Here is a 60,948-nt window from a genome sequence, read left to right as displayed (position 1 = left end):
CATTGCAAGTCTGTTATGCTTAAGTATGAAGTGTATCGCTTACAAATGGTTAGGCTATAACGTTTTTTCTGTACAAATTTAGTACAGACCATTTTAGTGATTAGGCTGACTGGTCAGAAAGTTTTCAGTGAGAATTCTCCATTCTCACTGTCATAAAAAAATGAAGGGTGTTCTGAAAGGCCAGACATTTAATATAAATAAAAATTTTACTTATCATCTCCAAAGGATATGATCACTCTTCTTGAGTGATCAATCTGCATCTTTTACTATCCATAGTTTAGAACAGTTAAGACTTGAAGATAAATGGTGATCCTAGTCTTTATTAAGGGTGGCTGTAGCTCAGAAGGTAGAACAGATCATCTACTAATTGGAAGGTTGATGGGTTGATCCAGGCTGCATGACAGATGTCATTGGGCAAAACACTAACCCAATGTTGTTCTCCGTGCATCCATCAGAGTGTGAATACTTGAAAGAAAGCGCAATATAAGAACCAGTCCACTTACCATTATGTGTTGGATACTGAAGTTTTCATCAATGATTATTATTTTTGTTTCTCTGCAGCACCGACAGAAACTATGGCCGGTTTTTCCAGACCTCCTGCACTCCCCCAGTTTGGCACTCTTATGGGCTTGTCTGTTTGATGTGCGCAGTATTTCTCTGCCGTGTAAGTGGGGAGCCATTTTCACTCATGCGGATGACAATTATAATTCGACTAGAAAGAGAAACTGCTGAGTTGGCAAAGCCTGCCTGCCTTGGGAAGGTCAAAGCATTCCTGTGTCACTGACAAATGAGTTATATTTCAGGCCACTGCTTGCTACCGTTCTGCTCTGTTGTCCTTAAAATAGGAATGGCACGAGGAGGGGACACACCCACATGTGCTGGCATAGTGTAAAAAATGTACTCTGTTTATGTTCCTCGTTCTCAGTATTCAGTGCTTTACCCAGACATGCTGCATCCTTGATAGACAACATGCAGATTGATACCTAAAAATTATTTCTGTTTATGTTAAGTCATATCAAATCAAATAACCAATGAAATTTGATTAAACAAGTTTATCAAATGAAAATGTTTTTCTTTCGGACAATATTTGATTATCTTTGATAAAAGTCACATAATTGACATTAACAACCCCAAAAGGAATGTTACATAGATGTTTTGTTATTTATTCAAGAAAATGATCAAGGAGAGGCAAGTACTCCCTTGACATCAATTCAGTTCAATTTTATTTATTTATACAGCACCAAATCACAACAGTCACCTCAAGGCGCTTTATATTGTAAGGTAGACCCTACAATAATACATACAGAGAAAAACCCAACAATCATAACAATCTATAACAACAATGTTATAGATAACCGAACAGCAGAAGCTAAAATCAAACTGATTTCAATGAAAGCTTTGTGTTTTTTGACACACATAATACAGGATATTTTTTTTTAGTTGGATTTTCTTTAAAAAACTGAACTATGTCACTTTCAGCATTATAGATGGTCTGTAACCACATGTTTCATTGTATCTTGATACTGTTTTTCTTAGTGGTTTGAGTAAAATGCTTTATATTTATAAATGTTGGCATTGTATTTATGTGGTCTGTGTAACTGTTCAGTTCAGGACTAAAATGGTATGTGGGGCCTAAAATAAAATTTTGAGGAACACCCTCTGATCTTTCATTGCTTTATTTCTTCCACAAGCAAAAAAATCAATCCAAACTCACTTTTTCTTTGCCTCTTTCCGTTCTTCATTGTAATTTTCCGTATTTAAAGAAGAGATGCCAACTCTGTCCCCATGTAGGTTAGAACAATTCCAGGTAAAAGATGGCCTTGATTTAAACATGTCATCTGTCATAACTGATCAAAATATTTTTGAAAACTTTTGTTCCTTTCATTAATATAAGAACATTCAATCAAATTCTTGGCTTGAATTTTTTTCCTTCTTTTGTAGCTAATTCATTTCTTTAAACTTTCTTAGCTTTAACAACACTTAGTTAAACTTAGTAAATTAGTCAACAGTAGGCAGCAAGTGGTAAATAACAGGAGGCAAATAGGCATCTCCATCTCACATGAGTAATCATGCTTCTCATGTGAAACAGTGTGACGATTGGGATACAGCCATGCTTATTACAGCACCTGTGAAAGGGTGTCTCCACTGCGAGGTTTCACACAGTTCAGTGGCTCAGTGTATCCTCTCACAGGAGTCAAGCTTGATTGTGTAAATCAATTATGGAAAGGGCTTAGTAACTGTGGCTTGACAAAGTACGTTAATGAGTGACTGCAGGTGTGAAAGACTGAATATGTGTGTCATGCCACTTCGGGCTTTTGGTTGGATTATCAAACAATGAGCCCGAGGGCACAGACCACTAATTATTATGAAAATACAGCATCTGGATCAAGCAATTTACTGCAGTAAATCACTTTCGTTATTGCTTTCCTCTAATGCACGCTGTATTCTTTTTTTTATTTCATATTTAATTAATAGATTAAACAAAAAAGGCTTATTTATAGTGCAATATGTGCAATAGTGCTGTATTTCCTTAGTATAGGGGAAATAGGCAGAGCTGATAAGGAGATGTTTAACATATACCCTACTTAACCAAACTACCACACTGCCTCCTACTGGTCTCACCTAGCAAAGACAGGTGCTTTCCTCCAATTGAAATTGGCTTCTTTAGTTCATTATAAACTTCTTCAAAAAGGTAATTTACAGTCTTACTCATAAACAGCTCAACAATGAGGTTGTATTTTAATGCTTTAAACCCTTGATATACTAATTTTGCATTTTTAAAAAATCCTTTACAACTCCAGTTAAAGTTACAGTTAAAATCATAAAGAGTTCATTTGCAGGCCCCTTCAACATTATTACTAATAAACAGTTGTGTTTTACTGCTATTAAGCAATGCACAGCTGGATTTGAATGGTGCTATATAAACATCAAATCATAGTAATTCTGATTATTTCACTTGTGACAGTATATTTACTGCTTTACTACATAATGGCATGTGTTTCAATTATTTTACCCACCATAATTTAAATATTTTTGATGGGACAGCATTTAACAGCCACCCTCCAACTAACTTTGACCAGACACACAATGCTGTGAGCCAGAGGGAATAAATAAGAGAATAGCAAAAGTAGAGCAACAGCCAAACTTATAAGCACAACCAATTGACCAAAGGAGGCCAACTTAGTGTGGAGCATTTTCATATAGATCTTCAGTTCTCCCGTGAGGCCATTCTTGCAGATGTTAGGCCAGAACTCTGACTAGACACACAAACTAGAAACAGACTGTAGCAGAGGGTGGCCACTAACTGCTCCAGACTTCAGACTTGATAAATAACACCATCCAGATTTCACACAGCTTCTGGTAAAATTCTCACTGACTTCCAGGAAGTAAACAATGAATTTCAGTATCTTTACATAAGTCTTTGATGTCACCCTACATTTAAAAGTGATTTTCTAAGTACATGAAAAGTTCTGGTCTTAAAGAGCTTTGTGCTTTAAACAACCTAACATATGTAATTTTAAAAAAAGTATGCAAAGCCCTAAAACTGCAAAAGCTCAAACTTAATTTTCTGCATGTAGCAATCTGAAAAACCATGGAAACCCTTTATGGACTTGAACTTACCCCACCTTCCCTTCATGTGCTTTATACAACATCTCATGCACCAGTTTGTTTGTTTCTTTCCCCAACAATTAACTGCTTTTCATCTCACCAATCTGGAGCAACTCAGGGTTCAGTATCTTCCCCAAGTAAACATTGGCATACAGACTGAAGCAGCCAAGGTTTGAACTACCAACTTTCCAACTAGCACGTGGCCTGCTCAACCTCCTGAGCCACAGTCACAGTCACCAAAGCTACAGTACAGTTTACTACAGTACAAATGTCATACCTTAAACACAATGACTCAGAAATGTCAAAACCTGTTGCAGTTGCTTGTTTAACCATTATTGTGGTTAAACAAGCAACAACAACACTCTGAAAAAAGTGTAGGTTCAGAGTGCACAGCCAGTGAGAGTGAGCTGGGCGATTATACTAACAATGAAGAGAAACTACGTGAAGAGCAAGTATAAGAAGAGTAATTTCATATTAGACAGAAAAAAACTGAAAAAAAGTGGATGATAAACAGTCATGTGAAAAAGAAAGCTTTCACTGGGTTCTATGCAGTCCTGTCAAAACTATGTATACGTCATGGTTCAACAAATTGTAGAACCATCTTTAGCACCAGTAACTTGAAGTAAATCTTTTATGTATGTTTTTATCAGTCTCTCACATTGTTGTGCCAGTTCGCTGAGATTGTGGGCATTTGTTTATGTCCCGCCACAGCAATTCAGTTAATCTTTTACACACAACACATTTAAACCATAGCTATTGGGGGGGGTTCTTATCTTTTCTTCTGTGAATAGAGAAAGTGGGATAAGTGGGATCATTTCATGATCTGAAATTGTTTTGCTTTTTTTCAGCACAGATAAAAGTGTTTTGATGTGTAAGAGGTTTTGTCAGGGTGATTTCAAGATTGTCTAGTAACTGTGAAAAACTCTAATGCTTTTTTCTTATTTTCTCTGAAGAACCTTCCCAAGATATCAACTATACATAGTCCGAGCTGTTGGACCTGTATGGGATAAATCCACTCACCCATACACAGAGATAAAGAGAGGGAATTTTATCTGTTATCTACACCATAGACCACCAGCAGAGGGCACGCAAGGCAGATCATAGTCTGATCCAAGCCTATAGTCCGGCCTTCTGAACGAATTATTGTGCAAGAAATGCAGCTGATCAACAATCACATCCGTATGGAGAAAGTTTCTTTGTGACAGTTAAATCACTGGTTGTAACAGGAAGAAAACTACAATCAGAGCTACCAAACAACCAACTGCTAAAAATCTCATACCTTTTTAAATCTAATACTTTCTTTCACCTCGCTGAGAATAAATATTCCTGCCCCCAGAGAAGTGTGTGGCACCTGATGGAGCAGCTGTTTCCTTCCTTTTTACCCACTTGGAGCTGCTGACCCACGAGGAATATTCAGCTCAAAAGAGGATGTGATTTAATCACATTACTGCATGATCAGCCCTATCTGACTCATGGTTCTAGTTCTTGACTCCTCACTTCTTAATGACTCACAGATTCTCCAAGTCTGAAATAATTAATATGCCCCATTTAGTCGTCAGCTGAAATCCTCTCTAGTAAAACAACATGTTACAAGCCCTTTCCCAGACCAGACCACCGAGTTGCCCAGCGACTGCCTGGATTTTCAGAGACTTAATATGAAAAGAAGGGATTGGCTTGTAGAAGCTCAGCCACAGCTGATTTCACTTGTAAAGTCCAATACTGCTTTTCTTACACATTTTTTCCAATGAAAATACTCAGTTCTTCCTGTCTCACAAGGTTAAAGTACAGATAAAAATTTAATTGTGCGAACAGAACATATGAAAATAAATGCTTTAAAATGGCTCTGTTAAAAAGATTGCGGTAAAATGATTCAATATCAGAAATTGCTTTCTATTGAGTAAAGACTGATAAGCAAATTCACTTTACTGTAATGACTGCAGCAGTGATATAGCTGTTGAAAATATGTCTAAAAGTTGAAGCTTCCTGCCACTCAGATTTTTCCCTCTAATGGAAGAGAATAGTTGGATTGTGCTCCTAACAGGAGTCTTGTGGTTTCGAAGTCTCATGGTTTCATGAAAATGCATCCAACTCAAATGCAAACAACAAAAAAACCCATGACATGGTTCTTTTCTCCTCTCCTCTTTCCTTTCCTTTCCTTTCCTTCCCTTCCCTTTCCTTTCCTTTTCTTTCCTTTCTGTAACTGACAAAACTGCTGTTTGAATTTCACATGACAAGGCCTGATAGTCTCAGATAGATATATTGCCTAAGGATTATCATATGACTCAGGGTTGCCATAAGTACAGGTCTGTACAGGCTTATATCAAACAAGAAGAGGAGGGGGAAGGGATTTCTTATGAATGAATGTGTTATGCCATGTGGAATAAGCAACTAGAATTAGAGTGTTCAAATTCAAATTCAAATTTTATTTGTCACACACACAACCATACACAGTATGACATGAGGTGAAATGCTTGTAGCTGTGCAATGCAATGCCCGACAGTGGTTTTACAGTATTTACAATTTACAGGTTATACAAAATTTACAGATTTAACTTAGAAATTTACAGTAAAAAAATGTGCAAATAGCAGAAAGAGATTATAAATTATAGGAAGTGTGCATGAAGAAAAACCAGAGTGCTTGTGGTGATGTGATGTGTGTGAGAGTCCAGTCTTATAGTGATGTGATGTGTGTGGGAGAGTCCAGTCCTACACCTGGTTCAGGGCCCGAATAGCCTGGGGGAAGAAGCTCCTCCTCATTCTCTCTGTTATGACATTAAATAGTTTATCCAGACTATTTTGTTTTGTATGTTAAATTGTATTTTCTTCATTGGGCTGTATTAACTAATTATCTTGTTATGGAAGACTAATCAATTGAGGAAAAGTATAATGTATTTGCATCTGACTTACAAGATAATAAAGGCTAACTATACAATATATTAAAAAATATTTATGATTAAAGCCTCAACCTTGTTACACTTATTAAAAACTATTTTCTCCTCAGCACACCTTAGGCTGTTTTCTTTTCTCGAACTCCGGAGTGTATTTTTTAGCCCTTCTAAATGTATTTTCAGTAAGCTACTATAAAAGGTGGGCGGAGCCTGTTTCTAATTTAGGAGGGGATTTGATGACGTGACTTCAGCCAGCGCCCCTGCTCACCACACAATTGAGAACAGGCGCTCTAGCACGAACCTAGAGGAAGCCCCAGACGTCAGTTGAACATGGCGTTGAGCTGGATAGCTGTTACAAACGTACATAGGAAAACAAGCGCTGTAAGGGCCACAGCGTTTTTCTGAAACTCTACTGCGGATTAGTCGTAAATACTGAAGCTATCTTGAACACGTTTATCTGCTTTTCATCCGAGTCCCTTATTTCTGGGACTCAGTGAACGCTGAAGAAAAGGGCGGTAGAGCGGTGTTGACAGCTAAGGTACCGGACTCAGCTAACGTTGATCTCTGTCAGAAAATGTGTTGAAACCTCTTTTGCTAACTAACGTTTACTAGCTGGAAGCTAGCTGTGATTTTGTGTGCCCTAAGATATTAGTCAGTCGATAAGAGCGCAACATGGTTCTATAAACTGTTGCTCGTTTTTTCTTTCTTTTTTTGGTTTTGTTTATTGTTTGTTTTTTCGGGTCCAAGAAACTCGGCTACTATATTGTCATTCCAAACCTAACGTCATATGCCAGGTTTGTGTCCCCGGTGTTAGTGAGATAGGTTAAGAAAATGTCAGATAATCAGAGTTGGAACTCCTCCGGTTCTGAGGAAGATATAGAGCCTCGAGAAGAGCCTGGACATCCCATTGGCATCGCCGAGTTCAGCGGATACCTTAGTAAGGTAAGTCACGTTTGAAAGCCTTTTTTATGTATTTATTTTCCTCGCTCAGTTTCGCTGTCATGTCCCGTGGGTCTAAGTGGCACAGCTGTGTCCGTATACGTATCAGGAAAAAATCTGGGTAATGTGGTGACAAATCGTGGTATGTCTCCTTTAGGAAAAGGTTATCCAGTGAATCCGCCCAACAACATTTCCATCAGCGTTATAGCTATATCAGACCAGTAATCCCTCTGAAGTAAAAGGAAAGCCCCCAGTGAAACCAGATGACCAGCTAGTGTAATGCACGGGTCTTGTAGCCCTCAAGCTACTAGATGTAAAATTTATTTAAAGCCTGTACTGTAAAGCAATTCAACAAAACGTTTGCTTAGTATAACTAGACTAGTATTGTTGTTCAACTGTCCTGGTTTTCTTTAGTAAAGGGACTGTTAAGTCTTCCGGTAGACAAAGTCTAATCTCTGTAACCTATTTTGCCATATGGTTTTGCTCATGTGTGTCACCCTTTTTTGGGCAAATTGAGCAAGGTTTAAATTTGTTAAGCTGCTGACAAGCTAATGTGGTAATCTCACTGTACACAGGCTGTCTCTGAACAGATCGCACGCTGACCTGCTAACCAAGCATATTGTGCGATTAAGCAGATCTGTAACCAGATGAGCTCACCTGTTAAATCGAACTAAGCTATACATACGTCATAGGTCTTGAGGTATAATGAGTCTAAACCTTAGATTAAATTCTACGTGTCAGAATGTTTTTTATGGAAAATTTAAGTTTGTTTTGATTTATTCAGTCCCTTACTGTGAAAATGCTTGCTGTTTTAGTGCAGTCTAATACCACAGAAATTATCTTGTTCAGATGGTACCAAACAGCAGTACAACTGCCAGCATCGGTATCTAGCATTTTGGCTAGATCACTCCTCATGGAGCCAGAACAGCTCAGTCCCATCTTGATCTACAGATCAGTCCATCCCACACATGCACAATTGGACTTAGATGCTTGGTATTTGAATGTTATCCTTGAACAGTTTTTACAGTTTGTGCAGGTAGTCCGCAACAGTGTTAATGCACATGGTAGCTGTAAAAGTAACATCCTTATTAATAGACCTGAGGTCTCCAAGGAGAGCATTATGCTTCTTAAGCCTGCAGGCCTTTTTCCTAAGTGCATTCGCTAGGTAGCAGTCTCTTCCCCAGGTAAACAGCTCACTTGGCTGTCCTCATGAAGTAAAAGAAAACACAATCTATTAGGGCAAGTCACCTTGTTCAATTGCTCTAGGGTCCAGTTCTGGGTGTTTTGTGGTTGAAAGTGGTCAGCTTGAGCACTTGGCTGAAAAGTAGCCATGAAGTTTTCAGCAGTTTGTGCTACAGTAGCTCTTCAGTAAGGCTCAAGTTCAACCTCACATAGATCAGCCATAATGAGCCTTGGGCAACTGGGAACTGAGGTGTTAAAAATGTAATTTTATTATTAATTTGCACATGTGTTTGAACTTTCTTGTCCCCCAGTATAGAAAAGTATTGACGCTGCGAAATTTTTATTTTCAGTGGACAAACTACATCCACGGCTGGCAGGACCGTTGGGTTGTGCTGAAAAACAACACACTGAGCTACTACAAGTCTCAGGATGAGACAGAGTATGGCTGTCGGGGTTCCCTCTGTCTTAGCAAAGCTGTTATTACTGTGAGTACTGCATTTGTAATTTACCAGAGGCGACTGATTACTGACCAGCTAAAGTTGTGAAACTTGTGCAAATGTGGTCCTTACAAAACATCTTGCAAGAATGGCTGCTCTTGTAACACTTCACTAAGAACTACATCATGTGACTCTCATTCTTGTGCAACTGTAATTAGGATAGACCAAAAAAATACATCTCCAAGCTGTTAGAAGCAGAGATCACCATGCTCATCAGATCTTTCATATAATCCTGTCAGAGAAATTTATATTCCCACTCTTTCACCTTTCATCTTTTCTCACTGGGATCCCGAGGTCAGCTCTTTCTGACAGGCTCTTTCCAAACAGTAACAGGGGAAATGAATAAGTTATCGTTTCTAGACAGCGCTTTGCTATTAGATCTGTTTGTTCAGCTTTAACCATTCCCAGCACATGTAAAAATTAACTTTTGCACAGCACTCTCTAGGGAATTAGCTTCTCACTCCAGTGAAAACATACCCCATATTTTTGGAAAAATAGCAGGTGATGTGCATTCACAGACAGTTATTGCAGTGTAGTGACAGGCGTGTTACTTACTTAGTTTATGCCATCTATTGAGTAACACGCTTCATTGCATTGAATCAGTTAGCCATATTTACAATTACACCATACTCACCGGTCAAATGTTTACAGTTTTCTGACTTCTTCCTTTTGCCATTTCTGTTATGGGCTCAAAATCAAAAATTTACATTGGAATAGAAACAAACAGAAGGTTAAAAATGTTCCACATAACAAAACATACATGAATGTCATGTCTGCATACTATGGCTGCAACTAAAGATTATTTTGGTAGTTGACTAATGTACCAATTTGAAAATAATCAAACGTATTTTTAAAATTACTCAATAGAACATCAGAACAAAAATGAAATAAATAACATTAAGTAATCCAAATTACAGTGCTAGTAGTATTTAAAAAATAATAATGTGCAAATAGAAAAGTAAAAAAATGGCTTCTGTCAATAAGCTTAAATAAAGCTTCAAATCAAATAAAAAGGATTTTATTTTCCAGCCCAAAATAACAAGTTTCCAAAGTTTCCAGATGATTCAGTTCATGAATTCATGAATGCCATGGACGTGCTCTGGAGTGAGGCTTGCTCTTATCTTTGAGATAATGTTCCCAGCTGCTGATAACAATCCTAAAGATGCTCTGTCATGACTTCAGCCATTTGAGAAGTGCATAAGCCTCTTTACAGGATAAACTTATCTATACACCTGTGCTTAATACTAGTAAAACAGAATTAGAATAGATCATTACTAATCACAAATCTTGTTATATATCATAGTTTCTCAGATGGTGTAGTCTTCAAATATGGTCCAACCCACAAGTTAACGACCAAATGTTAGCTGGAAGAGATTTACTATTCAGAATAAATGCTAATATTATTGTGAAGGGGAAAAACAAGGAGACAGTGTAGCTGCTTCTGTTTAATGGTTCAGTGTCATCAGTTATGCAGACTGCATACACATTATATCTTTATTCCAGAGGGAAGTAACGGAAGTCTATGTTGCACTCCTAACAGATTTTATTCAGGGTAATGACAGTTAAGAGATTTTGCTTAATGCATCATTTTGTGTGTGTGTGTGTGTGTGCGTGTGTGTGTGCGTGTGTGTGCGCGTGTGTGTGCGCGTGTGTGTGCGCGTGTGTGTGCGCGTGTGTGTGCGTGTGTGTGTGCGTGCGTGCGTGCGAGACTATTTCTCTCTTGGGGTCAGTTTCCATAGTATCAGTATTAAGTTTTGGGTAAACCAAATAAGACTCCTCCAGTAACTCATCAGCTCATTCATAGTATAGCATTGATTCTTTGGTGGTGTATAAATTATAGTTTGTTATAAATGCTTTGACTATGACAAATTCTCAAGCAGTGAAACTGATAAAGGCTTACAGTTAAATCTCTGATATTAAAGTATTGTGTGGAATCGATAAGGAACTTCTTCTATTATCCTTTAATCACCTGCTAACTTTTATTAGCTCAAGATTTATTTCTGAGTTGGTCTTTTTTCTGTTTGTTGACTTGGTCCTGAACTGTTTTGTCATGTTGTTCCAAGTTGTGGTTATAATGTGATTGTAGGATAAGTGTATCTACAAAGACTGACATGACCATTGCCATTTTTAGCTCCATGGTCAGTTAATAAGCACACTGGCCTACTTAGAATCTCTCACTGGTATTGGTGAGCAGTAGATGTTTTTATCTGTATGAGGTAAATGCAAAAATGGATGGTGACATCCTGGGTCTTTCTGCAGTGGTATTTATGTCACAATGAACCACTTGAAAGGGTTGGAGAAAGAGAATAAGTTAAATAGACCAATGCCAGTGAAGCTTTGCAAGGTGCCTTTAGCCAGCAAGTGTGTCTCTTCCTGATAGTGTGTGACTTCCTTCACTCTGTGGGTCATGATGACAGTGAAGAAACATGTACCTTATTGTGTAAGTAACTAACAAAAATGTTCATGGCATCATTCACTCTTGCTGATCTAGTTTTCCTTTTCCCTTTGACCACTTGGTGAGTCAATGCTTCCTCTACTATGACTGTAAGTGAATCCTGTTTTGGTCCCAGACAGATGCAGAAAAATGTTCCTGGCACTTGGTCTTAGTTCAGTGTTGAAGGAATAAGAACATATTATATTGTGTTGTTATATGTCTGAAATTCATTCAGGTGGAGAATTAATATATTGTTTAGATTACATTTAGCTCTTTCAAAGTTTAGTAGGGTGTTTCAGGGTTTACAGTGGTTTCACTCCCTCCTTCTTTTTTTCTTCTACTGAATTGTTGTGACTTCTTTTCTTGTACTCTTATTCATGCAGTTCGGGAGATTGTGACTGCAGACACGTACACCAGCTAAAAAGAGGTTAGATGGGAGAGGACAGAAGGGGACGCTTTTTGGTGCTTTGTAGGAAGTTTATATTTATAAGAGAATAGAGACAGGGTGGGGCTGTTTTCCCTCATCATTTTCATGACCAAACCATAAATATTTTAGCTGTAAATAAGTTCATAAAATGTAGTTATTTATCTACCGTGCTGGGTGGAAAACTACTAAACAAATAAGATTCTTATTCCACTTGTATAATAGTCTCTGATACTAATTCACACACACATAGATGGATGGATGGATATCTATAGCTAGAGATAGGTGTGGGAATTATAAAGTACAGTAGCAATTCACATAAATGCAGGGATTGTGGGGGATGCTGCCAGAGGCTTTTGGCAGCAAACACAGGCAAGGAGAACGGCACAATACCCTGAATAAAAAAAATCAAAAGAATCGCTGAAATAATCACTCACTAACACTCCCTCTTAAAGGCATCACTAATGGTCACAATCTGCTATTTGTCCCAAATAGATTTCTAAATATCTAGGTTAAATAGTGAAAGTAACATTATGAGGCAAAGAGAACTGCATGTTTGATCCAACCTTTATTAGATATTGGCCTTTGAAGATGTAAAAACAAAGTATCGATTTGTCAGGGGACCTTCAGAGCTTTACTGCAGTCACATCTAAAATATCCATCCCTTTGTTTAATGCCTGTTTGTTCTGTCCATGGTCACAGGGGACTAATAAGGTAATGGACTCTGGACAACATGTATTCACTAGACCTTCATATTCACTTTGATAGTTAATTCATCAAACTGCACAAATAAACTGACACAGAATAAACAGTCCATGCACTTTTATTTAATTGTTTTTTTTAGTCTGCTTGCCTTTCTCATGCGACTGTGGCTGTGTTTGTTGTCAGCATGCCGTGTCATCTTGTGAAAGAGCATTGTCAGAAATGGATTTTTTGTTTGTTTTGTTTCCTTTGGATCCAAGTAACTTCTCAGACTTGGTGCAGGTTCCTATTTGCCATGATTATCTGTTAGTAGGCCAACATCCAGCAACCAGATGTCACCAGAATCCAGATTTATACACTTCCAAGTTTTGTGCATGACTGCAACCAGCTCTCTCACGTGTGTTTCCATAGTTTTAGTATAGTATAGTTGTAGTAGATAAGCAATATTTGTAGTAGTGGGGGAGCTTTTAACAAGTGATTTTTCTCAAAAAGAGTGGTCATTGCTTATATGGAGGTTAATCGTCCTCATTTAGATATATGAAAAATGCAAAGACAACAACTACTTGTGATTTCTGCAGGTTTGAATCCAGTCCTTTGTTTCTTTTAACTAGATACAGGGTCAAGGATGCCACATGCTTGCTTCCTTCCTTGCATTTGTTTCCTCTTCACATGTGTCTCTGTGATGGCTGTTGGTTTTATGTAAGTGCTGCTGGTAACTCCTAAATGAGCGTTTCATTAGGAGGGCATTCAGTATTCACTCAGATGCTGTGGTATTGACATTGAGCATCTGCTCTTGGCCCCAGTGCTGCCCAGATGCCAGGCAATATAGTCAAATCACACTCTTCCAATGAAATCTACTTAAATTCCCTGTAGTGGGCCATTTCTTACTCTGCCAATGGACTCAAGCATTCTGCAGTTAAGCTCAAGCCATCTCTAAGCGTATTAGATCACACAAGAGCAAAGTATGGCCAGTAGACTGTCTTAGACTGGGGTGCTATGTGATAAAATCAAATAAAAATGAAATCCACAGACCAAAAATCATGTTAATGGTGATTTCAACAAATCAATCCGTCAGCTATTTTTAACAGAGAGGTTATTATATGGAAAAGTTGCACATTAAATCTTGTTTTACTGTGAAGAGGGACAATAAAGGAATTCTATCCAGTTCATCTGTCCCTTGGACTGTATGTTTCAGTATCACACAACATGCCAGACTGCCAGTCTTAGATTGTCCTGGGACATTAATATTCTAGGAACATATTGATGCAGAGCTGTATTAGGGTTGAGTCTATCAAGACAAAAGAAGTTTGATTTTTTTTTTTTTCACTGGGAAATATTTGACTGCTCTTTGGAAACAAATGGAACTGTCTGCCTTGAGTTCACATTTATAACATAAGTGTATGCGCACTAAGTTTCACTCATGACGTGTGCAGTGGTACATATTTGACAATCAGTCCGATATAAACTACTTTAGAAGTTGATGCACCATGTAATCGTTTTATTTAAGTAATCTCTTCATTGTGACGACATGTTTCAACTCATATGTCCCAGTGTGTTGCCCTTTGCTTACTTTACCTTAGTATGAACTATTTCAAAAGAATAAATAAATTGCTCATCCTTGTATTAGACAGTGAGCTCATAATTGCTCGGAAATGTATGTAGCTCTATGTAGCTTGGTTCACAGAATTAAAAAAATACTTTATAGTAGTGTTAATGTGTTATAGATTAAATGGAGTTCATAGATTGGAATAATCAATTAAGTAAAATTACAGTGTTTGCCCTCACAAGTTGATATTGATTCAGTGACCCAGGGAATCGATAATTGCATTAATTAAACACTAAAACTGTTAACTTCAATCACTTTTTCTCCCTGGAAAAAAAAATCATGGAAATGAAGTCTTTGCAGTGTTGGATCCCCTTATAGCCCTCCATTACAAAGGACTAAATTTGTTATATTTATTACAAACACAATAAATACAGGTTACAGATGTGTTTATTTTATTGTTTATTGTAGAGATTTTTTTTCCTTTCTTTCTATTAAACTGCATTTCTGTTCATTAAGTATTTTCATTTCTCTGTGCCCTCTAACCTCTATCGGTGACTCTTTAAACAAGCCAGGCTTTTACTCATACTACCCTTTGCGATTAGACATTGAAAGCAGTTTAGCCTTGGGACTTAACTGCAGAAGTGTCCTTTCACAAGGTCTGATGCTACATACGTAAATGCCATCATTACCTCTTCCATTACTGTCACACAAAGTCTGGTTGCATGCAACACCCACACAGTGGATTTGCAGTTCTGACAGTATACTGGAGAGCTATTAGGAGTGTGCTCCATTGTGCAAAAATGCTTTACAAGGCCAGTTATCTGCCACTGCTCCACCTGTAATACACCATTTTAAAATTGAGACTTCTGTGCCTGTCATGCACTCTTCTTTGTCTTCCATCACTTTGCGATATATAGATTGGTCTAAACTAAAGACAGGCTATTATTAAAGGAAACGCAGGAACAGATTGTTGCCCACCATGTAACATACAAGGGACAGCTCAGCAGTTTGCTTTTGGACTGTCTTTTTAATAGCTACTTTCATGGGTGACCACCCCTCACATATGCCTCGCTGTGCACTCCTAAACAGGAAAGTCAGCTGGTTTTCCTGTTGGATTGAAAAGAACATGAAAGCAAATTCTGAATTTTATGGCTATATCACTACAGATATCAAGTCAGCTTGGTTCCCATAACTGGCCTCATTTACGAGAATCTCACACACTGATTAACCTAGTTTTTGTCCTATATTCTTTTTCTGTGTGTATATGTTTTTTTTTCAGCCTCATGAATTTGATGAGTGCCGGCTGGATATGAGTGTAAACGACAGTGTGTGGTACCTCAGAGCTCAGGACCCCGAGCACAGACACCAGTGGATTGAATCGATTGAACTGCACAGGGTAAGTCTTTAATACAGCAGACCATGAACTGGTGTTATCAAAAGAGATCAAATTCTTGTGAGATGTCATCTCATTTAGAGATTTGTAAGTGTGTGTTTATTGTTTGCTTGTGTGTGTGCTTGTATGTGTTTCTTAGAGTATCAGAGAAGGGAGGAGAGAGAAGGGAGGAGTCCAGGGAAGAATAATCATCCCTCCACCACTGGTGCGTTTCTTGGCAAGACCAAAGGAGTGTAGGAGCTCTTGTGCATTTGTCTGTAGCACAGTAGTGTTACAGCACGTGTTTCTGTTTGCACAAATTCTTTTTTTTTTTTTTATCCATAATTGTGTACTTTAATACTGTACTGTGTGGGCACTTTAATCCTAGACGGTTCTCTACTGGTGCGTAAGGGCTTTTTAACAAAGTAGGTATACATAGCTCAGTTATTCTAACACTGGAGTTAGCTGAGGCTTAGCACGATCCTTTTTCAAACACAGACACTGAACACAAAGGTAACTTGCTGAGGAAGCTGTTTGAAGAGCACAACTAAGATTTGTTTAAATCATTTTTGTTGACGTTACCCAGATATCTCAGATAACCCTTGACTATGCAATCTGTATTTTTTTTTTTTTTTGCTTTGGCATCAGTGGCAGAGTGAATTTATACACTTTTAGAGTAGAAGTTTGTCATTTACATGTTTTAGTGCATGGAGAGCAACAGTGGTAGCCAGCATATTTATTCCATGGATAAAAGACAGTAGTGGCTTTGAGGACACTCTTGTGTTTATACTTGTACATCCATACTACTCAATGTATGTCACATGTGTAAATATGTTTTGCATTTTTTGCCACAAAGATAATTCTTTGTGGCATGTGTGATTTAGCATTTATGCCTGTGTTTAAAAAAAAAAAAAGGAAAGAAATCACACAAACTAATTTTTAAATACAGATTTTGTGTGTGACTATTTAAAGGGGCCCTGCTACACTCATTTCCAATGCAATATTCCTTTACCACACCTTCTGCCTCTCTGCTTAAACACATGCTGCTCACACATGGTACTTGATTTTAGGAAATCCCCCCCCTCTTTACCCTCCTCCCCGTCTTCGATCATCTAAGCACCAGTGACTCAGACAAGAATAACAAAGAATGAATCTTGAGCATATACAAGCATACCCGGCCTTCCCACCCACAATGAGTCATTGCCTAAAACCCTTCTTCTTAGAAGGCCCCGCTTCCCTGTCTAAACTACATTACTCATAGCACTTAGCAACCAGCGTCTCCAGGGAGACACAACACACTACAAGCTCAGGGATCAGTCATCTTACACTTTGAAAAAGTGACACATCCTAAAATGAAGCAACTCTTGTTCCTAGGATACTGTCAGTGTTTAGATAAACTATATTTGTTTTAAGTTCTGTATGTCCAGATATATGGCCTAACGTACTGTAATCTAATCTCTTGTATCTGCCTTATACAATTATTTTATTATACTTATTCATTATTAGAAAATGATAAAGTCTGTTTCTTCTCAGGCAGAAGGCTTTCTATGAGGACCAGATGTTGCATCTTCTTTTTTTCCAAAGAGCATGTTTATATGTATTCAGTGGGGCTGTAATCACCAGGCACACTAAATATTTGTACACCTATTATTTACCCTGCAGCATGCAACCTAATGACCTGTGCATGTGTGTGGGTCTTATTGACAAGGCATCCAACATCTGATACTTTATACTGTGTTAATTTGTATTTTCAGATTTTTATCCTACCATGGATAGAAACCCTCTACTTGCTTGGATAGTTACTTTTTTGTCATCAAACAGGTTAAAATGTCTTTATATAAACATTTAGCAAGGGCCATTTGTACTGGTTAAGTCAGTGGGGCAGCAGAATGTTGGCTAAAGGGCAAGCAGCAGTGACAGAAATCCATCTGAACACAGGCAGAGCTACTTCTGGTCACTGACCGACAGTAACCCCAAGCTCTTGTGCCTGTCATGTGCGTTTACGTTTCATGCCCTCTGCTGGCTCAACTTGAAACTATCTTTTAAAGGGACGGGTACTGCAGCTCTTGTTTCTCGTCAGTGCAGCTGAACCTTTTCTCTGTGTTGTCATTACTGTCTATTTTGAGGGCCAGTTTATTATGTAAGAGGAAAATTGAACCAGCCTGGCTTACAGGAAGCCAGCTGATATTTCAGTTGTGCTGTCATGGTCACTAAAACCTTGTCACGTGCTACTGTTGTCACTGTGTCTGAAACATTTTCACAACAACATTAAGTGTTGTTGTACCTGCTTGAATGTAATGTGAAAAGAATTTCAGTGTTTACTTACTGTATGTTGTTTTTCAAAGGATGACAACAATTTTTATTAAACCTTTTGAAGTTTAGAATAGTAGGACTAATGGTGACTACATCTGAATGCTTTATGAGGAAAAAACTAAAAAGATACATATTTGTTTTTATAAAGAACTTGGTTATTGTCTCAGATTTTGCTTAAAGGGGACCTATTAGTGTTGCAATATGCTCATATTAAACATGGCTTAAGTGTCAGACAGATCAGTGTATTTACACATAATTTCCAAGCTTTATGCTCATCCAGGTAAGTATATCCTAAAAAGTTGATTCTGTTCATCTGGACGTAGTATTTTCAGTGGGAGAAACATGTTGAAGAAGTCGCTTGGATGAATCACGAAACGTTTCTCCCACTGAAAACACCACATTAGTACAATATAGTTTATTTATTTATTTTTACAATTAATTTTTATAGTCTTTTATCATTAACTGTTTTTTTCTGTATGTGTCTGATGTATTTGTTTGTTTGTTTGTTTTGGTCTTTTTTTTGTCCTCCTGGAATATAGTTGCTTTGCTTTACAGCTCTCCTATTAAATAATTACAATCCTTTTTCAAATTGTTCACAGTTTGCTGTATTTATTTTTGCAGGCTGATTCTGGTTATGGCTCTGAGTCCAGTCTGCGGAGACATGGCTCTATGCTGTCTCTCACCTCAGCCACCAGTGGCTACTCTGCCACCTCCACGTCTTCCTTCAAGGTGAGTTTTCCTGGTACTGTTTACTGAGGAAGTCCGTGGGTACAGTCTTGGATCTGTACACATGAGGGCTCTATTTGTGATGTTTGGATAGTTGTAGATGCACAGGCTGATCATTTTTGTCTGGTTGCATGTTGATAATGTAAACCAAGGTTTATAGCTAAATCTGTTGTTTCTTCAGAAGGGTCACAGCCTGAGAGAGAAGCTGGCCGAGATGGAGACGTTCAGAGATATCTTGTGCAGGCAGGTGGACACACTCCAGAAATACTTTGATAGCTGTGCAGATGCTGTGTCCAAGGATGAACTGCAGAGGGATAAAAGTAAGAACCACAGCCACCCACACACCTACAAAACCATTGTTTTGGTGATCCAGTTTGGATATATATTTTGTCTTTTTAACATTTGAAAGAGAAAAAAAATCCACTTTGTCAGAGCGTTTTAAACTTTTTAAATCAACTTTCTTTTTATGTAGCTGGATTTAAATAGTTGATCATTTCGGGCAAAAAAAAAAAACAAAAACAAACATTTTCGTTTTCAGCTTCTCAAAAATGAGGATTTCCGTTTTTTTTTCCCTTGAATGTCTTCCCATCATTTTACCAAAACTTTAGCATTCATATTTTACCTAGAACTGATGATAAATATTTGTTTAGGAGAAACCTGTGCTGGGTCTGGTAAGGAATGTGTTTATGTGCTGTGACTCACCCACCCCTCATACTGTCTTGGCTGGCTGAACATTTGTTCACGGCAGCCTGCACTGGGCACTGTCGTTGACCGCAGTGAATAAAGCTCTGCTTTTGTTCTCCTCACCTCCCTCTCTGCGCCTCTTTGCCTCTCTCACCCTGTTTTCATTCTGAAGATGAAACCGGACCATTGTCATGTTGTGCAGCACAGCAGCGATCTGTCAGTCTGATTTTATCTGTGCTGCAGCTTAAGTTGCAAATGGGCCACTAGGTGCTTTCCTGTTCTGTAGCCCTCACTTTCAGAAGGGTCCTGAAAGAAAAGACTTGCCTGTAGCAACACAAATTTGTTTGGTTTTCTTTTGTGTTTTCTCTGAATCTTTCTTATGTTTTTTTCCCAGTTGTGGAAGATGATGAGGATGACTTTCCCAACACCCGCACAGACGGAGAGTTTCTGCACAACAATAATGGCAGCAAAGAAAAATGTGAGTATTGCGGGCACTCTCTTTTAGAGAGCCTGTGAACTTGTTTTTAAATGTATTTCTGTCTAGATCACTGAAAAAATACCTAATATCAGGTTGTGATATCACATGTCATTTAGAGTTATCAAAGTTATTTGTTAAAATATTAAAAAATAACTTATACCAAAAGCTGTTAACTTGCATATAAGAAAGCTCTGAGAAAGGGTAATAGCAGCCAGAGACCAATATCCAGCATGCTGCAGGTTGTGAGTTGTAAATTTCTACTTTTAGATCTGTATGATGTCACTGAGAAAGGAAAGCTTTAGTATGGTCATCTCTGCTTTAATTGAGCCCATGTATTGTGAAACCTCTAGTAAGAAGAGGCTTTAGGAAGTCTAAAGCTTGCAAAGTAGTTACATTTACTCTCAACTTTTTAAGGGGCAAAGCGACAAAGCCTTAAAAATTATGTTTATTTCTTATAGCATTTACTGTACTTCCTCTGCTCCTCTGATTTGCAGTGTTCCAGTCCTTGAATCCCAAAGGAATCAATGGCATAGATTTTAAGGGAGAGGCCATTACATTCAAGGCTACAACAGCTGGAATCTTAGCCACTCTGTCCCACTGCATCGACCTGATGGTGAAGAGAGAGGACAGCTGGCAAAAGAGACTGGATAAGGTTTGTAATCTCTGGCTCAACAGTGTCCAGATGAGTTTCATCTACAATTCTTGTTTCTTCAAATTTAGGCTTATTTTCTGTGTGTAGGAGATGGAAAAGAGAAGAAGAATAGAGGAAAGCTACAAATCAGCCCTCAATGAGTTGAAGAAAAAGTCTCACTTTGGAGGTCCAGATTATGAGGTAATGTGTAAATGTCATTGTCAGTACAATAATGGCTTATAGGAGAGCCTTTCAGTTAATGTTCTCATTCTACTGGCAGGAAGGTCCAAACAGCCTCATCAATGAGGATGAATTTTTTGATGCAGTGGAAGCTGCTCTTGACAGACAGGACAAAATAGAAGAACAGGTAATCTAAATATCAGAGTACAGTGTACCATCAACTATTTAGATACACTAATTATACACTTAAACACTGTCAGGTCTGTGATTAAAAACACCTGTTTCTGTTTGTGTTTAGTCTCAAACTGAGAAGACAAGAATACAGAGATCTGACGCCGTTCCTCTTGAAGATGCCTATTCAAGCTCTGGCACACACAGATTCTCCAACAAGGTTGTTAAACCCTTCACTCAGATGTCATTACTTGTCATCATCTGTGGACTCATTGTTTGCCATGATAGATTGTCGAATCCTCAGTAAATACAGATGCCCACTTCTTGAATAGGCATCTGCATTTACTGAGGATTTACTAGCAGCATGAAATGCAAGGTCTGATTTTTATTTGTGTCCAATGTAAGACTTGGTAGTACGCAAATGGGCTCTTAATCTTTTGTGAAAGAAATTCTGTGAATTTAAAAAAAACTTTAATGTTCCAGATTCTATCAGCATAGGCATTTAGAGGTTTGATTAATTTTTGTTCACATTTCTCATTTGACTTTTCAATTTAATTTCCTTCATTTTGCTAAGGTGTGCCCAATTTGTAGATGTAGGCAATCCAGCATTACTATTAGAGAAATGACACAAAGAAAAACAAGCCTGTGCTCTTTAGTGCAGCAGGCAAATCGACTAATCATCCTCTGAAGAACGGATGGAAACTGGTAAATGGGCTGTGTGGGTTTTCCTGTTACAAACATCGATCATCAATAAGGCAGTTTTGTGGTTGCAGGACACTTTTCTTCATTTCCACTAACAGGGTGCTGTTCTGGAACCTTTTTGAGAACCAGAGCACATTTAGTGAATGTTACATAGCATTTCTAGAGGTTGGGTCCCTTCCTATTGGAAGAAAATCATGGTGGGCAGAATCTGAGAGTGACCTTTACTAATAATTGGTAAACTTGTTGTTGTAGCCCCTCACATATTGTTAAAAAAAGCTACTCCTTCTTCCTGAACAACACCCAAGTCAGTCGATGTTTTTGCAGACTGGATGAAGGCATTGTACAGCTGTAATCAGTTTCTATTCATATTAATGATAATGAATTATTTCCAATGTTGATAAATGTTCTAAAAGTAGGAAGTTAATATTTTGTCTTTTAAGACATGGTTTTAAGTTTTTGTCCACATTCTGTTTTTATTAGCCATATATTTACTCTCAATCTTTTCAAACTGATCAGTATCATCTTTTCTTTTTGCTCCTGGCTTTGTGTTGTAGGTGGAGGAGATGGTGCAGAGTCACATGACCTACTCCTTGCAGGATGTTGGTGGAGACGCCAACTGGCAGCTGGTCGTTGAAGAAGGTGAAATGAAGGTATGAGGAAGATTTGAATGTAAAATGGTGCTCGCATGCGTGTTAACTTATTTTGAAAAGGTAAACTGAATTTGTTCTTAAAGTAACATTTATCTAAACCAGTTTATTGGATGACATGTGTTTAAGCCTCATTATATAAGAAAAAGTGATTATGTCTGGATTTCACATAAATGTGGCTTATGTATCCAGGTATACAGGAGAGAGGTAGAAGAAAATGGGATTGTACTGGATCCGCTGAAGGCCACTCATTCAGTAAAGGGGGTGACTGGTCATGAGGTGTGCCACTACTTTTGGGACACTGCCTACCGCAGTGACTGGGAGAGTAAGTTTGTGAACTTAAAATCAATTCAAGTCTAATTTCAGACAATTGTTGCTGTTGTAGTGGTGTGTGAAAAAAAGTGAACTCTAAATGTTCACTTTCATATTTATTTATTTTTTTATATACTCTTTGATCTGTGATTACAAAGAGAGCGGATATGAGATATGTGTGCTTAAGTTGTCTGTGTTTTCTTATTTGGTGGGTGTATCAGAAGCATTACACTATCAGCAGTGACAAACACCGCCATATTACAAGGAAAAGAGGATCCCTGTTTACAAGAAGCAGCCAATCAAAAGAAAGCTGGTTGAAAGGGAAGGGGGAGAGAAAATGATTTGTTTGAGATTGAGGCTGAACTTGAGGGCTGCACCAGAGCTCAGTATGAGATAAATAATCCTTATTTTAAACTGAATTGTGCAACACTAGTCCAGTAGACTGTGGAGGTGGAAACGAGTATAATAAACCCTCTTATAAATGTTATATTTAATGGGTTTGATGTAATACTGCCATTTTTTTTTTTTGCTTCCTTTAGCTACCATTGAAAACTTTAATGTTGTGGAGACGCTGTCGGACAATGCAGTTATTGTATATCAAACACACAAGGTGAGAGCTACAAGCTGAGTATCAAACACTGTATGCAGTGAAGTACACTGTTTTAAGCTACTTAAATACCTCACCATTGATTAGAGCATGAATCATTCTTATCACATCTGAAACAACAAGAAAGAATTTGTGTTGCAGCGGGTGTGGCCTGCCTCTCAGAGGGATGTGTTATACCTTTCTGCCATGAGGAAAATTATGGCCAGCAATGAGAATGATCCAGACACCTGGCTGGTCTGTAATTTCTCTGTGGATCATGATAATGCACTGGTGAGCAGTCAAGCCTCCTGAAATCTGACACAAAGAGCTTCTTCTTTTAAAAAAATAAAATAAAATAAATGCTGACACATTTGTTCATTCTCGATCCTATCGCTTTCCACAGCCAACCAGCAGGTGTGTGCGTGCCAAAATCAACATTGCCATGATCTGCCAGACGCTCGTCAGTCCACCAGACGGAGATAAAGAGATCAGCAGGGACAACATCCTTTGTAAAATCACCTATGTCGCCAATGGTGTGTCACTGTTTTAGCCACAGCTGATGTTAGCAGTCAGGGTGCTGCTTAGTTTGTTTAGTGGGTTACTGTTGTTGTTGTTGCTGCTGTTGTCTTTCTGTCTTTTTGGTTATTATTTTTTAACACAGTTCAACCATTAGGGGGAGACTGGTTTGTGGTTGTGCATCACTGCTGCGAGAGATTGTTCAGTCCTTTTCAGTGGTGTTATCTCCAGAAACTTTAACTTCATTAGATACAGTTTAATTATTTGATCCCCTGCTAAATCTTTAAGTTTGCTCACTTATAAAGGCATGAACAGTCTCATTTTTATGAATCTGGTGTCCATGAATTTTGCATTTTCATCCAAACATTTAAAATCACCATTTGAGTTAGAATTTGAGTTTAACCAATATAAGTGATTGGTACCTTCATTTAAAACAGCCAATAAATGGAAATTTAAAAAGTAAAGAGATGAAAGAATCACTCTTCAAAGTGTCTTCCCTTTTTGGCAATACATGCTTAGAATGCTACAAACACAACAACCATCTGATCTGAGTAGAGAAGGGCGTGGTGTAAACAAGTTATCCATGACTTGTACAGTAAAATAATAAGTCCAGTAAGTGCACATAGTAAAAGTGAGGGAAATCGCTTTATGTTTGGTTTGTTTGGAAGAAAAAATATATAGTATTTGCATTAAAAATCCCATATAGGTCGGGCTCTATTTAAAATTGTTAGTTTGTTCATTTACTTTACAGCCTCTGGAAATGGCTGAGCACTTGGCAATAGCAGAAAGGAAGAACTCCTTTTTTAACAGGAATAGAGTTGTGGCTAAGGGAGGAGCAACAATCTGCCTTTTTCATTTTTTAACATCTCGTTGAGTGCCAGATTTTTATGCCAACATCTTACTGCTGGGGCTCATATTTTTCCCTCTTTAGCATAAAGTAGACTTTCTGCCAGCGGGCCCAAACAAAGAGCCATGCAAACGTGATGACTTTAAACTGAAAGCTACCTACATATGTTCACTAATTATGGTAGGCTATATCAATGCTTAATGTATGAAAATGGGGTTAACCATGATTCAGTGCTCTTTCTTTACTGTATGCTTGAAGCTGGAAATAATCATTATGTCGTCTGTGTGCAGTGAATCCAGGAGGCTGGGCTCCTGCCTCTGTGCTCAGGGCCGTGGCTAAGAGGGAGTACCCCAAGTTCCTCAAACGCTTCACCTCCTACGTCCAGGAAAAAACTGCTGGCAAACCCATCTTATTCTGAAGCACACAGGCAAGACATCACACACAAGTGTTCCAATGTTTTGTGTGTGTTTTTTGCCACTGAATACTTGTTGACTACAAATGCAACAAATCAACACAAAGCATCTCCATTTTTTTCAGTGTTGAAACGCAAGGCCAGAACTTCACCTGAAGCTTTAAGCACACACTGTAAGCAAATTGTCAGCTGCTCTGTTGTCCTCAACAGGATTTATTAAAGTTCCCCTCAGGAAGGGGTTAAAGGGCTCCCACCCTTCCTGATTTCTGAATTCAAATAAAAATATGTTGACCTCAAATAATATAATCTCTGAAATGGGACTACATTTAGAAAATGATGGCCTGCAGTCATTCAGACTTAAACGATTGTAACCCAGAATGGATTTCCAAATGTCTCTCTTGAGAGATACCCGGCCAGCTGTGAGCCAGTTAGTTCTTGTCCCTGCAGCAGCACTTAATGCTATCTTTAACCCTCATTTAAGAGACTGAACTATCAGGTTGTCTCTGTTTAGAGAGAACAAGTGATATAAATCTATGTTCTGTAAGGTTGTAAAAATAAACAGAAATGTTAGATAATTGAAATTAAATATTCAGCTCTGGTTTGATGTTTATTTTTTCAAATACCTAACTCGTACATTTACAGCTTTCCTTTAAGCTGCTCACATTTCCTAGTTAAACAACATAAATGATTTGAGCCAACTGTAATCTTTTCTAAAGGTTACAGAGGTCCAGAGGGCTGTCATTCACACATGACCCCTATGACATTAAAACTTGATCTGACTTGTGCTCTCTGATGAAGACGCCTCTTTTTGGTTCTGAAGGAGGGACAGGACATCATGTACGTTACCTGTATGGCTTTATAGTTACATCACTGTTAATATGTTGGAGTGTCTTTGAACATATTTCAAGTGTTTCATGAATTGTAATTAGTGACATTAGCATTTTTGCTGAAGATCTGCAAAGCTTTTTTTTTTTTTTTAAACTTGAGCCCAAATGCCTTAGTTTTCCAGCAAACTGTAGATCCAGACTTGGATAAAGAGGGTGCTCTTAGTGCACACTTTGAAATCACTAGTGAAGTGCCTCATGGCTATGCTCCCCTTGTTAATGTTTAATTAAAGCTTGAATGAACCATGTGATATGTTACAGAAGGCTGGCAGGATGTTTTTACAAGTATTCTGAAGATTTCTGAATCATTTTTGGATTAATTTTACTAGAAGCCATCAACTTTTCTGTCAGGATTTCTGGGATTTAATTAATCAGTTAAAATGTCTTTGTATCATGTATTTTCTGTCTGAAGATGTCGATTGTACATGTACAGGACTGTTAAGTCTATAGAGTTAAGTAAGACTCTGCTTAGCTTAAGTAGAGTTTTTCTTATTAGTAACGCACCAAAATATCGGTACCTCCTGATATTGGCCTTGTTGGCTGATATAGTGACGTCATTTGCCGATATTTTCCCGTTATAGAACGCGGTGTGATGAAGAGATCCACGACTTTAAAATGGGTCGGTTCTTTTTATAATTGTTTGTTTCCCTGGGCAAAAGGGGAATAAATAACCAAAAAGACAAACTACTGGCACCAACCATTGCTGTTGGCCATATTGTTTTTGGTTCACAAAAAGTGCATCCCTGTTTTTTGTTTTTTCTAGGAACAGTTTTCATGCAATACGTTGCTAAACATTTAAGTAAATGTAAAAATGTAAATGTTAAAAGCCAAGTTCTTTTTGTCAAGCACACGGGATGGATAAAGATTTCTTTTCCCTACAAGTTTCAAATTTAAGATATCAGTATTGTTGCCAGGGTACTTCTTTTTTTTTTTTTTTTTTTTTTTTTTTTAAGTTGCATTTTCACCTGTTGAGAGCACAGTGGGGTTTTTTTTTTCTTTGTTTTTCTGGGGTGGTGTCATTGGCAGATTTGTAGCTGTTTCAGGCTTCACACAAAAGCATTGAATTTTTTTTCAAGCTCTTTGCTGAAAAATGTGTTGGAGATAGAAAATGATGCTCAGCCACGCAGCTAAGAGTAACAACACCATGCTGAAGCTCATTCAGCTAAAACAGGCATTTGTAATACAGGTTTGTCAAATCCGAATGTAATTTGATTTTTTTTTTTTTTGTAAATCTGTTCATACTTATGCTGTGGGATCAACTTATAAATGTACTGTGATAACATGGCTCTGCCCTGTTTTTAAAGTGAAATAAATAAGTTTATCCTCCAGTTTGTAATGTTTGGGGTCATTTGTTGCCATTTTCTGTATTTTGTATGTGTATAACATAATTCTGTTGGCTCCATAATGTAGTGGGTTACACATTTGCCTAACAAGTGAAAGAGTCCTGATTTGATTCTTGGAGATGCTAAATCCCTTTGGGGTTGTATGATGAAGGGCATCCACTACATTTAAAAAACAAAAAACAAATAAACTGCCAAGGCACCCATTTGAACATAAAATTACTTTTCATTTCAAATGAATAAACTATGTGCATAGAATCACCAGTTATTAAAATAACTTAGCTTTACCCCCATATTAGGTTTTTAAAAAGCTTTTTCTTTTCTCCTCCTGGAAGTCTAAAGCAGTCTTTACTGTGTTAGAATAGATTTCATGTCAGGCTTCTTCAAGTGCCTCATTTGACTGAGTTTGTTCATCTGCTAACTGGAAAAGCCCCCAAGTGTTGATTCCAGTCTTGTTAATGTTAAAGAAAGACAAACACAGTATTGTCAACAAAAAAATGTGTCATTTATTTATTTTTTTAAATAAGACAGTTTTAAGTTTACTTTTATCATAATTGGTTATTCTAAAGTGTGCAGCACAAGGCTCAATTTCTAAAACATACTGTGTGTAAGGGCACTTCTGAGTGTCACTGCTTTCTGAAAATGAGCAGGACCTGCAGTCAGTGATATTTTATACCCAGTCCTTCAGTTCCACAGATGACAGTGTACTGTAAAGATTTAATTATTATGGCTTACAATTTTCCTCAAACTTGTAAAAGTAGTTGATCAGAATCTGAACCAAACACATCCTTCTGCTGGCAACAGCTTCATTCATTGAAGCGAGAATTCCAACAACCACGGGCAATCTACGGTATACACAGTATACAGTAGCACCTTCACTCAGGGAGGGATGAACATGTCTACGTAGTGATGCCTACAACACTGGTAAAAACACATTTGCACATAAAGTTGACTTTCAGAACCTGAGCACAAGCTGCCCACTACACTCTCTCAAGCAAGCTTTTGATAAATGCAAAGATCCATTTGTCCCAAAAAAATAAATAAAAATGATGATGACTGCCTGAGGATCTCATTTCATTCAGCTCATGTAAAAACCATTCAGACATCCCATCCATCCTTTGCGACCCATCATAGATAGGCACAGGACTCTTGTTGTAACTTGTGCGGCATGATGGATTTTACTTGTCTAAACACCAGTCTCTCGCACTTCTCTCAAAGATCAGTAGCAGAATTAACAGGTTCTCAAACAATATTGGTTAGTTCAGATGCAGAAAAATGGCACAAATTAACAATCAAAACTTAAGGCCTCAGCTCACAAACCAGTGAGGTAATAAAACAAAGCAAGCACATGTTCTGTTCATTAATACTGTGATATCTGGATGTCCACAGGTTCGCTTTTAGAACCGCATCACGACGGCCCATCGATGTTAGTGTCACGCCGTATTCTCTGAACACAGGTTTGTTTTCGATCTAAGAGACAAAAAAAAAAAAGAGATAATTTCAAAGTGGACACAATAAAACACTTTAGCAGATATCAACAAAGGAAAACTTAAAGGTGATCATTTACATAATAAGTACGGGCTATTTTGGATGCACTTTGGAAAAACCAGACTTCAAAACATTTTTTAGGAACAAAATGTAGAGGCTCTGGATTTTACATTTGAAAACAAGAGACTTTAAAGATATGACAAAACCCCACAAAACCTCATGTGGCATGTCATGTGATCTGTGTATATCAGGTGATTGTGCACACACATTTAAGGTTTTGTAAGTGAGAGGGATGTTACATGTAGTTTTAGACATTTAAATGCACAAAAAGGTTTTTGAAAGAAAAAAATTGCCTGATTTGTGATGTTAAATTTAAGAGATTGTGTAGTAAATAATCACCTTTTTTCCAGGTTTGGATGCATTTGTTAAAAAAAAGTTTTACTTGTGGTCAAATTGCTTTGTATTTCTTTGTGGATCGGAGCACACATTTGTGAGGCCTTTGTAATCATTTTTAGGCAAAAATATATCCTTCTAATAAGTAAATTGAATTTCTTTGATAACTTATCCTGAAGGGCTAATTGTAAAAACTACACAACGTATTCATTTAGCCGAATACACAATTGTGATCACTCAGTCTTCACTATGAAGCTCTGACACTGACGAGTCCGTTGACTTTACACGAGCAGCCTGTCCACGTTTTTGATTGGTCAGATGCTGACAGCAACACACCTTTCACAATAACATTCACACAGCTGTATTAGGAAACTAAGTTTGACTAATTGGATTGTGGTTAACCACCTTGTGAATGCTTTGCTCTCTGTCAGTCAGGGTAAGTAAAGCCATATAATGAAAGGAGATGCTGGTTATGTTATGCTTGCTTCTTAGAACAGACATAAACACATTTTCCTAAAGAACACACGACATGAAAATAAAACGGCACAAATTCTCAAATTTGACCAGGCATCACTGTAAAAAAAACCCAAAAGAATGAGACATCTCACCTGTTGTGGGTCATGTGGCTCTTGACTAGGTGTCCAGCAGCGAGAGCAGCCATCAGGGAGAGCTCTCCTGCCAGAACAGTGGCACAGACTACACGGGCCAGCTGACGGGCATTGTCACCTGGCTGGTTGGGATTGCTAACACCAAGCATCTGCAGGTACAGAGGTTTTGTGTTAGAGGAAAAAAAAATATCCTAAAAACTCATCAACAAATGCCAGCTATGTTACATGTAGTTGAGACTACCTGCAGACAGGCCTGCTGTGGCGACAGGTTGGTGCCTCCTCCCACAGTGCCCAGCTCTATAGAAGGCATAGTGCAACTGATGTACAGGTCCTCCCCACCTGGACCGACAGCCTCCATCTGAGTAATGCAGTTAGAGCTTCCCACTGTCTGAGCTGGGTCCTTAACCACAACACAAACAAATACTTGTTCTTTAATAATATGTCTTTTTGTTGGATCATATACCATGCCACAGACATAATGTTTCACTATTTAAACATTTTTTAAAATGTATTTATTTTATTTTTTTGTGTTAATTTAAGGTTCTATTACTTGTCCACAGGCAATGTAGATAGCAGCAACAATGTTGGCAGCATGAGCATTGAAGCCACCTATACTGCCAGCCATGGCTGAGCCCACCAAGTTCTTGTTTATGTTCAGGTCCACCAGAGCAGCTGTGCTGCTCTTCAGCACCTGGGGAAACATTAAAGGGTGATTTTACAAACTGCAGAAAAACAGAAAAACTGGAGGGGAAGAAACTGTGGCCGCTGTCATTAGATTTCTGTCAGGATCCAGCTTTGAATTGTTTTTACCTCTCTCACAACTTTAGCAGGAATGGTGGCCTCGCATACAGCGGACTTGCCTCGGCCCAGAATCCAGTTGATTGCGGCAGGCTTCTTGTCTGTGCAAAAGTTGCCACTGAGCGAAAGCACCTCTACGTCTGGATGCTGCTGCTGGAGTACATGCAGAGCATGCTCAGTGCCCTGAAGAAAAAGACACAGAAAGCACTCAGCACTGAAGTCAACATTTAAATAACAGGACCGAACTACAGAAGACTTCTCATACCTTCGAGAGCATGTTCATACCCATGGCATCGCCTGTTTGAGACTGGAAGCGAATGTATAGGTTTCTGCCAGCTATGCCCACCAACAATTTCTCCAGACGAGCAAACCTACAAAGAGTACTCACTAGTTATCATCTGTGTACCAAAAACACTTTGCCACAGTCATCAATCAGTCATAGCTCTTCCACTGACCTGCTGGTCTCATCAAATGCCTCTTTAATCATGCTAAATCCGTCTGAGGTCTCGAGCCAGACTTTGACCTCTGCAGCCCGGCACGCTGAGGGCAGCCTGACCAGAGGACCCCTGGTCATGCTGTCAGCTAGAATCCGGCTGATGCAACCCCCACTCAGCTGGACAGGAAAGAAAACACTGTCAGCAGGGAGCACACACAGAAATAACAGCAGCCAGAGTTAGATACAATAATTTTCCATTGCAGTGAGGATGACCTTTTTTATGACCTTACATCCTCTAAACCTGGCTGCGTATAGGAGGGCAATAAAAGTCCAAATCAGTTTCACTACCTACCATACCATTTTAGTTTTGGTTCATAAATTGTTTGGGGTTTTTTTACCCAAACCACACTTTAAGCTTTAAGATTTAGGTTAGTTTTTAAAGTAACCATCTTTCTTGAGCATTGTAGTGACATCACACAGACCCAATAATTAAGGGCAAAGTGCACAACACCTCTCCAGGGTTTTGCCACAATGACTCACATGTACAGATTCGCTAAGTAAAAACAACATCAACTGAACTCCCAAGCCTAGCAATTAATTACTCACCTTATCAGCTGAGACCATTTATAGAGGATGGACGATAGCCACACTGATATCAAAAATCTAGTTTTATGCTGAGTGCTTTCACAATTGCTGCCTTGATGTTTTGAAATGAGTCAGTCAGAAGAGAGCCACACCACAATCTATAAACTGCTTTAATCTCTTTTTTGACTGCAATGGAAACCTGCAACTGAAGCTAATAACTCCTCAGGAAGGTCTTTACTGAGGTCACAGATCAACTAGACTTATTTTAGCAATCAGATTCACTGCCACCTGCTGGTCATTAGACAGAACGCAGATTGAAGGCCCTCGCACTTTGGCTTATCACGACTTATGACTTATTCACAAGTGGCCAGACATTATATTCCTGGCACGCCACAAATTTACACATGATTTTCTGGTCAGTGATGTTTCCTTCGCCCAAACACTGAAGTATTATTTACTACATATAGAGTTTTTTAAGTCCATGCTAACTGAACCACATAACCTTTTATATTATTAATCTTTCTTGACTGCCATTGCCAAATTCTATGACTTGTCAGTTTTTCCATGAATCTACAAACCCTGTAGATTTATTTATTTGCATCTACTGAAAAGATAGTTATTATTCCCTCAGGGCTCCACACGAGACACACTTACAAAAAGTGCCCTGCATCCTCGGTTGGCGCTGGCTACCAGGCAGCCTTCTGTGGTGGCCAAAGGAACATAAAACTCCTTCTTGTCCAACAGAAGAGGGCCAGCCACTCCCACTGGCACTGGCATGTAGCCAATGACATTCTCACAGCAAGTACCCATCACCTAAAAGGCAAAGACAACACAAACTAAGCACAACTAAGAACAAAGAAAAAAATGAACATAAAAACATTTGATTTTTTTAATCAAAAAATATCTGATTTAAAACTGACAACTGAAGATAAACATTTTTCCCAAGAATAAACAGGGCTACACTTTAAAAGGACTGTCAGTACCTGTGAGTAGTTGTAGTCTTTGTAAGGTAGAGAAGCCAAGGCAGTGGGAACAGGAAGTTTGGATGATAACAGTTCTCTCCTGATGGCCACACCCCTTTCTGGAGTCTCAAGGACACCTTCAAGTTTATAATTCATAATCTTACGCAGGGTTACAAGATTCATCACCTCTGCATCACTCAGCAAATGGGCACCTCTCTGGAAAGAATCATGGGCAAAACAGTGATATTTTTGAAGAATCTGAGGAACACAGAACATCATATATATAGCTTTGTATTGTGCTTCCAGTATAACCTGACAACTTACCTGAGAATCTGAGAGGATGGCCATACATTCCTCCAGACTTCGGGGCTCCGACGTACAAACACTTGGAGGAGCACATTGTGTCTGAGCAAGACAATCCCCAGAAGATGCACCACAAAATGCATTCTGAATCACATCTGCAGCAGAGGAATCACATGAAAAAACACAGCAGTTAGATCATCTTCATCACTGGGTACACGTGTTATCAAAGCTAGAAGCACCCGCTATGAGTCTCACCCTCTTCTCTAAATGATATGTCAGCTTCAGAGGAAAGTTTCACGTCTGAAGCAGCTGCTAAAGAGGTAGGGATGGTTGCCAAAACACTATTAGACGTCTTCTGGGGTTTCAGGGCTGGGAGGGACCTCATGCAGCAGTCCTCTGCCACCCAGGGCTTCGGACTGGGAGTGGAGCTTATAATGGTACTCTTGAGTGAAAGCGAGGACTCTGTCTCTGCTTGCTCAAAAAATACATACTTTACAGCCAGAATCAGAGCAAGACCGAGGGTTATCACCTGTTCCAGGTCGATACTGGAGAGAGAAAAAGTCATAAATCAGTGGACGCAGGAATCAATAATGCAAACAGTGCAATATTCCATGGTTTACCTGGTGAGCTTAAGAGGCAATATGGTGCTAGGAGAGTCCAGTGTCTTTGCTACAGGCCCTTCCACTGTGCGGTTTTGACCTGAATGTTCGGCTGTCAGTCGAGTGTGAGCATGAACCAAAGCCAATCCCAGAGACTGAAAGACAACGTCACACAGGCATCATCGTTCAGACCTAAAAATACTTTATAATACACAATGTTGATGACTAATCTAAATAAACATTGCCACCATAGATGATGGGAACTCACCATTATGATTTTAACCCTTTGAGTCACAGGATTGGGCTTGTTATCCTCTTCCTCAGCTAGCACACGGGAGAAGTGGCTCAGCTGCCAGATGGGGCGCCCCTCACGACTCTCCCTTGACAGCTACACACAAATATGCAGGACCACAAAAAATACTAATAAAAAATATATATCACAGTTAAACTCTAGCAACTTGTTTCCTTATCTTATCTGTGTTTATTTCTCCAAATTGTTGCATGCACATCTCACCTCCAGCACCAGAGAGACACAGGCAGGGAAGAACGTCATGAAGACAAAGTAATTAGCCAGAACAGACATGCAGCCAAAACAACACATGATCTCCAACTGAGGCACACCTAGAAAAAAGGAAGAAACACAGCTGACTTCTGCTTTTTCACTCGATCAAGCATCACCACAATATTTCTAACACAGAGAGCATCACTGATGATGCTTATAGGTGGAGAAAGAGCAGCAATCCTTACCAGACATGGTTCCGATTCCTATAACCAGACACTCAACCACAGCATCCAGGGTGAATGTTGGGCCCAGGATGGCCATGCCGTGAGAAATGTTCTCCCTCACCTCCTCCTATTCCCGACACACAAGACCAATTTGTTAGTTAAGGATCCTTTACACTTATGTCCCCCATATGAATAAAGCCACATTTCATACATATGGTAAGACCAAATATGTGCAAAATTACCTGAGAGTTTGAGCTGAGGGCAAATTTAGCCAACGCACAGGCTCTGGACAGGTCAATAAGCAGGAGGAAAAACGGCAGCGCTTCACTGCAGGGACAGCAGACAAGTGTCAGCCAGGGAGTGACCTGGAATACTTTCCTACAGTGTCATCTTACAATTACAGATCAGTGAACTTAATCTTACAGCTGAATTAAATCCTTGTCTCTAATGTAAAGGAGCTGCAGAGCTTCAAATGTATTGCCATAAAATTGTGAAACAATGTGCACATCACCCTGCTGGTAAATGTTAACTATTTTATCTACCTGATCTCACTAGCACATTAGCTGCCTTTTATCCTGCTACTACCAACTGTGTTAGCTACGCAACTAGTTTTAACATGTTTTAACATGGATTAGTGATTTAAAAAAAACCCTCTCACTAACAATTATTTGCAGAAAGAAGGCCTCCCCTATAGTCAACACAGAAAAAGTACTAACTTTTGACAACAAAGTAAACTGAGAGCAAGTTGAAGCTCTGTAAGCTCAGCCTCTTCTGAGGAGGAAGTACAGTGTAATGTAACATCAGTCTAACTGAAACTCTTTGCATAACCTCGAACAGGGACAACATGTCTATCCTTATGCTTACTTATTTTCTTACTTATATTTATTATTGCTCATTAATAACACAAAGGTGTTTCTTACTGGATTAACTATGTTAATCAACAGAATAATAATTTAATAGAATACCTAATTGCTAAAATAATCCACTGCCTATGTACACTCTCAATATGTCACAGACCACTTTAAGAACCACTCTCCTAGCGTATATGTGAGTCCATTGGAAACACTTACTTCAGACCTGTCAGCTCCTTTCCAAAGAAATGGATGACGACTGTACTGAAGACAAAGCTGGAAAATACTGTAAATAATCCAGCAATACCTGGAGACGGAGGAGATATGGAATGTTGGTGTATTTTTATGATTAAATTGTTAGCCAGTCATTTGTTTTTCAGTCTGAATGGACTGAAGGAATGCAAGGAAACAAACCAACCCAAGTAGTTTTGGGTTAAAAATGTCATACATTAAAATTGTGTTCTACATTAAATCCACTGACAACATTTTATGGCAATTCAAACAGCTGAAGCTGGAAAGTAGTACAAGAAAAACTGTGGCCACTAATCAGTGGTGATTATACAGCCAAAACAAATCTGTATGATGTGAGAAGAAGTGTTTACTACTGTCCAAAACTGGAAAAAAAAAAAAAAAACAACAACAACAACAAACATCTCATGATACTGACCTAGAATATATTTGGATCCAAGCTGTCTGAGATTCTTGAACTGGAAATAAATATAAATAATGGCCATGCACCGAGTGACTGTCAGAATAACTGCATCACTGCTCTGGATTTTCTGCAAGAAAAAAAAAACAGACATTAGTGTAGACCCTCAGGGGCGATCGTGGCTCAAGAGTTGGCAGTTGGCAGTTCGTCTTGTAATTGGAAGGTTGCCGGTTCGAGCCCCGGCTCGGACAGTCTTGGTCGTTATGTCCTTGGGCAAGACACTTCACCCGTTGCCTACTGGTGGTCAGAGGGCCCGGTGGCCCCAGTGTCCGGCAGCCTAGCCTCTGTCAGTGCGCCCCAAGGCAGCTGTGGCTACAATGTAGCTTGCCATCACAAGTGTGTGAATGTGTGTGTGAATGGGTGAATGACTGAATGTAGTGTCAAGTTCTTTGGGGTCCATAGGGAGTAAGTAAAAGCGCTATACAAATACAAGCCATTTACCATTTCAACACACTCCGACAACATTTCTTAGAGAGTACCACACCAGCCTCACCTCCTCCTCAACTTTGGGGCATTGGTTCCACTTGCACATGTGGTTGCTTGTTGCCAGGCTGTTCATAGACACGAAGCATACTGTCAAAGCCAGGGTCCCCACGATTACCTCCCATGGGTGCGAGGCCACCAGCAACCCATGAAGTCTAAATAGACGTGCCAACATGGTCTCAGGATAACTTCCTACTACACAAGATCCCAGAATCACCTGCGTTACAAGAACATTGTCCAGTCACTGGTAGTTAGCAAGTCTGACTTCTGTACGGCTTTAAAATCAAAATGCAGCTTGTGTGATGATGGCGAAATATAGTGAAAGACGATCGTCAAGTTTAATATACACACTCGGTCGCCGCAGTGCTGTCAAAAGGATTTTAACAATAGGATTCACAAAGGTATCATTGCGATACTCCTGGTTAGCATTACCTAGATGTTAACACACTGAGGCTATATTAGCGCAGCTTAGCTAATGCTAGTTACCGTAACATCGGTCAACATTAGCTACGCTGACTAATTTTACAGCCTGTCACCAAAATAACTTAATCCCCCAGGCTCATTACATTTTAAGTACTACTCTGCATTATACGGAAACCTGTGAACATACAAAGAGTTTCTTCGTGGTCAGAGAGTCCTTTCCATAGCGACAGTGCCCTTCCCACAAATCGCTTAGCCTGCTACATTGCCTGATCTGATGTAATGAAACTAATATGGCGATCCGGAAATACTGACGTCAATCCGCTTGTGAAGTCCTGACGTATGAACCCTGCTTCCGGCTCCAAGCTCCTGCTGAGTTAATTGAGGCTGTTGCCGTTATACCGTTTAGTAGTTTAGTAGTACAGTGTATCTTTTTTTTTTTTTTTTTTTAACACAAACAAGCCTTCAAGAATAATCAGTGGTCGTTGTCTGCATCTGTGGCTTTTATCAGCGCTGTTCATGTGGATCACGTCTCTGCTTTTTTTAATTGAGAGACGAAGGTAGTGGCCCACTACTTTTGTCCAGCGAGATTTTTTTTGCAGTGTGTGTAAAAAAACAAAACAAAACTTAAACCCAATAACTGGGTGATAACAATGACAATGGCAATGTGGAAGAATCTTAGCCCACTCGTCTGTATAATTGTTTAAATGCACCTACATTAAAGGGTTTGGAGCTTAATTAAACTGTTTAATGTCACACCAAAGATTTTCATTCGTTTTTGAGTCCAGACTTTCTTTAGGTTACTTTAAAACCTTCATTTTTTTTATTTATTTATTTATTGCTGTGGTTTTTTGGATCTTTGTCCTGCTGCATACCCCAAGTGTGCTTCAGCTGAAACTGATGGCTGGACATTCTCCTTTTGCTGTTTCTGGAAAGAGCAGAATTCATGGTTCCATCAATTCACCCAGGTCCTTAAGCAGCAAAGGATGCCCAGACCATCACACTACCACCACCATGTTTGACTGTTGATATGATGATCTTTTTCTGAAATGCTGTGTTAGTTTTACCCCAGATGTAACGGGACTCAAACCTTTCAAAAACTTCTCATCCTTTCAAAAACCACTTTTTCTCATCCGTCCACAGAATATTTTCCCAAAAGCCTTGGGGATCATCAAGATATTTTTTTGTAAATGCGAGAATAATCTTTGTGTTTTTTTAGTCAGCAGTGGTACTTTCCTTGGAACTTTCCCGTGGATGCCATTTTTGACCAGTGTCTGTCTTATTCTTGAATCATGAACACTGACCATAAGTGAGAGTAGCCTGCAGTTCTTTAAATGTTTTTCTGGGTTCTTCTGTCTTTCCAAGCATCCATTGAATGGACAGATAACATCTGATAACATCCAAAGAGCAGGATGTCAGGATCACCCATCCCAGCCACCATATCACCAGTCTGTTGCACATCTAACACATAGAGACAGAAACCATTCGCACTCACATTCATGAGTTACCAATTAGAATTACCAATTAACCTAACCCCACTAACTGCATGGCTTTGGACATGTGTGGGAGCTGAAGTGCCCGGAGAGAACCCACTCTTACACAGAGAGAACATGCAAACTCCACACAGAAAGGCCCCAACCAGGTGGTGGAATTGAACTCTTGCTGTGAGGCAACAGTGCTAATAACCACACTGCTCCATTTAATTTTAAAAACTGCATTTTGTATTTACTTGGATTATGTCTGTATAATATTAAATTTAATTTTTACACTGTTTGAGTGCGACAAATATGAAAAAACAAAACAAAGCTATGGAATCAGGAAGGAGGTAAATACTTTTTCACAGAGCTGTAGCTAGATGCTGAGTTCTCTAATACGAGTTTTTTTTTCTTATGCATTGCCTTCATTTGCCTACAAAGACTGCCTCAACATTTTTTGATCAAATAATTCCTTAAGTAATTACTTACCTACTTACTGAATCTGTCATAATCGACTTTTAGTCTAAGGATATTTTGTGAATAAGGCCCTTGATCTAGCTGTTTGAATCAAGCTTCAAGACCTGAAATATTTGTGTCTATATTGTGCTCACATAGTGGTCACTCCTACATAAAGCTGTGCTTATGTATGAAAACCTGGAGCCAGGCTGGGAACTTGGCAGAGACAGAGTGGCCTTTCACAGTGTGCAGAAGGTGGCTCTTGGATAGGTTTACAGCAGTCTAACAGCATTTTTTTCTTTTTCTTTTTTTTCTTTTTTTTGTTGGCCCAACCCTCTGGCTCCTGTTATGGCTCCTGATCTGACTTTTCTTCTTATATACAACACTAGCAGAAATATTTTCCATCCAAAGGTCTCATTATTAATTTGCATCCAGTATAATCTTACAACATATTCACAGCCACAATATTATAATCATATAAACCAGCTAGGCGTAATTCCCTTTCACCTTTATTGTATTTAAAGAACATTTCTGAGCAGAAAAGATTGTAAGATAGTTAAAATATGATTGTCCTTTCATCTTGTTGGATGTGGAAATTCTATATAACAGTGTCGAACTCTTATGAGAACTTTTATGAGCTTTTCTTATATGAAAATATCTTGGTAGTGTTAAGCAACCACTGTTTGGTGATGACTGTAATAAATGGAAACAGTATTTGTTTTCCTCTTGCACATGCTCAGTGAAGCGAGGCTTATTCTCGGAAGACACACAGAGAGTGGGTGAGAGAGTGAGCAGATCCCGGTGGGGGTTTTAATTCTTCTTTTAATTTTTGAAAGTAATTTTTCTTTCATTTATAAATAGATTCATTGGTTTAAAACAGCATTTGCATTGCATTTCATTTTCAATATTTGTTTCTAAAGTATAATAAAGCATGTGACTGGGTTTAATGGCTCTCTGTTAGTTGTGTCACATGTAAAACTGTCAAAAAAAAAAAAACGTAATTGGTTTCCGGTGTCTCTTTCAGTTTCTTTGTATTTTTGTTTTCTAGGTTAGCTTCATAAAACCAACTTGAAGAGAGAAGAAAAAAAAGACACACCTCAGACCAATATATGCCTGTACACCTGCACCCTATGCTTTTTTTCAACAAATGCCTGGACTTTAGTTTTGCATGGTGTTTTTAAGTATGACTTTCATTGCATTACTGATAATAATAACCAATCTGCATGACTTTGAGTTGACATTTATGACCCAGCAAAATCACCAATCTACATTCCAACCTGGCTCATATTAGTCACTCGTGTAGGTAGCATATTTAATTTTCACGTGTGTTTTAATAGGCTGCAGTTTTAAATGCGTTTAAGCCAGTATCTTAGAATTCTTTTGAAGAATTAGTTTGCTTTTCTGTCATAAAGAGATAATCAGGATTGTGTTATTTCAGAACAAAGCCAAGTCACTGAACGACCGTCGTAGATTGATTTTTTTTATTCTTCCTCCACCCCCCACCCCACAAAAAACATAGAAATGACCTCACTGTTGAGTTTTCTCACACACCACCTCCAAGTTTTAAGTCTTGAGAGCTCCCACGATTGGTACAGCTTTCTTCCTTCTCACCCTTCCCTTAGTGAGTTCAGATGACTCCAGACACGGGGTTTTAATTCAAACTATTTTAACCAGATTTGTTCAGGAAGCAGTCGTTTCAGCAAAGCGCATTTGCAGGGGAAACCGTTTTTTATTTGCTCCTTCCCCCCTCTTAAAACAAGTTTTGTTTTTTTAATTTATTTATTTTTACCTACTACAGAGACAAACCAATGATTACACACAAAACACGTCTTTCTGCTTTTTCTTGCTTTTCTGTTCGTTTCTTTCTTTCGTTTTTTTTTTTTTAAGACTTGAGCTGTAATTAGTTTCCTGAACCCCTCCCTCTTTTCCGGGTTATTTCTCAGCGCGTCTCTGTCCTGTGGTCCTCAGCTCAGCGCGGTTATGACAGCTTGTCGCGCTTCTTCTGAACACGGTTTCCTCTGTTTAACAACGTATAATCAGAAATTTCTTCAAGTTTGCGTTGTCCACAGATGTCGCGACAGCAGTGTGGGGAAAGTGGAAGGGCAGGGAGGACGAATGCCCACTCTTTTTTCTGACATAGGTAAGTTTTCATTCTTCCTTTTTTTCATTCTTCACTTTCGTGAGTCGAAGTTTTACTGTCGAAGCAGCGAAGACGGAACATTTGCATTGAACCCACGTTTTGACAACTTTCAGGTTTAAAAACTGCTTGCCAGGTCTTTTGGGGAGACCGGCACCAGCGTGAAGAGCAAGGTGAGGGCTTTTCACAGTATGGAAGGTACCCATCACATCTAAATTAGCTCTCCCGTTTGCTATTGTATATCATAGATGGCAAATGCCTCCTAATTTCACTTCTGTCTCTTTCTGTCTGCTTAAAGAGATGATAAGCTATATATTCTATGGTGTTCCGTTGTTTTTATTGAAGGTATTTGCAATGATAGTCTTCAAACAACAATAAACAGATCGCACGTTTGGAAGTTTGGAATAAGCTGTTTTGATCTCATTTATTTATTTATTTATTATCGTCCACTCTGAATTGGATAACTTATTTTAACTTCTTTTCTAGTGTATATTCACGTCACCTTTGTATTTTGGTCACTCTTTGTGTTTTGGTCACTCTTTGTGTTTTGGGCACTCTTTTTAAGGGCACACTTATAAATTTCAGACGAATTTCTCCTGTTTTGAATCGGGAGATGTTGTTTTTTTGTTTTTTAAACTAGGCCTATGAATTTTCAAAGCAAATGACAATAAGGCAACTATATCCATGTGAAATCTGTAAAACGAAATTTCCAAACGTAAAGGGATTTTTAATAGCAATTATGTCTCTCTGTGTGTTGTATACTTCTCATTATATAAAGAAAAAAATCATATACGTCAGATCTGAATAAGACCCTGTTTTCTGTTTTGTTTCGTGAATAATAACGTCCGCATATACAATAAAGAAATGCAAAATGTTACCTTTGTACTGTAGAAACTGTAAGTATTACAAGCGTACTTAGGAGTTGGTGAAATCTGATTCTGTGTTTCCTCAGAAACTCTTAAGTAAATAATTGTTGACAGAATATTTGTTTTATTTTTTTAAACCAGAGAATTTATTGAACCTTCCGACCATTAAAAAAATCAATTGAATGCAAATTTACATATATATGTATGCATTTGAATAATTTTTGCCACATCTATTTATTGCTTAAAAATAAATTAAAATCAGTTTTGTTAGGGAAAAAGTTATGACGTTGAAGTCTCACAAACTCATGTATCAAATATTGTACAACTGGCATTACGAAGTGACACTTTCTTTCTTTTGGACACTTGTCACACTTCTATGAAGGTAACATAAGATAAGATAAGAAAAGATAGATTTTTACTGTCATTGTTACCAGAACAACGAAACACAGTTGTCATCTCTCCATTGGCAGAATGGAGAGCACAGAGAATGTACACAAAAAGGATATGCACAAGTTGTATACAGACACAATACACACACACACACACATATATGTATGTATGTATGTATGTATGTATGTATGTATGTGTGTGTGTGTATATATATGTGTGTGTGCATGTATATTATACTGTAATAAATACAGTTTATAAATATAGTGCGAGTGTCCTTGAGTGTTAGCAGCACAGTTAACCTTCAATCAGGGTGTAGGGCACGTTTGACAGACTGTGGGTAGAAGCTTCTATTGAATCTGTTTGTTTTTGCAAGGCTTCACTGGATGTGCTGAAGTTATTGCACAATAAACAAATGTGGAGTAACCCTATTCCAAAAGAAACTGAACATTTTTCTAGGTGGTTAGGTATTTCTGAAGAATAACATTATCAGTTGGGTTTATGTTCCTTCATGTTGTGTTTTCTCTCACTACAGAATGACCATGCGATGTTTATCGCTGCGACTAAGACGAAAGCAGTTCCTTCCCTCCCTCTTGTCATTGCTGACTATATCCATCCTGCTATTGGTCTGTGTCAAGCACAGCTACATCACTGAACCTTCACATATTGGTACAGACATGCAGATAATTCCCAATTACAATATTGATTGCTCTGCTATTTATGACATGGACCCAGTGGAGGTGGGGAAATCTCTGCTGATCAAAAAGAAAGACGTTGTGGAGAGTAAAGATGAAAGTCTAGCTTATCTTACCTCTAACTGTACTTTATTCAGAAAGTACAGGGGTTATGATAATGTGTGTGCCACAGAAGAGGAGCAAGACTTTCCTATTGCTTATTCTTTGGTTGTGCATAAATCTGCCTGGATGGTAGAGAGACTCATCAATGCACTGTACTCACCCAGTAATATCTACTGTATCCACTATGATCAAAAGTCCTCTGCTCAGTTCATATCAGCCATGGAGGGTTTGGCCCAATGTCTGCCCAATGTCTTCATTACCAGCAAGAAAGAATCAGTATATTATGCAAGCATTAGCCGATTAAAGGCTGATCTCAACTGTCTGTCTGACCTTTTGGGTTCAGAAGTCAAGTGGAAGTATGTCATCAACCTCTGTGGCCAAGACTTCCCTCTCAAGTCCAACATGGAGCTAGTGTCAGAACTAAAGCAACTGAATGGCAGAAACATGTTAGAGACGAGCCGACCCACACCAGCTAAGAAACAACGGTTCACCTTTCACTACGAGCTGAAAGATGCCAGCTTTGAATATCAAAAACTGCCAGTGAAAACAGAGTATGTAAAGAACCCACCACCGCACAATATTGAGGTGTTCTCTGGAAACGCCTACTTTGTACTTTCCCGGAAGTTCATTGAGTATATGAATGCCTCAGGTGTAGTGAAAGATTTTTTGTCCTGGTCAGAGGACACCTACTCCCCAGATGAACACTTTTGGGCAACACTTGTGCGACTGCCAGGTGTCCCTGGAGAGGTGCCTAGATCCAAGCCTGATGTCACAGACCTGATGAGCAAAACCAGGCTGGTGAAGTGGCAGTACCTGGAGGAGCAGCTGTACCCACCGTGCACAGGGACACACGTTCGCAGCGTTTGTATATTTGGTGCTGCGGAAATGCGTTGGTTGCTGAACTATGGCCACTGGTTTGCCAATAAGTTTGACCCCAAAGTGGACCCTGTACTCATTCAGTGCCTTGAGGAGAAGCTGAAGGAAAAGCAGAAGTTATTTCAATCAGTGTCACTGACTTGTCGTAAAGGTTAAATGATGGCTAAAATGGATCAGGAACAAATATTATGTTCTTTCAGTGATTTTTCAAATTTGACTGCTATTTCTCATACATCATTATCTTTGAAGTTACAAATCAACATAATTGATTATTTATAATGAGCTATAAGTAATAGCGAAGGGGACTAATCACTGTTTTCTGGTCTTTTAGAAACAAAAGTTTAAGTGGGAAAGACAAAATGCAGTGTTGAGGTATGAAAATGGTGTTTACAGCTCTAATATGTTGCATCGGCACTGTTTGTTTAAGGAAAGGTCTGGCCAAGCTGCATTCTTTTCTCAGGGTGTTCTCTCTCACTTGAGTCAGTTGTTTATCTACAAAGACAATGTTGGTTTTATGGTAAATGGTAAATGGTAAATGGACTGATTCTTATATAGCGCTTTTCTACTCTCCCGGAGTACTCAAAGTGCTCTATAAATTTTATGTATTTTTTTATGTATTCAGTTTTTAAGAGATTTATTTCTTAGATTTCTGTCTTCACAGAAAAGTCCAGTTTACAAAAACACACCCATGAGGAACATGTCTTAGCAGAAACAGTTGTCTACTTCTCATTGTGAATGGGGAAAACAGGGATAATATTTGTTTTGGTTAATTGGTTGAATGAGAGGGAATGAGAGGTAATTATACAATAATGACTGGTTACATTTTAAAAGCTAACATGCTCTTGCCTGTTTCTGACCGATTCCCTTTTCCTCTGATACATGTGTTAACGTTTTACTACAGATTCAGTTTTCGGATCATTCTGATGGTGCTCTTGCAAACTATAATAACAAAATATTATTTCCTCAACACACAGCATGCTATCTGGACAGCCCCTTTTTCCATGAAATGCAATGGAACACATTGGATTGGTTTTACACAGAATACTGTGTAAAACAGAGGAGAGGTCATCTATTCTATGTCATCTATTCCTCACAAATTAATCAAGAGCTAATTTGTTTGCAACAATCGAACTGGTGGATGGATACAAGCTGCTTTAGTAAGGGTTGATTCCAACTATATATGTAATGCAAGTTTGCATCGAACTATAACGTAAATTGGAAAAATAAACAGCCTCTCAGTGATAGACTGTATATAAAAGATTAACAGAACTTGTTAGGTTATGAAAGTAAAGGTCATGGAGGAAACCAATGCAGTATGTGCCTGTTGATGGGGAAATAAGCCCGATGTTCATCTGATATGGCTTTATCAAGTGACCTGCTTTAAACATGTCCTTAAATAGTTCCTTGTGATTTTCTAGTCTTTGATGCTTGAATTGAGTTGAATACAACAAGGTGTTCATTTTACAAATTATGGTCCTCAAATAAAGTGAAAAATTACAACATGATTCAGAATGGGCGTACTCTGTTATTTATAGCTAGTACTACTGAGCATGGATCGTTGCTTGGTTTCTCATTCACATCCACCCCAAAAGTTATGCCTGGTTGGAAAAAAACAAAAAACAGCAAAAACAAAAACCACAATAGTCAAAAGACTCCAAATAAAGGGTGGCCTCTTTTAATTACAGTTTATACTTTTCTTTTATCTTTACTGCTTTCACACTGATGTTTTGAGTTTTACGATAGACAGGAAATGAACACTGCAAAAAAAAAAGTTCTGTTGCAATTAGGATTGTGTACTGAAATACCTTAAATAGTTATTCATTTTAAAGCATTACTGCAACATGAATCGATATGCACACAAGGAAGTAAAAAAACAAAGAGGCTATCTCAAGAGGATCTCTGTTGTTATCTGAGCTCTATTTACATGTTTACAAATGTCAGCAGTGGACAAACATAGGAACTTATTGCAGCTACCACAACTCTGAGCAAAACAATAACTTGAAAAAAATGTGGTTCACATAAATCAACCATGGTTGTTTACGATTATAATTAGCACTGAGCTACGAGGCTCCTATTGTCGAGATTTCATCCTTGAGAACATAAACAGGAGAAGAGCAGATTGTCATGGTTCTCGCTGGACTGCTCTCTTTTGCATCCACTGTCTCTCTTTCTTGTTCTTTCAATTCTTAGGTGGAGTTGGGCAGGCGCTGGTGCATTGCTCTGACCCACTTTCAGCCAGCACACCTAAAAGGGTCAGCAGAAACCTTACTCCTTGCCAGCTCATCTTCACCCTTGTGGTGGTAATCAGGTTCTCAACTTATGAGTGCCTTCGTCACCTGACCTTGTTCTCTTGTTTGTGCTCCGAGTTGATTCGGTGCCTTGGCTGGACTTGAGTTACCTGCAAATTGAGATGGGCAAACTAGGGCTTTCTGAAACAATGGAAAGTCTGAAGCAATTGTGCCGGATTTGTGTTGATGTTTCGAAACAATCTGACATCTAATCTATGTTTGCTCATCTTTAACGACATTGTTTATTTACAGAACATTGAACATGTCACAGATGGAGTCATGAAAGCTTATTCAATTCCAGTAAATCATAGACTTTATGGGATGTTCCAGTTTTGCATATAAATAAAATGACCCCGTATGAGAACACTACACCTGTAAGGACAAGTAGAAGCTTGTTTTTTTTTTTTCTGCAATTCTATCACTGACACAATCAGCAACAACACCAAAACAACCCTCATGTTACTGTGGAAACTGACTTGTTGGGGCATTAACCCATGATATCTGACAGGTTTCTGACAGCAGGTAACTGGGAGAAAATCCTTATATACTGCCGAGGAATGCCAGTTACATGTCATTTGTGCAGACTGGCAACAGCAGTTAATACAATGCATAAACCAACCAGAAACACACAGATGAAAGGAGTCCGTAAAAGACTAATGGACAAGCTTTTTGTTATTGTTTGTTCTAATGTGTTTAGCCTACATGCTAATCTGATCACTCTAGATAAAACAGCTGAACTGAGCTTCTTTGTTTGCAGTGATGTTTTACCAGATTAAACCAGAAAACATTCTTAGCTGATGGATCTCTGTCATATTATTCACACGTGAAATAACACTTTTTTCATTTTAAACTTTAAACTGGGTCTAGCTTTGGATTTACAAGTACAAGTGTGGAGTGTCTTTCAGTTTCAGTTTTACACAGATTGCATTTGCAGCCATTCTGCCATCAGATACCCTGAGCTTCTTTCATCATTTGGACGTTTTAATGTTACATACCTCTATTTCTAAAGTGCTTTTCCAGCCTTTCTTACCACTCAAAGAGCTGTAGACTACAAGCTAGGTTTGTTCATGCATTATTTGATACACTTTTTGAAAGGAAAAGTGTCTTTGAAAGGAAACTGGAATACCTGGAGAAATCCTTGTAGGCACAGGGAGCACACACAAACTTCTCACAGAAGGGTCTGGATCTCAAAGATTCGGACCAGGAATCTTGTAGTTGTGACTCGGTAGTGGTAAATAATAGTTGGTGGATCAGCTTTGATACCAAAGGTGGTATTGGTACTGGATCAATAGCGTCATAGAATCAATACTTTACTTTGTTTCTCTCATCTTAGTTCAGTAGTTTTTTTCATCCTTTAAGTTATTCTGTGTCTGTGCATACACTCTACCCCCTCCTCCATGCTCTGTTGTGTGCAGTTGTCCTGCAGTCTCCGCTTTTGCCTTAGCAGCACTGAGGAGCAGCAATACTGCAGTGAGTGAGAAAGTGCAGCATTGTGTAGTAGTACATGACTGGTGTAAATGAAAACACTGTAAATAGTGATGTATGTTGAAAGGAAATTCTCCACTGTTGCAACACCATTACCACAGTAGCATTAAAGACAAGAAAGATCATGAAACAGAGAATTTTGTGGGCAAAAGAAATGAAGAGAGGAGGAAGTTAAAAAAGAAAATATAGATTATCTATAAAATGATTGGTTTTGTTAACACGAGTGCCTAAAATACCTAAAACAGAAAGAAACTAAATGCTAAAAACACCCTTAACAGTCCTGAATGTGTGGGTTACCACAGCAATTTGTCAGCATTTCTAAGCTTTAAATAAAGGTCTAACAGTCAGTTACTCTTTTCTTTTCTTTTTTTGTGGTCAGATTGTGTTATGAATAAGTACTAAGTACTGAGTAAACCAGTACTTGTAACCTGTTTGAGCATTATGGAGAAACGATACTTACCAAACAGAAAGTTCGTATCTAGGGCATAATATGACTCATCATAAGGTATGCAGAGTGTCTATTGAAAGAATGTCTCTGACAAAATGTACAGTTTTCACAATCTGCCCTTTGTATAAGCTGTAATAATATTTCACTCCCACTGACATCTGAGGATTTGATCCCCATAATGTACTTAACCTGGCACATCTCATGTAACTACTTCTGCCCTCTACTACTAATTCCTAGTGCATAGCCTAGTAGTGCATAACAACTCAGAAACAGTATTTCCCAGAAATGTCACAATTTTCTCCATATTTCTGGTTAAAGGTTTGTATGACTTGCACACTGCTCATTTTAACTTTCTCAGTAACTATATTACATGGGCTCAGATTCCTAATGCTGACAAGTGAAGTGCCCATTATAGTTTCCTGTAAGAAAAGTGTTAATGTTTCTGGTCTGCAGTTCCTTGGAAATCATTTCCTTTTAACTCACAATTACTTTTCAGTACTTTTTCTTTTATTCTTAGTTTTTCTTAATTTCTTTTTAAACAAAGCAGTCATTGTTCTCTACTCATACTTTTTTTCTTTAGAGTATTAGTTATTTTCCCTCTTTGCTTTTTAAACATGAGTTATGTGTTAGAAAGTGTAGTTTCTTTTGACTCATCCCTTATTCCCAGAAGAACTTAACTCAATTCAAGCTGCTAAGGCTTTTGCACACAGAAGCAGTGGTAGTGTTCAGGAAAAGGTCACAGTAAAACCCTTAAATAGCACATGAAATTGTAGCCCCTCACTTACCACATGTCTGAGAGGTGTCTGATTTCTACCAGGGCTGCATTGCTCTGTTTTGAGCATAAGAGTTATACTAATGTTTATTTTGCACATCATGAAGAGCGCACATGGTATGACAGATGAGGTCAGCTTAGTTCAGATTCTAAAATATAAAAGAGGTTTTGTTTGTGCAGTGGTGATGCATCTTGGACTTATTAGGTACACTGTTAAGTCAGCCAAAGAAACCCCTTGGCCCCTGTTCAAGAGGGTGAAGTCTTCTAATGGAAATAACTTTTAAGCCTCAGTGAATCATTTCTTAACAAGCCTCACAGTTCAGCCTTGAAGAAGAAGTTTTACTTCTCAGATTCGCTGAGGTATTTTGATGAAATAGCATTACAAAATGCAAAAACAATGAAGTTAAAAACGTTAAAAGAGATTCCAATGATTTGAAAATAGTACACAGAACACTTTTTCTGTTTTAAAACAGAAATGTATTTATTTATTTTTGAAAAACAAGAGGTTTCTATGAAGAGTGTCTGGCCTCTCCCTTAGAGATAGGATGAAGAGTTCAATCATTTATGAATGGCTCTGACCCAAGACAATTTGGAGAGATTATATTTCTTAAGGCTGGCATGGGAACGCCTTGGCACTAAAGCAGGTGATTGGGGAAAGGAAAGTCTGTGTTTTTCTGTGTAGGAAGCTGCCCTGGAAGAGCATAAATGGACAGATGGATTTGTTCACCAGCACTGTGTTAGGACATGTGGGAACAAGGGCAAATCTTTCATGTCCTATTTCTCTGGAAAAGGCCCTTTGCTTGCTCAGCTACTTGTACTAGTGGAGCCACAGGCTACAATGCCAAATAATACTTGCCTGTAATGTGCTTCACAGCATTGTCACAAGACATAATGTACCCCTTTGTGATAATGTTTATGATGCACCTGAGCCTGATGAGGACCCAGAAAATCCTCCTGCAATCCCTCTGACTAGGGAGATGCAGCTGTTCAGAACATCTCTTAAGTGTTTTGTTCAACTAATCAAGTTGGTCCTATAAATTCAGCATTGGCACTGCTGGTGGGTGTCAGGAACCATTATGATATATTTGTAGGACCGAGTCACAATGGGCTCGGGTGTTAGGAGGACAGCAGAGTTAGTTAAATTCAGATGGAAGAAGGCCAAGTCAAGAAGGGACCGTGCTGAAGCCAAAAACACTCAAACTGGTGACAAACCTTACCAGAGCACAGACTACAGAGATATGGTCCTTAATATTATTGGAGGTGCAAACTGACAAACTTTGCATGGGATTCAAAGTACTGTAAGGGATGCTGAGCCCACAAATGTAGAGGAAACTGATCCAGTTCTTTCTAATGAAGAGGACACACTCGTTCTTGTTGTGGATAGTGGATCACCTCTGGTAGAACCAGCATCTACTGCATCAGAAGGTATCAAATAAGGCTTAAAGAAGTCTTTGTCAAAGACAGATAATGATGATGATTATGTTACATAGTGTCAGGCTGGAGTCTGGTTCCTGGTCCCCGCTTCGATCTCCACACCTGCTCATCATCACTCACCTGCTGCTCATCATTCATGATTGCTCCTGCCATTATTTAAGGCCACACTGGAGTGCTGGTTTTTGCTGGGTTGTTGTACTCACCTTGGTTAGTGTAGCGCCAACTCTCTTTGTGAATCATATCGTATCTCATTATGTTTCCTGATTTTTCTAATGAACGTTTCTATTCTCTGTACTGACCCTGAGACACTGAGTGAGTGTGACTGAGTCACAGACTGTGTGAAGAGGAGTGTCCTGGACCTGCCCCTGGATTTGTGTTTGAGTCCTGCCTGACATCTGTGACAACGTAGTCTTTGAAATTGTGTAACTTTTTTTTTTTTAAAGAACACCTTCAAATGCCATATTATTAATATTTATTAGTTGTTTAGTCAGTGGACTATATGTTACAAAGAAAGTTACCACCAGAGCTCTTCTTTGTAACACTTGAAATAAACACACTTAAAAGTACTGTGTGATTACTGTTCTAACTGTTCTCTGTAATATTTGAAAAATGTTTCAGTATTTTAAACTTCTTTTTTTCTTTTTCCTTTTTTTTTTTTTTGAATAATGAGGACAAAAGTGAGCTGGATTATGTGATCCATTGAAAATCAAGGAAAAACCAAAAGCAGATGATTTTTATCTGCATTACACCTTTTAAACAACTGGGCCCTGAGGATTAAGATAGGCCATCAGTCCTTTTAGGCATTCTAGGTCACTGACAGGAGCACCAGTACAGAAGAAGAGTTGAACAAGGCTTTGCTGTATAGTGTTCCAGGAAATAAAGTTATTCATGCCAGTCAGTTCAGTTAGTCGGTCAACCGGTAAAGTTGGTTTGAGAGCAAGTGAACTTGATTTCTGGAATGTGTGATCCCAGGAGAAGGGTAATTGCACACGCACACACCACCTGAAGAACCAAACAGAACAACATAATCTGCAAAAAGCAAAGGTAAAATCCTGTAGCCACTAAAGTGGAGACCCTCCACCTGGTTACATCTGGCTACATCTAGATATTCTGTTCACAAAACCTATGAACAGAGTCAGTGACCAAGGGCAGCCCTGGTGGAGTCTAGCATTAACCGGAAAACAAGTCTAACCTCCACAGTATACCCACATGAACCCGGTAAAACTACTTCTCCAAGTCCACAAAACATATGTAGACTTTGGGCAGGTTGGGCAAACTCCCCCACACCCTTGAACATCTTTGAGAGGATAAAGCCGTGGCCCATTGTTCCATGACCAGGTCAAAAACTGCATTGTTCCTCTTGAAGTGAAGGTTTAACTAACAGATCACATCACTAGTACCAAGGTGTAGATTGTCCTGGGCTGAGAAATGTGATACACCTATGGTTGCAGTACACCTTCTCCACACCCAAGGCACCGCCCCAGATGTCCAGGCAACGTTGCAGAGACAGGTCAATCAGGACAACCCTACAACATTCAGTCGGTGCAGTCGGTGCTATCAGTACCAGACTCATCATAGAAGGTGTGATTATAGGATTGAGGAGATAATCAAATCTGCATTTGACATTGGCTGCATCCCACCATCACTGTAAACAAGAAAGTCCTGGGTTCACATTCAGGCTACAGTTTTTTATTGTTGATACATGCACACATGCTCTCCCTGTGCATTAACTGGTGACCCTAATGTGGTCATGGATGGATGAATGGATGGACTGATGCTTGAATGGATTCCTTTTGGGGTTTTCTTTTTGTCTAGTTTTCTTTTCTTATTTAAATAGGGTTGTAATGTTCTCAACTTAATAATAATAAAACTAATAAAACAAGTAAACATGTAACATACATAATTTCCTAATCAAGTATTCTGATGAACCTTTTGTTAAATATGTTTCTGCTTTGAGGTTTTGACTCCAGTTTACACAAGGCTGCATTAAAAGTTCACGAGGTGAGCACAACTCTTTCGTTAAGTGAAATTCTCGAATCTATTAGTGGAAAATATTTGCTCATGCAATCTACAAAAGCAGTTACTCACGGTGTGGTTGTGTAAAAGCATATGTAAAGCAGCCTTGTGAAGCAAAGTAGATGTCAGAGTACATTACAAGCCTATTTTAGACAGAAGGTTTCTAGTAGAGTTCACATTAAGGGGCTATTTAAGAGGTCGGTAAGTTGACTTTAATTGCAATTAAAAGGTTATTTATCACAGAAAAAAAAGTACCATTTTCAAAACGTAGGTAAATTAATTTTTTTTTAAGTTTGATTGTTTTTCAGCAAAAATCTTTATATCATTGTGGAGGAGGACAAAAATACCACATTAAAGTGAAAAGTATCATAATAAGGGGCAAACTCACTGAGAATTATCTCTACTCTGCACTTCTCAGTAGTGCGGAACATTTAAGCTTATTGTTTTTGTCATAATGGCTGCAAATTTACTTTTTTGGTTCACTCACATGTATAGACGCAGAAGGCTGTTTTCACTGACTAAATCTTTGTAAACCCCCCCCCCCCCCCCCCCAGTACAACACCTGCCCAGTATCAAACAGCAGTGAGGCCTTTGCAAATAAACATTGACTGGCATCACTTATGCCTTATGCTTATCATCGTAATCGCCAGCTCAGTGTTTATATTACTGGATTTTACTAGAGTACACGATTAACAGTTAAAATAATCCTTGTTTATTTCACGTACTGGTCCTTGGTGCAGCCTGCCATGTCATACTTTGTCTGAAACAAGCTGTTTTAGTTTCCTTCCCTTGCCCAAGCAAATGTATTACTACTATTATTTATTTATTATCCACTCTTCATCACAAGGATGATTAAACATATAAGCATTACTTCATTATTATGTCCTCATTAAGGACAGAGTTGTTGACTCTTCACTGAGGTGTCCTTTGTCATCTGCTTCTTACTTTAATGCCTACAGGACCTGACCAGGCATACAGCCAGAGAAGACATCTGCCTACATGCTAGGTTGGTCACAGGCATCGCTCTAAGAGCCGCACTTCCCTAAAGGAAGCATGAGAATCACCTTACACAGGGAACGGGTGGGGGATTAGAGGAGATTTGATCCACTGAGTATTTAAGGTATTTCTCATTGTTCATTTTATGGTTTTGAACCCCCTATGAATTTATTTGAAATCATTTTCACACTGTTTTTACTTATACACATCTGTAAGTATTAACTTTAGACTTAGAAGTGGCTGGTCTAAAAGCACAAAATGATAATAAACTTATAATAATAAATAATAAACTAATAAAAAAAAGTCTCACCAGTGTTCAAAGGGTATCTATTCTGCACATTTCCAGCTCCACTTATTTATTCTTGAACTTAAGTTTTGAATGATTGTGACACAGTTTTTGTCTCTTACTGGGCCTTGGTGAGCAAAGTAGAAGCTTTATGCAGCAGGAAGGTGGGGCTTCTGGGCTAACAGCCATGACTGTGTGCCAGACATTACCATATTGAGGATACTTCCTCTTTCTGACATCGTAATGAGCTAAAGAAAACAGTCTAAAAGAGAACATTAGGAGCAGCCTGAAGTTTCTGGCTAACATAGATTACTTATTGGTAAAGTTTGGTATTGAAAGAACAGCACAAGAGACATTATTGAAGCCCATTCTTACACTACCGATTTCATTTCATGAGTTCTTTGAATCTATTTTAACTTTTAAAACAAATTCTATAGTAGACCAGTGCTCATATTAAATCATGTTTTGACTCATAATTACACTCACAGTGAGTCTCAGTTTGCTTTCACTGGTCCCTTAATGTGACATGCCTTTGCATTTGACTAATTTATTCCAGCAAAGAGCAGACTTTTTTTCAGTTGTAGTTGGTTAGATTAAACTTTGAGGCCTTAAATAGTGCCTTACATATTCATTATAGCACTTTAAAACTATTTATCTTGGCTTTAGGTGTGAGGTTTTGCTGTTTGTGTTGATAGGCTTTAGTTATCTCACCTCCCAAAAAAGAAACGTGTAGAGTGGCTTTAATGTGTCTTTATAGAACCACCACCCACATGTTTGATGAGCTAATTCATCAAACATGTGACTAGGCCCACTATATAGGATCAGTTATCTAAACAGTGGTCAGTGCACTAATTGACATTATAAGAGCAATTTATAATGTCTTATGTTTTAGAATGTGTAGAATGTAGTTAATTAATTATTTTAGTCAAACAAAATGCCAATGATCTTGTTACTCACACCAGGAGGTTCCTTTTTCTGTTAAGCTCTCTATTTTTGTTATTCAAGACACCAGTCTCTAGGGTTTAAGAGTTTCAATTCTTTCTTAAAGGGAAAGGGGAAAAAAAAGAGTTTTGAATTAGTTTTTCCTCCCTTTTAACAAACATTGAAACATGGTTTTGTAATGTTAGCTGCTCACTATTAAAAGATATGGTATTCCAGTGAGACGTGTAGAGAACAAACCGAACAGTCACGTAGTTCTAAATATTCCAATAATTTCTTTTCACTTTTTTCCTTTCTGATCACATCTGTCTACTTCGTCATGTTGCTGACATCTAGAGATGCATGCTTGTTCTTATTGTAATTGCAAGGACATTAAATAATCCAATGGTATTTCATAGGTTTGGGATTCACTGTTAGAAGTTTGGATTGTGGTGCGTGAATGATGTGAAATAGAATATGAGCACTGTTTCTCCAATTCATCAGTTTAGTTTATATGCTATACGTTTGATTCCTGTATTAAAAAGTAAATTCCGAAATGTAAAAACAAAATAAAGAAAAAAAGTTTTTCTGAAGAGTCCTTGAAGATTTTCAGGGTCAGAAATGTTGGACTCCAAAAGCATTTTAGATTCTAGAGAATGAAAAAAAAATAAAATAAAATACTGAGCAATATATTTTGGTATTCAGAGAATGATCTGTGGGCTTCAGTGAATCTGGTATTTTTATTTTATTATATTTGAGTCACATTAGAGCTTTGAGAAAAGATTTTACAGTAAAATGTTCAAAAATTGAAAGGTTGTAGCAATTGGTGTCAGAATAGGATGTAGCAAAGTGAAAGTGTGTTAGAGCAGAAGCAACATTTGAATAAATGGTGTATCACAGTGATCACATGTCAACTTTAAGGCGAAGGGGACTAAACCTCCACAAGGAAGCACTCCTGACATACTTTTGTATGTTTCTGATTTTCTGAAATTTCTGAAATACCGGTTATTCTTCTATCACTTGTTAGCAACAATGACTGTTATCTTAAAACTAATGTACCAGGTTCCCATGAAGAAACAATTAGTAGCTACAGTTGTATGGAACAATAGTATGATTCAAGAAGAAGCAGAACCAGGTAGCAGACTTTATGAGCTCACCAGAATCAAAAATAGGAAAGGAAACAAACACCAGCTCCTCCCATTTCCCCTTTTCACACATTTTGCCTTGTGCTTGCACTAAACAAATAGTTTTCACCATCATGAACATGAAGCAATTTTGAGTAAAATGAAACAATATATAAAATCAAATCTATATTTATTCAAATACTTAATCTTTAAAGAAAAATGAGCTTGATATAGAGAGAAACCAATTAAGACTATTTCATTTGACTGCTTCAATTACTTAAAGTCAGCACTTTGGGCAAGTATGCTTTGAGCTTTCTTTTATGTGTTATATCGCTTTGTTTACACATAGTGGCCTGATTAATTATTGCTTCTTAAATTTCCTAATATGTTCAAGACATTGGAGTTAAGACTTGTTATGTAGTTAAATATCGTAATTTGTTCTGGTAAACAAGATTAAAGATCTTTTGGAATATTTTATTTTATGTTTTATTATTCACATAACACACAGCATTACAGTTACAACTATGTAATACCATAATAAGGAAACATTTCGAATGAACACGTTCCAGGTTGCATAATGTTCATACAGAACACAGAAAACCTTATAAATGTTCACAGCAAACCGTTTCAGTAATCACTCTTTCGACACTAAAGTACTGCGTGTGTCACAGTCTGGCTGGGGCAGACTGTATGTGCTTGCAAAAGAGGACTCAAACGCAGACCAAAAACTGAACGTGGCGTGGATTTAACAAAAAACAAGCCGTTTATTGAGGCTAGCAAAAAGGGTACAAACAAAAGGGCATTGGTGAAACTAAACAATAACCTAAACTGGGCGAACTAAAACTAAACATGAAAAAAACCTTAAACATGGTGAACTGACATAGATACCTGAAGTTGTGACATGAATGCGCAGACGACCTGACAAAGAATGACTGAAAGCACACGGACTAAATACACACAGGAGGATAATGAGGGAAGTGGGAACACATGGAGAAACAGCTGACATACATGAACATAACGACGTCACAAGGAGAGAGTAACACTAAAAACATTGAACATAGGAACACAGGACCCCTTCAAAATAAAACAGGAAATATGAGACGCAGACATGACAACATAAGACACACAGACATGAAACACACGAAGGGCAAGGGAGACTTCACAGGGGTTGAAAACACAAGGGGGAACTAATAAGCAAATGAACATAGGAAACCTAATAAGCTTAAACATACACTATAAACATCAAAAGAACTAAAACTCAAAACACTGGGTCATAAGACCCAGGATCATGACAGCGTGTTAATGTTTATCGTCCCCATTGTTTAGCCACTCCAGTCTCTTAAGGAAAGATACTGATTAAATGACCAGGATTACCTTGAAACATGACATTGCTATTTACCTGAGGCCATGTTTTTTTGTCTTAGAGTGCTTTTATTACCTTTACACACAATGTAAATTCAAATGTGAAAATGTAAACCTGTAAAGGTTTTCAAGTTAAAGACTTTAACTTTAGAGCAGCTTTTAGTTTCTTCATGGCACAGATTCAACAAGGTGCTGGTAATGCTCCTGAGAGATTTGGGTCCATGTTGACATGACAGAGTCACACAGTTGCTGCAGATTTGCTGGCTGCACATAGATGTGATCTTGTTCCACCACATCCCAGATTGAGATCTCATGACTGTGGAGGTCATTTGAGTGCAATGAATTCAATGGTGTATAAAAGAAATGGGTTTGTGATGATTTTAGCTTCTGATTGATACACTAAAGATGGGAGATGGGTGGTTGTAAAGGGATGGACATGGCCAACAGCAAAACTCAGGTAGGCTGTGGCATTTATCTACTGTTCATATTGATTTTAAAGAGTTGATACTGTGCCATGAAAACATCCCCTACATCATTACACCACCGACACCAGCATGAACCAGCATCTACTGATACAAGGTGGGATGGATCCATGTTTTCACATTGTTTACTTCAAATTCGGACACAAATCAAGACTAATCAGACCACTTCACTTTTTTTTTTTCTTTTTTTTTTTTATCTCTGTTGTTCAATTTTTCATCTTTTTTCACTCACTATGTGTGTATACACCTCTTTGTATTTGATTATTAGTCATTATTAATTTATGGCTCTCTTCCACAATGTGTTTTTATCCTGTCTTCCTCCTTTCACCCCAACTGGTCATGGCATATGGCCACCCCTCACTGAGCCTGATTCTACTGGAGGTGTAAACTTCAGCTGGTCACCTTGACCACGTCTGTAAACATAAATGCACTGAGCTGCTGCCATGTGACTGATTCGATTATTAACAACCAGCTGAACAATTGTACCCAATAAATTTTCCAGACAGTGTTTACATTTTGTTACAGCAATGTATGCTCATATAAACCATGACTACATAATGAAGGGAGGTAAAACAGCTTGTTTGATGATTAACTAAGGGCCTGAACCAAGGCAGTATGTAATGAAGTGGCCAGTGAGTGTATTTGCCTATGTAAGAGTTTTCTCTTTGCTTTCAGACTCTAAGCTGAGCTATGAAAAACTAAACTGAACTAACTGTATTTTGGAAAAATGTAAAGTTTAGAAAGTATAATCAACTTTTTTTTAAACATTGCATTTATAAAAAAAAGATTTGTATCTTTTGAGAAATTGAAAAATTTACAGGGAGTAACAGTGTGGTGGCAGTCAGTGTGTATATGCAGTGATTTCATTAGGCTGTGCAATGAAACCTCCTTTCAGTAAACCTAGAATAAATCATGGTATATAGTAAATAATATTATATAGCACTAACATATAACATGTAACATAACATATAACATTTATCACTAAAAACAGAGTTGTTTGTTAGTGCTATTTTTGACTAGAGAGCTTGGAGATCTTACATCCCATGAAGTGCACATTGTTGTGTTTTTCTATTCAAATCTGCATCTTCTTCAGTTATCCTGTTCTAACACAAACAATAGGAGGTCAGCGGTGATCTGCGTCTTTGCAGTGGCAGTCTGGATCCACTTGGTGGTGCTGTGGTTGTGTGATAGAAGAAGAGGCTCTGCACATACTGTAGGCTTGCTCTCCGTTTTGTCTTATTTCAGACAAAAACGGGCCCATTTCCAAGTTTAAAATCTCAAAATTAAATGTGAACAAAATGATAACAATGATGAGAAGTGAAAACCGGCATGTCATTGCTGAAGAGTAAAAGACTGACCTGATTGGCTACCTCCTGGATTTTTTATTTTTTTATTTTTTATTTTTTTTGGGGGGGGGGGGACAATAACAATAATAATATTTATATTTATAACAAGGTGCAATAATAATTAATGTGCAATAATAACAATGTGCAATACACATACACTTATTCTTAATTTTATTTGTTGTGTTGTGATGTGCCGTGTCATGTTGTGTTGTACGTAGTGCCGACGTGGGACAGTTTTCCAATTTCATTGAACTATTGTACTATGTATGACTGTGCAATGACAATAAAGAGTTATTTTATCTTATCTTATAGAGTTATCTTACTAAACCTATGAATGTAGTATGTTTCAAACACATATTCCTAACTTCCTTTTTAACAGGGTGGCCAGACCTTTATACTCGTATTATAGGGGAGACCGGGGATAGTTGTAACATTTTTGACATTTCTGTCTGTAAATTGGAGCTCTTTTAAGGTAGTAGATTCAAAATGTAATGCAAAGTATTTACACATCTCTGCTATTAAATAGTGCAGCTATTTTCTCTGCAGCACAATTACCCATTGCATGGTATGGCCTCAAACACAAAGAGTGAAATGTTACAATTAACCCCATAGTCTGGGTTAGTTGTAACATATCCTGGGGTGAAATGTAACACAATGGAAATAAGGGTACTAACAAAACATTAACATGTAATCTTTGTTTATTCAACACATGAATGCACTTAGAGCCATTTATGTAGCTATGTGTGTGTGTGGCAGAATGCAGAAATCTAGCTTTTGAACATATTCCAACCCCCCAAAAAAGACAAATTATGGAAGTTTCTGCAACTGAATATTTCATTAATTTTGGTTGGTCTTCCTTGAGTTTGGCCTCATTGGCTCAGTGGGCATTATAACCTACAACTCTTGCACCAATTTTGAACATAACAATGAAGCTGAAAAAATGTAGTTGTTCACCAGCATCGCAATTCCATTACTTTTTATCATGGCTTTCCTTGGTGTGGTTTGCAAAGTGCTTCAGAAAGATGAGGAAATCTGTTTCTTGCACCCATCTTGATTTATTTCCACTACCAGTACTTCCTACTGGTCCATCTCTGACACAGTGGTCTGCATAATGTATGTGTGGGAACACAAACAGTGGAGGAATTGTGTTGCCAATGGCATTAAACGCATATACAAAAGTGACCAGTGAACCTCTCGCTGCTAATGTCGTTGCCCCAACTTGTTTAATATAAGTTAAAGTAATAGTGTGGTAAGTTGTAACATCTGCATTATTGTTACAACTGACCCAGACTGTTGCTGTTACAACTGACCCAGACTCCTGTAGCCATGAACTAGCTAACATTACAGCCAACGGCTAAAACATTAGCACTAAAGACCTACACAGAATATATCCTCATAGACATACAAATAACATAATTTAAGTTTGATGAGTTTAACTGCAAAGCAGATAATGCTATTAGAAATTGAAATAAAGTAGAAAAACTTACTTATTGGCATACAAATGACTTTTTTTCGTGTTAAATTGTCTGTGTTTGACAAAATGTGCTGATTTTTCACATGTGATAGCAGAACTGAATTGGGCATGTACAGGATGAGTCACATCATTTGAAACTTAGCCCTGATTGGAGAAATTGGAAGTGTTACAACTGACCCACGTTACAACTATCCCCGGTCTCCCCTATTTTTAAAGAGATTTTTCTCAGTTATAAGTATCCCATGGTATTATTTCGTTATGTATCAGGAAGTAAGTGACTATCCATCTATCATCTTCACATATGACACATATGCTGTGAAATTGTGTTTGTAAACTTCTGTGCCAAATTTAAGTAATTATGTTTTTAAAAATTCTTTTCAGGACTCCATCCTTTGCTCTAATTTGTTCTTTAAATGTAGCTATGGTTTATGGCAGAGACCAAAACTCAAATATTAACAGTTATTGTTCAAGATAAACCCGATTAAAGTCAAGTTCTAGTTCTAGTTTGGCTTGTACAGCCCTGACACCCTAGCTGTGCATGGCTTCCTCCTCTTCTACTCATGTTATAGTGAGCATGTATCACTTTATGGCACCCATCCATCCTGCAAACCTTGAAAAGGCTGCTGAGGCTCTGAATAAATCTGGGGGAGACACTCTGACAGTCCCTGATCTGCCTGTCCATGTTCCCTGAAATCTCTCTCAGCTATCGTAACTTTGGTTTTCCACGTCATGACATATTCCTTTTGTGAAGGCAGGGGCCCTATGTTTGAGTGTGTGTGTGTGTGTGTGTGTGTGTGTGTGTGTGTGTGTGTGTGTGTGTGTGTGTGTGTGTGTGTGTGCGTGTGTGTGTGTGTGCATGCGTACACACCATCAGATAAAGTGGCTCAGCTTTAATGTCACTTGTCAAGAGCAGTTGGCAGATAAATTTACAAAATATAGCTGCATGATACAGCTTATTTTTTGAGTTTGGTGGCAGCGCGAGTAGCTGTGATCTAAGTGACGAAGCCTGTGCTGCAAGGAAATCTGGCATACATACATGTTTGTGTGTGTAAAAAAGCATGTGAATATGTAATTAATGATGTGTTCCTCCTCTTCATAGGGTAATAGGATTTCCCCACCCCGGGCGGTAAGGATAGAAAGG

At 38.3% G+C, this 60,948-nt stretch overlaps 3 protein-coding genes across 8 annotated transcripts; 2 read left to right on the top strand and 1 right to left on the bottom strand.

Moving 5' to 3' along the window:
- The first annotated feature begins 6,766 nt into the window (after window positions 1-6,766).
- Window positions 6,767-30,921, top strand: LOC146513923 (ceramide transfer protein-like). 3 transcript variants are annotated; one of them, XM_085165286.1, is made up of 18 exons: window positions 6,767-7,438; window positions 8,968-9,102; window positions 15,500-15,616; window positions 15,753-15,818; window positions 18,527-18,634; window positions 18,816-18,951; window positions 19,710-19,793; window positions 20,288-20,445; window positions 20,533-20,625; window positions 20,705-20,791; window positions 20,903-20,995; window positions 22,032-22,127; window positions 22,317-22,449; window positions 22,976-23,046; window positions 23,185-23,313; window positions 23,426-23,555; window positions 24,676-24,812; window positions 24,923-30,921. In XM_085165286.1, the coding sequence occupies exons 1-17, from the start codon at window positions 7,328-7,330 to the stop codon at window positions 24,801-24,803; spliced, it is 1,875 nt and encodes a 624-aa protein (XP_085021412.1). In that variant the 5' UTR covers window positions 6,767-7,327; the 3' UTR covers window positions 24,804-24,812; window positions 24,923-30,921. The 3 variants fall into 3 exon arrangements, with proteins under 3 accessions (XP_085021412.1, XP_085021411.1, XP_085021413.1); XM_085165285.1 differs by having other exon boundaries at window positions 18,813-18,951; XM_085165287.1 differs by lacking the exon at window positions 15,753-15,818 and having other exon boundaries at window positions 18,813-18,951.
- LOC146513922 (3-hydroxy-3-methylglutaryl-coenzyme A reductase-like) lies at window positions 27,505-36,717 on the bottom strand. 2 transcript variants are annotated; one of them, XM_085165283.1, is made up of 20 exons: window positions 36,573-36,717; window positions 35,973-36,179; window positions 35,438-35,549; window positions 34,990-35,077; window positions 34,162-34,246; window positions 33,941-34,046; window positions 33,708-33,814; window positions 33,462-33,581; window positions 33,215-33,348; window positions 32,850-33,139; window positions 32,616-32,749; window positions 32,313-32,507; window positions 31,984-32,142; window positions 30,764-30,921; window positions 30,574-30,679; window positions 30,321-30,491; window positions 30,061-30,201; window positions 29,758-29,910; window positions 29,511-29,665; window positions 27,505-28,491 (listed from the first exon to the last, which is right to left on the bottom strand). In XM_085165283.1, the coding sequence occupies exons 2-20, from the start codon at window positions 36,135-36,137 to the stop codon at window positions 28,455-28,457; spliced, it is 2,616 nt and encodes an 871-aa protein (XP_085021409.1). In that variant the 5' UTR covers window positions 36,138-36,179; window positions 36,573-36,717; the 3' UTR covers window positions 27,505-28,454. The 2 variants fall into 2 exon arrangements, with proteins under 2 accessions (XP_085021409.1, XP_085021410.1); XM_085165284.1 differs by having other exon boundaries at window positions 35,973-36,673.
- A 3,196-nt stretch (window positions 36,718-39,913) lies between these two features.
- On the top strand, window positions 39,914-44,881 carry LOC146513921 (beta-1,3-galactosyl-O-glycosyl-glycoprotein beta-1,6-N-acetylglucosaminyltransferase 4-like). 3 transcript variants are annotated; one of them, XM_085168490.1, is made up of 3 exons: window positions 39,914-40,453; window positions 40,567-40,648; window positions 42,239-44,881. In XM_085168490.1, the coding sequence occupies exons 1-3, from the start codon at window positions 40,294-40,296 to the stop codon at window positions 43,530-43,532; spliced, it is 1,536 nt and encodes a 511-aa protein (XP_085024616.1). In that variant the 5' UTR covers window positions 39,914-40,293; the 3' UTR covers window positions 43,533-44,881. The 3 variants fall into 3 exon arrangements, with proteins under 3 accessions (XP_085024616.1, XP_085024618.1, XP_085024617.1); XM_085168491.1 differs by having other exon boundaries at window positions 39,915-40,453; window positions 40,567-40,623; XM_085168492.1 differs by lacking the exon at window positions 40,567-40,648.
- The last annotated feature ends 16,067 nt before the right edge of the window (window positions 44,882-60,948 follow it).

Source organism: Neolamprologus multifasciatus, chromosome 7 (genome assembly GCF_963576455.1).
Source record: "Neolamprologus multifasciatus chromosome 7, fNeoMul1.2, whole genome shotgun sequence".
NCBI classification, from domain to species: Eukaryota; Metazoa; Chordata; class Actinopteri; order Cichliformes; family Cichlidae; genus Neolamprologus; species Neolamprologus multifasciatus.
The sequence above is the reverse complement of the archived record's forward strand: the minus strand, read 5'-3'. Positions and strand labels throughout refer to the sequence as shown.

Excerpts from the sequence above, each read along its gene's own strand:
- LOC146513923 (XM_085165285.1), top strand. The coding sequence starts at position 7,328 with ATGTCAGATAATCAGAGTTGGAACTCCTCCGGTTCTGAGGAAGATATA. Across the intron at positions 19,794-20,287 it reads TAATGGCAGCAAAGAAAAAT|TGTTCCAGTCCTTGAATCCC; the intron begins GTGAGTATTGCG and ends TCTGATTTGCAG. Across the intron at positions 22,450-22,975 it reads CTACCGCAGTGACTGGGAGA|CTACCATTGAAAACTTTAAT; the intron begins GTAAGTTTGTGA and ends TGCTTCCTTTAG.
- LOC146513921 (XM_085168490.1), top strand. The coding sequence starts at position 40,294 with ATGACAGCTTGTCGCGCTTCTTCTGAACACGGTTTCCTCTGTTTAACA. Across the intron at positions 40,454-40,566 it reads CACTCTTTTTTCTGACATAG|GTTTAAAAACTGCTTGCCAG; the intron begins GTAAGTTTTCAT and ends GACAACTTTCAG. Across the intron at positions 40,649-42,238 it reads GGCTTTTCACAGTATGGAAG|AATGACCATGCGATGTTTAT; the intron begins GTACCCATCACA and ends CTCTCACTACAG.
- LOC146513922 (XM_085165283.1), bottom strand. The coding sequence starts at position 36,137 with ATGTTGGCACGTCTATTTAGACTTCATGGGTTGCTGGTGGCCTCGCAC. Across the intron at positions 33,582-33,707 it reads GTGTCTCTCTGGTGCTGGAG|CTGTCAAGGGAGAGTCGTGA; the intron begins GTGAGATGTGCA and ends ATTTGTGTGTAG. Across the intron at positions 33,349-33,461 it reads AAAGGGTTAAAATCATAATG|TCTCTGGGATTGGCTTTGGT; the intron begins GTGAGTTCCCAT and ends GTTGTCTTTCAG.